The sequence below is a fragment of the Thermobia domestica genome, chromosome 2 (assembly GCF_964235325.1).
Source record: "Thermobia domestica chromosome 2, izTheDome1.hap1.1, whole genome shotgun sequence".
Lineage (NCBI taxonomy): Eukaryota > Metazoa > Arthropoda > Insecta > Zygentoma > Lepismatidae > Thermobia > Thermobia domestica.
The window spans coordinates 266,151,655-266,223,743 of NC_137455.1; the positions used below are offsets into that span (position 1 = coordinate 266,151,655).

A 72,089-nucleotide genomic window follows, 5' to 3' on the forward strand; every position below is an offset into this window, starting at 1 on the left:
AGACTATTCTGTACTTCCATGTGATGTTCTGGTAGCTGTATCTCCTAAACCCCTGGAGCTTCGCACCTACAACTTCACTGTAATACTGAAAATATTTAGTACTACTTTCTCATATGTGTCTCAGTCAGCAACTCGATTCACCCAAACGTAAGGTTTACTTGTGAAAAACATTCCAGTATCATGTGAAATTCACTTGCTACAAAGGAAAATCTATAACGGAACATCATATGACTGAACAATTACACAAATAGCAGATATGTTTGAATCGAATGAAATACAATGTTCAAGTGCACGTTACAAATTTTGTGTGTGTAAGGGTTATCTTCGGCTTCATGCGTTTCCTTCCACTTTCTTCACCCCACCAGTTTCGTTCATTGTCATCATCACCGCCTCTCTTATCCTTGGAGCATAAAAATGAGATTTAAACCAAAAGAAAAAATAAAATATACACAATTTTCAATAGTGAATTCTCAGCAATGTTGAAAGGAAAACGAGAAACCTATTATTTTTTCAGAATGTATTTCCCAAAATTTTATGTAAAATGAGTAACTAAAAAATAAAATTTGCATTAAAAGTAAACAAGTAAAACCCAACTTAGCATTTCAGTCATCTAAAATTCTAAATGAATGCAATGCGACATAGCAACCAAATAAGAAACTAACTAACTCTATGGCTTATGGAACCCGGAGGTTCAATGCCGCGTTTACAAAAGCTTTCCACCGACTTCTATCCTTAGCCAACCAGTTTCTACTTTGTATTCCTATCTCTGTGAGATCCATCTTAATATTGTCCTTCCATCTGCACCTAGGTCTTCCTAATGGTCATTTTCCGATTGGTCTTTCAGTCAAGATTTTGAAAGTGTTTCTACTTTCTTCCATCCTAGCTACATGACCTGCCCACCTAAGCCTCTTAGACTTGATGACCCTAACTATGTTCGGTAAATCATATATATTGTGTAGTTCCTCGTTATGAAGTTTCCGCCATTCCCCATTTCCGTTCCTCTTGCGTCCGAATATTCGCCTCAGGATCTTGTTCTCAAATACTTTCAGTCTATGTTCTTCTCTCAGAGTAAGCGACCATGTTTCGCAACCATATAAAACAGCAGGTATGATTGTCGTTTTATATATTTTAAACTTCAAATTCCTCGACAGAATTCACGACGACAAGAAATTTTGAACTGAATAATAACACGAATCCCCTACTTTTAATCGTCATTTAATTTCTCCGTGAATATGATTTTCCTCTGTTAATATTGATCCTATATATTTGAAATTATCCACTTTATCAAAAGTATTATTTAATATTTTAAGGCATCCATAATTTGCCGTATTACGGTCCCGACGCATTTCCATGTGTTTAGTTTTCTCTGCATTTACTTCTAAATCCATGTTCCGGTAAGCTTTTAATAAGATCTCTGCATTTCTTTCTATTGTTCTCCTGTCACCCCCTATTAAATTTAAATCATCAGCATATGCCATAACCTGGTGAATACCGTTCAACTCTAGGCCCTGGCTGCTATCTTTGATTTTCCCTATAGCGTATTCCAGAACAAAGTTGAATGATAATGGCGAAAAAGCATCTCATTGTTTCAGGTCATTTTCGACGTGAAAGCTCGTGGACAAAAATTTTCCTACCCGGACTTCACCTTGGGATTCATTTAAACATGCATCCAAATAAGAAAATAAATAATAGTGTCATCAGTAATTGATACTATTCATTTTAAAACAATATTATTTTAAATAACAATTTATACAATAACAATATATAACAAATCTTTTTCATAGATCATAAGAACAGTAATTAAGATTTAAACGTAAATATTAGGATTATTTACAGAAAAGTAAAAGGACAGTTACTTGAATACATGATAGACACGCCTGGAAGATGTAAACAAATACTTGCTTCTGATTGGCCAAAACTGGAAACTGTAAACAAATCCTTATCTGTGATTGTGCAAATGCCTGTCCACGATATTTGAAGGGAATATATTTTGTTTATACAATTTTATTTCCTTAACAGATTTTCAATAGCTATTTGCTAATGGTTACTTAGAATTCAAATGTATTTTTGTTTTTTCTTTGTTAGTAACACATTGAAATCTTTAAGATTTACGTCCCACGATTATGCCGGTTAGGCTAAAGGAGACGGTGATGATGAGAGATGAGTGAAATGGTGGAATGAAGAAAGTAGGAGGAAACGTGAGAACCCCGAGAAAACCAACGAGAACGGTGTTTGTCCACCACAAAATCCACGGGATCGAACCAGGGACCCCAAGCACCGGAGGTGAACGCTTTACTACTGAGCCACCGCACCCCCTAGTAATACATTGAGATATTTGGATTGTGGAATTATGCAAAGATCAACTTGCCAGTAGAGCGATTTGTTCAAATCAGTCATTTCAATCACAGTTGTCCATTTTTATGAGCTAATTTAGATATCCCTTGTCAGATCTAGCTCGAAACGTTTTCAAATTTCATATTAATTAAAATAATATAGGATCAGAATAGGATCTCTTATAATGGATTAACAGTTTTAAAAAAGCATTGACATTGGAATGAAATCCTCTGAAACACCAGCAAAACCTACAATAATATAACTTCTGCATCCACATTAGTACGAAACAGAAATATAAAATCCATATTTTCGTAATACTCATGCAAACTATATTTCCTTCAAGACGCTTATTAGCAGTACCATTTGACAATATCAAATATTTGGAAACAAACTGCAAACTAAAACACTCACCTTTAAACGAAATTAATAATAGGGATTAAAGTATGCGTAATTTTTTTTTCTCAACTGAAATATACCCACTATAGATGCTGTGAGGGCGTTACGTTTAAATGAATAGTATATCGAATGTTAATGTTCTCAAAATGGAAAGGAAAAATTACCATAATACAAATGTCGAAGCATTTTCCCTAAAGCAAATGTTCGTACTACAAATTAGTTTTGGGGAAATAAAATATTTCTCAGTTCTTCATATAGTAGGGAATAATCTTTCAAAATTTACCTTCAGTCTTACTTCCGCGAATTTTTTTATAGTCCGCCATTTTAGGCAAAACGAGGATTAGGCCAAACGAGGATACTTATTTTGCCTAAAATGGCGGACACAAATCTTATCATTCATCTGCCATAAAAATGTCAGATAATTGGTTAGGCGAAACGAGGATTAGGCCAAACGATGCAAGATCGGGTGGCACCCCGGGGCGTTCTACCACACCCATTGGAAAAGGACTTGAGAGGGGGAGGGAAATTCTGCCTGTCAGCAGCACATCTGTTCGTGAAGACCAAATTGGAGCAGATACATTCAACCAGTATGTAATATATAGCCCACTACAATGTTACCAAAAAAATGTTCATTACTCGCGATCTACGTCATTAAGCGTGAAATTGAAACAACTACTTAATTTCTATTGGTTTTCTCTATTCATATGGAAAATTTTGAGTTGTTACGTACCATATTTCGTTAGATATTCATGAAGTAAAATTTACATGTTATCTTATGGGAACTGAGAAACCAGTGGTAAAAGGTATAAGATCCCCTTAAGTTGTAAAATTATATTCGTTTAATTTTCACTAATATAATCTTAACAATGTAAAGCATTCGCTACGCACGTTATCTTGTTTAAAAACAGAAAGCCTAGCTCTTATGTTTCCGTCTCGGGGTTGGACTGCGGGATGATAGAAATCCGAAAGATATGCTTTTATTATATTTTGTACAGTAGATCTGCTCCTTCATAATCTCCGTGTTTGATAAGAATGAACCTCCCTGGCTCACGAAAATGTATACGTAATATAACAAACCATGCACATTAAATGCCAGACTAATATAGCAAATATTGAAGATGCCCCCCTAGAAAATTTTCTTCGGCCGCCCATGTCTGGAGGTACACAATTTCGCAACTCAGTGGATACGATGTGGATGTATTCAAAGTCTACTGATTTACCCATAAAATTTAAATTTTATAACAATATTCTCAGTGAATACTAACCTGAGGACAACTATTTTTTAATTCGATCGTTAAAGGATTTTTTTTTTTTTTAATTTTTGTTCACCAGGTTTCGGTAATCGTCCGGCACGTCGATTCAGTGTAGAGCCTGATAATCGACCTGTTTTCATCTGGAGAGAGTGTGGAACACGACACAATCCCATGTTTGTGCGAGAAAGATCCCAGTATCATGGTGGTGGACTGATGGTGTAGGCAGGAATCACCATTGGTGGGCGTACTGAGCTCCACATCATCCGAAATGGCTCTTTGACGGCTCTCAGATATAGGGATGAGATCATAAAAACTCTTGTTTTTCCTTATGCTGGTGCCATTGGTGATTCGTTCCTTTTTATGGATGACAATACTCTTCCTTACAGAGCTCGGTTAGTGGATGAGATGCTGGATGCTGAGGGTATCGCTCGGATGAAGTGGCCAGCATGCTCTCCGGATCTCGTTCCAGTTGAGCATGTCTGGGATATGCTTGGCAGACGAATTGCCGCTTGGCCAGTAAATCCAACAACCATTCCAGAGCTGGAAGTCGCTCTTCTGGATGAGTGGCACAACATCCCCCAAGAACTCATCGATAATCTGATTGAATCTATGCCACGCAGGTGCGAGACTCTGTTGGCTATTCGAAGTGATCATATGACATATTAAGGAACAATCAGCGTTGTTGCCTTGCCTGTTTGTGAGCAGTTCGAGAGGTGCACACATAACCGTCTTGTGTCATGAGCCATGTGAACAAGGTTTTCCGTGCCCCAACACCATTATGTGCCCCATTTTTCTAGTGTATCTTAAAGCATTCCTTCTTGTATGATATATATGAGTCAAACACAAGCTTATTCATACACTATTTTAAGGTCTTGTGTAATATTTCAGCTGAACCCCTAATTTTTTTGAGCATTATATACAGTATATATATATATACAGTGGCGGATCCAGAATATGATCAAGGGAGGGGCTAAACCACAGTTTGCAGTTTTATCCAGTATAAAGCAGGATTGAAGACCATTTTATGCAGTGTATACTTGAGTGTGAAGGGGAAGGGGGCTATAGCCCCCTTGGATTCGCATCTGTATATACATACAGTGGCGGATCCAAGGGGGGCTATAGGGGCTATAGCCCCCCTTGACGCTCAGATATACACTGGATAAAATGGGCTTCAATCCTGTTTACACTTGATAAAACGGCAAAATATGGTTCAGCCCCTCCCTTGACCACCTGGATCCGCCCCTGTATATATATACATGATCGAAAATGGCCTCGAATCCATACTCGCTGAGATGAACAGTAGATGCCATTTAAATCCACAAATTCAGCCCCGTTAGTACTCTAAGGAGGATGGTGCAGAGATGGAGTGGATCAGTGGGTCGGTGGGTCAAGTGGGTCAAGTTTTCTGAGTGGGTCAGTGGGTCGTGTGTCAACAGCATGTGACCCACTGTGACCCTCCACCCACCGTGACCCACTGCGACCCACCACCCACCATGACCCACTGTGACCCACCACACACCGTGACCCACTGCGACCCACCACCCACCATGACCCACTGCGACCCACCACCCATGACCCACTGTGACCCACCACCCACCGTGACCCACTGCGACCCACCGACTCAGTATGATCTACCGACCCTCTCTGCTCACTGCATTGTAGAGAGTATCTTCTGAAGACTGGTAAATTTGTCTCCGTTTTACTTTCAAGACCTTCATTTCCCTTTCTTTTCCACTTGTTTCTGTCTACTTACCTGAGGTTAGTATATCTAACCAAGTGAAAAAAGAATTTCAGGCACTTTTGGATATTGATATTTTTAATAGTAATAATAGCAATAGGACTTACACTACAATTTGGCTTTCGAGACCTGTGAGTTTTTAGAGTTAACTACTGGAAAAAATACATTTTTGAATCACTGTAATATATAAATTATTTATGAAAAATTGAATGTAACTATGTGTGCCTGATCATCACGGTCAAATTGCAAAGTCAAATGAAATTACTTTTGGTATATAGTTAGGCCTTAATCCAAATTGGGATGTTATATTGCTTTCATTATAATGCATAATATCCTAAGGAGGTAGTGAGGATCCGAATTTTTGCGAAAACTAATGAGTATCTCGCAACCCGTTAAACTAACGGAGCTGAAATTCAGTGTATTAACTCTTTATTGAAAATAAACAGAATGTGTCCTAGCATTTTTTTAAATTCTCCTTTATGTGTGTGTGTGGGGGAGCACTTTCTATATATGGAAAATTGGTAGTGAGTTGGTTTGTAAAAATGATCGAAAACGATCGATGTTATTTCAGAAAAAAAATCAGAAACAAAAAATACAGTGCTTGGCTTCATATATCCATTGCTTTCTGTTATAATAATTGCTGAAGCTTATGTTTATTATATGGAGCGCTCACAGCACAGGGCAATCAACCCATAAAGTTGTGAGAAAAATAGGCATAAAATTTGTACTGTAAGGTTAATTACACGGAAATTTGAAGTTCGGATTGTACGCATAATTGTATGGAAAATTTTACACCTTTTTTCCTTTTACGTTGGTCTACTTACTTTGATTTGGAACTTTGAAATTTCATCCTTTTTTCCACTGAAAAGTATTGATAATTCAACAAGGAAATAATTATACTATGATAATTTAATTGAAATTCATCGTAATTTGGCACATGGCAAACAGCAGTGTGGTAATTGAAGTTGAAGAAGGAGGGGAGGGAGGGAACTTGGTAATGGTATCAAACCTTCATGTGTAATTAAAAAAAATAAATTTATAAACAAATAAAAATTCATCAGTTTATCAGGCTTTAATTGATAATTTATTCACAAGATTCCCTATCAAAGGCGTGGTAGATGAAGTTTCTGTTCTACATGGGTCGACATTGCCAACTAACATGGTCGATATGGAAAAGATGTTGTATGGTGATAGAGAGATGATACTTCTTGCTGAGTATTTCAAAACTGACCGAGAAAAATCGTTATCAGACTTAAGTCTAACAAGTAGATTGTCGATGAGAAGTTGCAGAAATCGGGTAGAAGTATTATCAATTTCTACGACAGAGTGCGAACGGGGATTTCCCCTTATGAATTTACAGATGACTCATATTAGAAATAGATTAAGTGCTCAAAAATTGTCTAACTTGTTGCTCATCAATGTTAATGGCCCACCGCTAGACAAGCTGAAAGTAGACGACCTAGTTATTTCTTGACTGAAGGATGGACATCATTCCACTGCGGATGATTTACCGCCAAAAGTTACCAACAGGAAATAAATCCGATTTCAGATTTGTTTTAAGGTGGAAAATTACGAGTTACGGAAAATGTATACTTGTATTACTAATGGCTTATTTGTGTTATTCAACTTTGTACCTACTTTTTACTAACTCTCTTCTTTGCTTTAGGTAAACTACTTTTCAATAAATATTCATAATAATTGCAATTATGCATATTTGTAACTTAATTTAACGTGGTGTTTTAGTGATTACACAAATTACAATTATGAGCATACTTTATGGAGATGCTCTCACATAGGGTACCCGAGCACCTTTATACCCTATGAACAACTGATTTTTCAAGTCTTTTGTGAGAAAAATACTGTGAACTGAGAAACCATAACCTTTTCCATATTGTACAGGGGTATTTTCCTGCAAATAGAAGTTTCTTGTGGAATGCGTTCAGAAATTAACACTTGCAAGAATACTATCTTAGTACAAGTATATTTTAGGCACACACTAATTTCCCCCCACCTCAAACTGTTTCAATTTCCTCACTGACAAACACTTTACCATTTTATATCGTAAAGGTCAGATCCACCGTTATTGTAACAGAGTGGTGCTTGAGCGACTGACTTGAAATTCGAACTCCGATTAGTGACAATTTCACAGTCTTGTTTTATTACAAGTGTAAACTCTTTAGTCAGTTCAGAAGAGGCCGTGGATCGTGTTCAGAGTTGATGACGATGGATTTTGTGAGCCAGAGTAGGTCAAAGTGGGTGAGAGTGGTTCATGGTGTGTGGTGGGTCAGAGTGGATCACCATGGGTGGTGGGTCATGGTGGGTCACGGTGGGTCATAGTGGGTGGTGGGTCACGGTGGGTCGTGGGTCAGAGTGGGTCATGGTGGTGGCGGGTCAGTGGGTCGTGGGCCACGGTGGGTGGTGAGTCAGTGGGTCGTGGGTCAAGTTTTCATTGACCCACGCCAACTCTGGGATGGTGACATGTAAAGATAATTGAAAATTATTGATATTAATGTCAAATTCATAGTTTTGGGGCTCCACAAGTTCATTGGTAACAGTTTTGGTATCCTTTGTGTCCAAAATGAAACGTATTCTCCCCGTGCGAGGAACGTATATTCTGCTAGTCTGTAATAATAACTAACGGAAGTTTCACTTAATATATTTCTCGCTGCTCAAATTTACTCACTTGTGCGGTATATGTGTGTAAAGCAGAATTAAAACCTGTTGCTTTAAGTATTTTTCCGTTAACGAAATACATTGTATATACAGTAGGACGTCGATAATCCTAACGTAAAAAATCCGCGGTCCCTAGAAGCTTTTTACATTTTGTCTTAACGCTAGCGATAAACAAATAATAGCGTGTCCATCGACGTTATGTGAAGTCAGTGTTTTTACAAAAGTTCATTTATATGTAATTGTTTGTAATGTATTTTTATTTATATTTTTTCTTAGGCCTATAAGTTTTAAGCGTGACTTACAAGAACAGTGTTATTTAGAGTACAAGCAAGTTCTTCAGAAACATGAAATGTAAGTAGCCTTACGTACGGTATTGTAATTACTGTATGTACTGAATAACCACTGTATCGATAGAAGAACATACCGTACAGTATATGTAAGCCTAAATGGCATTTTCAAGGTCATTTTCGAAAATCCGAACAATTTGAAAATCCGAATACCTGTGGTCCCAATTAGTTCGAATTTTCGACTTCCCACTGTATATGTTGCAGACATGTTACAGCAAGTAAGATTATTAGCATCAGGCCAACAAATAGTTTTTAAATTACATTTTCCTGTTTTTGCCAATATTTCCGAACAAATGATTTTTTTAATGGTTTCAAAATTTCCGGAATTTTACATAGAACAATGAAGATATCTCTATGAAATATATGTTTGATTTAACATATTAAATAAAATGATTCTGTGATTAACAAAAATGATGATTCTGATAATACCCAAATTTTCCATTTTTTTTCCAGCTCGGGAAAACAGTAAAAAAACTGGTTTTTTTACCCAAAATTTTCGTTTTTTTCACAGGCCTTCACAACACTAGTCTGAACACACAGTGCACCGAACACTCCTAACGATGGCGAATGTTAACACCACGACATCGGCAACTATAACTGAAATGAACACATGACCATCGCCACTAGACCTTGGCTCAATTTCAGAGCGTTGCATTGTCTGATGAATCCCGATATCATCTTCATCATGACGATGTGAGGGTGCGAATCCGTCGTGTTCAAAGGGAACAGCTCCTTGACATCTGTACTGCGGGACGGAGACAAACTGGCTGCGGCTTAATTATTATCTGGGAACATTCAGGTGAGCATCCATGTGTCTAGTGAAGCTCGAGCAAGGCACCATGACGGCCGAGGCGTCGCACGCTGCTTGCAGACTACGTACACCCCTTCATGACGGCCATGTTTCCCGTCGGTAGTGGCATTTTTCGACAAGATAATGCACGAATGTCACAAGGCCAGGAGTGTGATGGAGTGGTTCGAGGAACACAGGAGCGAGTTCCAAGTGGTGTGCTGGCCCCCAAACTCTCCGGATCTGAACCCAATCGATCACATCTGGGATGTGATTGAACGTGACGTGAGGGCGCATCACCCCCTCCCCGGAATTTACGGGAATTAGATGACCTGTGTGTGCATATGTGGTGCCAACTCTCTCCAGCGACCCACCGAGGAACATTGCGACCATGCCAAGACTCGTTGCCGTTGTTATTCGTGTCAAAAGGTGGACATACTAACAATTAGGTAGGTAGTCATAACGGTCTGGCTGATGTGTGTGTATATTTTAACTCGTATGTTTTGTCTCGACTCGAATTTCGAGACGTCTCGACTCGAATTCGAGTCGAATCGAGACAGAGACTGTCGAGTCGAGACAGCAACATATTTTTGAGTCGAGACAACATTTTCTCGAGACGAGTCGAGACAGGCTTAAATCTCGACTCGACTCGACTCGTGCGCATCCCTAGTGAGTTTTCCTTACAGAGCATGGAAGAACTTGATTCGGTAGCAGATTGCCTCGACCAATATAATAATTGGTAAGCAGTCAGGACTTGGGTTTGGCCACACAGTAAATCATTCTTCTCTATCTTCCTGACTCCATAGATACGCTGGAAGAGAGTTATAAGAGCACATCTTGGTTCAGAGGTAACCACGTACAAATAAACCTTTACCATTAAGGAGTTCTTGATTACCCAAAATGACTCCGTGTGTATCCTACATTGTCCTAGGAAGACACTATGATGATTCTCATAGTGTATCCCGCCACGGAGAGATGTGGTAAAAAGTCTCATTTTATGGAATCAGAATGCTCCACTTCTGCGAAACTGGAGTGAAAATACGAGTTGTGAGCTACCAGTTTGACCCCTTGTTCAACTTCTCAGTCATACTCTCTTAGTCAATATCGACTGAGTCTTCGGCATTAATTACTGGCCTACGAAACTGTGTGACTGCAATCTTCGGATTTTTTAAGAATCTGTCGCTTATGCACCTCACAATGTGCAATACATCTCTGTGTAAACACACTCATATTCGTGCATACCACCTACCGATATGTACAGATAGTCAACGCGTTGCATCAATTCGACAAACGTAAATTCTTACTTACGTAACAAGTTTCTGATATTAATTAAATTTACATCTGCAGTAAATAGTAGTATTAAACTTCTAAATTCTATTTTAAGAGGCATCTAGTGAGGCATGAACTACGTGCTAGTTTCGTATTTTCTATTTTCTATTTTCGTAATTTTTTTTTTCGAAACTACGTATGGTTTCGACTTAAATAACTCTCTACTTGCGCAAAGTCATGAAGCCTATTGACGGAAGTTCAGATTATTGGTTTATCAAAACTTTTGTCTGTTATATCCATTTTAAGCAATTCTAATGCTTATAGAGTGTTCATGCTATAAACAAAGGTTGGGAACTGTTGTTATACTATGACCATGCAAGTTTACATGGTCCTAGCCTATCGTTTCAAAAGCATTATAAATAATAAGTCAATTTTAGCAACGGTTTTCTTTAATATTGTTTTAGACCAAAAATTGTGACAAATTTATCGCAGATGTTTCATTTAAGATGGTATGAGATCAGCAGTAACGATCGATTTTCTTTCTTCCCTTTTTCCTTTCTTTTTCTTTCTTTCTTTCTTCATTCTTCAGCTGAAAAATATTCTAAATATTACTAATAGAATAACTCGCCCCAATACTTCTCCAAATATTCTTCAAAGATATAATGAACGTTCCAGAAAACTTTTATCCAGTTATCAACTCTCCATAACAATATCAGATTCTTCTCGCCTTATTTGTCCTCTGCTGTAAATAAGTATTACTTCGAAATATAAGCATTTTTCCAAAAAATGTTCCCTTTCTTCACTACTACTCTATATGGGCAGTCACATGCGTATCACAAAATATCCTTATTACATTAAACCACCAATACATTAAATAATTAGAAACAACGTTTCTTCACAAGCAGAGTACTATAAAACAGACTACAATGAAAACATACAATATATATAACATTTACACATGTGGTAGACCATACATATTCATGAAGAAATTTGAACCATTTCATCGTAACTAGATTCAATTGCTTTTTATAATTTCAAACAGAAGAAACTGATGTCCCACTTCGTAGTTAGAAACTTCTCTTGTTCATCATCCTGTATCGTTTTCTTTTCCTTTTATGATTAAATATCTTCAATATATATAAAAATGTTTTCATTATTTTTTCTTTTTTTCTTAAAGAAAATTTGTGCCAAGGCACGGAAGCTACAAGTAAAAATTTTCTTTTGTTTGGTTTTCCAAAAGAGTAAAGTGCGTTAAAGCATCTAGTAAAAATCAGGGTTTTTTAAAGGAAACATCAAACAGTGACAGCACAAAGGTGTAAATAGCTGAAGTTTCAACCCTGTTGCAAGGGCTTCAGTAGTTGTTTGAAGATCCTCTTAATGTTCATCGATTTCCTGTGAAGCAACACAGTAGGCGCCGCCACCACGATCTTTTCTTTCTTGGATGTTCTGAAGTTTCAGGAAAGGAATTGCGTATGACTGCATCAATTTCTGATTCCGGGATGTCATCTAACCACTGTTTCTCAGGAGAGGAATTGAATATGATTCCATCGAGCTCTGATTCTGGGATGTCACTTAGCGTATCATTGTCTGAGACATCGCTTTTAACATCATCTGAAGCTATTGTTGTAACTGAATTGCTGCAATGTATTAGATGCTCAGGCGTGTTGTTGACGAAATCGAGTTCTTCACCGCCGCATAGTAACATGGCCCGTTCGCTCTCGTCATCTCCAGTAGCATTTGGATCGCAGGAAGCATCTTCTGGAACATACTCAATGGAAGGCTCCTGATGAAGTACAAAGGATCGTAAATCAGTGCGGATACTGACATATGGCAACATGCATTTTACACACATGTCATTAACACAGAACCATGTAATTGAATAAGCACGCAAGGTGTATATAAAAACACGAGTAACCACCTCTTCATCATACTTATAAGTATATATTATATTTCCATTCGCATCCTTGCTTTGGTACTCTGTGCAGCGCCTGTCACAGCGATGGTATTCCTAGGGTTATCGATGAACGGAAATCTAATTTGCTTTGAGTAAAGAGCAATAAACGAAGTCTTGAAGTAGTCAGCCATCATAAAATTCAGAGCGTTTCTCTCATACGTTTATCTAGATTGCTTATTGACACCGCACTAAATTTTCCAGCTCTTAGTAACTACAACAGTGAATACAAGAATCAAAAATCTAGTTTTATCAACAATGACTTATGATTAGATATAATATAAACAAGAACAGAAATAAATAAAAAAAATATATATGTTCAATAATTTTTGGTATACTGAAAACATTTAAACGTAAAATTGTTGAAATTTACGTATATCTTTATGTGTGAATATTCTTTCGGAAAGCAAGTTTTATATCTGTGCACATTTTCATTCACTTCGGATCACTTCTTCTGGCCTTTCGGGCCTCATCTTTCAAAATTTTGGATGGAGGCTTTTGCCCCCTAAAACCGTTTTCCGCAGAAAATATAAAACCTGTATTTGTTTATTTTTTGCGTCTTGTCCCTACACAAAGTTTCGTTGCAATTCTTCATGTTCTTTACATACATCTAACATAAAGCTATTAGCTCTTTTGATATTACGTGATCAAAGGTTTGGAGGGGGCCGTGCTCCACCTAATCGTTTCTTTCCAGGAAAATACGAAACATGTATTCCCTCATTTTGCGTCTACAATATGTGTGCACAATTTCTTTCACTTCGGTCCACTTGTTTTTGCCTTTCGGGCGCCAAATTCCAGAATTTTGGGTGAGAGGTTCCTCCCCCCCTAAAACCGTTTTTCCACAGAAAATAAAAAAGAAACGTATTCATTTATTTTTTGCGTATTGTCCCTACACAAAGTTTCATTGCAACTCTTCATGTTCTTTACATACATCTAACATACTGTTATTAGCTCTTTTGATATTACGTGATCAAAGGTTTGGAGGGGTCCGTGCTCCACCTAACCGTTTCTTTCAGGAAAATACAAAACCCGTATTCCCTCATTTTATGTCTACAATATCTGTACGCAATTTCATTTACTTCGGTTGACTTCTTCTTGCCTTTCGGGCCTCAACTTTCAAAATTTTTGGTGGGGTCTTTTGCCGCCTAAAACCGTTTTACCGCAGCAAATAAAAAAAAATTCTTTTACTTTTTTGTGTATTGTCAATACACAAAGTTTCGGTGCAATTCTTCATGTCCTTTACACACATCTGACATACTGTTACTAGCACTTTTGATATTTCATGATCAAAGCTTTGGAAGGGTCCGTATCCCACCTAACCGTTTTTTCCAAGAAAATACGAAACACGTATTCCCTCGTTTTACGTCTACAATATCTGTGCACCGAACACTCCTAACGATGGCGAATGTTAACACCACGACATCGGCAACTATAACTGAAATGAACACATGATCATCGCCACTAGACCTTGGCTCAATGGCAGAGCGTTGCATTGTCTGATGAATCCCGATATCATCTTCATCATGACGATGTGAGGGTGCGAATCCGTCGTGTTCAAAGGGAACAGCTCCTTGACATCTGTACTGCGGGACGGAGACAAACTGGCTGCGGCTTAATTATTATCTGGGGAACATTCAGGTGAGCATCCATGTGTCTAGTGAAGCTCGAGCAAAGCACCATGACGGCCGAGGCGTCGCACGCTGCTTGCAGACTACGTACACCCCTTCATGACGGCCATGTTTCCCATCGGTAGTGGCATTTTTCGACAAGATAATGCACGAATGTCACAAGGCCAGGAGTGTGATGGAATGGTTCGAGGAACACAGGAGCGAGTTCCAAGTGGTGTGCTGACCCCCAAACTCTCCGGATCTGAACCCAATCGATCACATCTGGGATGTGATTGAACGTGACGTGAGGGCGCATCACCCCCTCCCCGGAATTTACGGGAATTAGATGACCTGTGTGTGCATATGTGGTGCCAACTCTCTCCAGCGACCCACCGAGGAACATTGCGACCATGCCAAGACTCGTTGCCGTTGTTATTCGTGTCAAAAGGTGGACATACTAACAATTAGGTAGATAGTCATAACGGTCTGGCTGATGTGTGTGTATATTTTAACTCGTATGTTTTGTCTCGACTCAAATTTCGAGACGTCTTGACTCGAATTCGAGTCGAGTCGAGACAGAGACTGTCTAGTTGAGACACGAGTCGAGACAGCAATATATTTTCGAGTCGAGACACGAGTCGAGACAATATTTTCTCGAGTCGAGTCGAGACAGGCTTAAATCTCGACTCGACTCGACTCGTGCGCATCCCTAATAGTTCCCCAGATATGACTCCTTTAATTTCCTGAAATTCGAACTTTTTTGGCCAATATATATGTGGAACGGTGGTCAGTTGGACAGTGGCCACCGGTTACTACTTGGTCTCTAATGATCACCATTCTCTTAGATATTGATCAACACCAATATCATCTCTCTATATCTTACAGTTTCAGAGATATGGCTCCTCAAATCTCGCGAAATCGACCATTTTTTGGCCAATATCTTGGGAACGGTAGGAGTGACGCGAAAAATTCCATCACTTTCTCAGATAGTTTTTGATGGTCTATCGAATGGAGAACTCAAAATTGAAAAACATTTCAAATAACAGACAGACTGACAGGCAAACATACAGACACAGAGAATTCACTAATGAAAGTTTTAAGTTCGTTAAAAATGAATGTGTGATTTTTAAAATCAACACGTGTATTAATATTAATCCTTATTCTTAATTTGTGCGAAAATATTTGTTAAAATAACGTTTAAAAAATAAATAAATCTTGATTCAAACAAAGATTGGTTAAATTTTAGGAACCTAATTTCACAGTGATTCGAAATTAATTAAACCGAAAATTAATTACATAATTAACATGTATTTAGTTCTCTTTGATTCCATCCTATTCTTCTCCAACTACATTTTCATTTTATTTTAGCTTCGCAATAATCCGCGTTTTATGCGAAGAATGATGAAACCATGAAAGCATCTACAGCTGGGAATTTTTTTCAAATCCGTGTTTCGTTATCAAAGATAGTCCTTCCTCGCACACTAACTATAGAGGGCAAAAACAGACACCACATGTTCTTATCTCCTGTGGCTTCGATACAGATGTAATATGCATCTTCTTTGCCTTTCAATATATTTATTCCTACGAAAGTACTTAATCCGTTCTACGTAAAGGTGGGGGTAATGTGCTCGTCTTTTCTTTTTTTAAACTTCCGACCAACAGGAGGGAAGGTACGGTAGTCGTGAAACAAATCGTATTCGAGACATCAACAGATTTACAGATTTCATCATGGGTTGTATTAGGGCCAAATTTTAAACTTAAGTCTTATTAATAACATTATCCAGGGATTCTTTCGAATATCCTGCCTACTTCCCAAAATAAAAGTAAGTTACTGAAATGAGAATGAAAATAAAAAATGCGATTTTTTTTTTTTTTTTGAAAACGGCTCTAACAATTTGGCTTATTTTTCATAAATCAATATTTCATTAACGTAGTATAATTATTTTCTCTGGGAAAATTCCAGAAGGGAAGTTTACAATTGGAGATGAATTCCTCATAGTTGATTTTGTTTAAAACAACTCAGGCAAATTAGTTCATATTTTGTAAACAAATATTTCATTAATACTTCGAACTCGGACGTGGGTACTAGTACCAAGGTATTTAAACTGTTCATACGTATGCAACAGCAATAATACCATGAGATGTGGAAATTCAAATATTATTTTTTGAAGGAACTGTCTCGATTATCAATGTGACTTTTCACTATTCAGTAGGTCAAATCTTTGTACGATGGCCAGGTTCAGAATGTTAACAAACCTACTAGTAATTTTCCATGAAAAAAAATCTACAACGTAGTTTGATCTTGGGGTGAATTTCTTACTGATGATTTTCACAGAAATGACACAGACAATTTTATTCATACTTTATAACAGAATGTTTCACTGGAAATCTCACAATACATCATAAATCATTTTACATGATAAAGTTTACAGGCTATGTTTTACTCTTAGGACTGAGATTTTTGCGGACAATTTTCTCAAACGTTACTCAGAAGATTTTGTTCTTATTTCATAAATAAATAACCACATATTGTGACGCAATAAATTCCTGATGGAAAATAGTCTACAAGGACTCTCAGGGAATGAATTTTTCCTAGACAACATTCTCAAACACTATTTAGTTTGTTTTCATCATATGTCATAAACAAATATTTCTCAAACTATCCTACAATATGATATAAATAATCTCATGAACAAAATCACAAGTGGTAATTTGCTCTTAGGGGATGAGTTTTCTTTGGATAAAGTTTTCTGAAAACGCCTATTATAACTGTAATGTTCTGTAAGAACTTTAGAATGATATGATTCAGTTTAAGAAATGGATGGAGCATACAACACGGTGGCGCGTAAATTTTAATAAAAAAGATGGAAGGTCATCTCTTGTATTCAAGAATAAACATGTTACCTATATTAATAAGTTTGTTATACCTAACTTTATGACTTTATGCTAAAGGTTGAAGCTTTATACGTAATAACACTGCTACTACTACTACTACTACTACTACTACTACTACTACTACTACTACTACTACTACTACTACTACTTATTATTATTATTATTATTATTATTATTATTATTATTATTATTATTATTATTATTATTATTATTATTATTATTAAGTATTCTGCGTTTCGGCAGGTCCTAGGACTAATGAGCATTTTTTTTTTTTAATTTTACATTTGGGCCTGGATATGTTTCTTCCACTTTTCTCGATCTTCAGCTTCCTTTTTTTACTCCCAATATTTTCTCCTATTTTTCAAATCATGGATCAGCTGTGTTCTTCTTCCTATCCCTCGCTTCCCTTCCATCTTTTCTTCTATGGCGGTGTGAAGAAGACAATTTCTTCGCAACATGTATCCAATCCAATTGGCCTTTCTATGAAGGATGCTGGCTAGAAGTGTCCTCTTCTTTCCTATCCGTTTTAAACATCTTCGTTTGTTGCTCTCTTTGTTCATTTTATCTTCTCCATCTTTCTCCAACACCACCTTTCGAAGTTCTCTAAATATAAATAAACTACTACTACTACTACTACTACTACTACTACTATTAATAATAATAATAATAATAATAATAATAATAATAATAATAATAATAATAATAATAATAATAATAATAATAATAATAATAATAATACGGTAAAATGTACTGGACTGCGTGGCTCAGTAGTAGAGTACTAACTTTTGTCACATGGGGACCCTGGTTCGATCTCACCTCCACCAAGTGGACCTTCTTGATGGACAAACACCGTGTGTGTTAGTTTTCTCATAGTTCTCTCGTTTTCTCCCTCTTTCGTCATCATTCCATCATTATCATGCATGTCACCATCATAATCTTCCTTAGCCTTAGTACATAAACGTAGCACGTTAAACTCTATAATATAGGCCTAATAATAATAATAAATATGGATGAAAAATTGTTCTCTTACTTTGTTCTATTTTTACACTGTTAGCTCCATAGAGTCAAACGGTGTTAAAATGTAGGCTGCTACAAACCATTTTGAGATGCTTGCGAAGGTTTTATTTCAATCAGTTCAGTAGTTATTAAACATGACCAAACGTTCATACCCCACTCATTTTATTATAGCATTTATTATCTATATATATAAAAGAGAACGTACAAATCCTTTGTCCGCTCATCACGCTAATACGGCTGAACCAATTTCTTTTATTTTTGGGGGGTTATTAGGATTTGGACCCTAGATGGTTTTTATCATATCACTTTAATTTTCAATTACCAGTGTCTTGAGATAATTGACCATTCAGGTGTCCATTACGTACAAATCCTTTGTTAGTTCATCATAGGCATAAAAATAAACGTATGTATATGCAACCCGCATGACCGTGTCACTCGGCGGGTTAACATAAATGACAGGCGTTATAATGGTTTTTATCATATCACTTGAAAGCGAAAAAGTAAAAATTATCTAAGTAACAAAGTTTATTGCGTTCGGGGGTGACCGCAGCGAAGCGGGGCGGGTTAACATAAATGACAGGCGATATAATGTTAACATTTACTGCAATCTTTTATGGTTTTTATCATATCACTTGAAAGCGAAAAAGTAAAAATTATCTAAGTAACAAAGTTTATTGCGTTCCGGGGTGACCGCAGCGAAGCGGGGTGAACGCTGCTAGTATATTATAAGTGATAGTGTATAGTCATTTCATTAAATTGCAATAAAAACAAAAATTGAGTCTAATAAACTGGAAACTCGGATTAAGAAAGAGTGAATAAATGAATTTCCACTGTTGCCACTGATGCTAATTCTGAAAACAAGAGAAGCAATTTTCATAGGCACAAAAGGAAGGAACAAGGTGCTAAAATAAAGCCAAAATGTTATTTTCCTAAACTATTTTGGCCATTGTGATTTTATCGAATAACTGAGAACAGCATATGATATTGAATAGATATGATATTGAATAGAGTACGGTATATTACTACAGTATATTAGGAAGGAAAATCATAACTTGTTAAATATAAGCGTGTTTCTTGGTTCATTTGGAACTTAGCTTTCCGTTGAACATCAAGGCTATATAAGAAGTGGTGGACCTACATCTTAACGTAGGGTCCAATTCATACGAGCTTCCACCGGGAATTGAACCTGGATTTCCCGTTCCTAAGGCGTGTACGCTAACCATACAGTCACGAGGAAGATAAATGTAATCTTGTTGTATACAATAAAAGACAAATTTTGACCAAAGCATATATTAACAAATAAATAATATCGTTATAGTTTCGGCAAATTAACTTTGCCTTCATCATACACATTATGCGATAATGTGTCTGATGAAGGCAAAGTTAATTTGAAGAAACTGTAACGCTCGCTATTTCTTATTAATTAATATATGCTTTGGTCAGAATTTGTCTTTTATTGTATACAAGAAGTTCCAAAACTATGATGAGTGGTATTTGGATAGAAGTACTGCAAAGTATCCAAAATCCTTACATGTATTTTGTAAATTTATTTTGTTTATTGTTAAACAAGGAAGCGATATTCAAACTCCCCAGTCTACTCTCCGTCCTCAACCAGCACAACCCCTTTCCGGGATTCAGGTACTTCCTGGTTGTAGCGTAGAGTTTAGCTCAGGTCTCCTTATGAAATGCCTTACTTTGTTATTTCCGTATAGGAAAACTTCCTATAATTGTGGTGTGATGCCTACGTTATCTGTTTTTATTTTCCTAAACAGTTTGAATATCGCTTCCTTGTTTTACAATAAACAAAATAAATTTACAAAATACATGTAAGGATTTTGGCTACTTTACAGTATCTCTAAATCTTGTTTTACTCCTATTTGGGATAACATCCTTTTGTAGATGAGAAACCTTTTCCACAGAGACCAATGAAAGATGCTGACTAGAAGTGTCCTCTTCTCTCCTATCCGTTTTAAACATCTTCGTTTGTTGCTCTCTTTGTTCATTTTATCTTCTCCATCTTTCTCCAACACCACTGTTTAACAAGTTTAAGATGTTTCAAAGTTGGACATTATTTAGATTCTTCTGATGACTAAGCTCAAGGTTTTCTTTGGCGAAACCATTTAAATTTCAATGTTGCTTCATGGAATCAGATAGCTCATTGTTCTTTTCGGAAATATTGTTGTTTACGTTTCTAATGGTAGCTATCACACCTTTAACCGTAAATACAAAATAGTTCTTCCAGCAAATCATGAATCTCTTCTGGCTGATGAAGTTCATCCACCTTGGAAATCGTACTTGCGTTGTTTTGGTCCAGACTGCTTGATGTCAAAATTCTCGCAGGAGAAACAACACGCTCAATCCACAATGGCCCGGAAATTTGGAATATTATTTTTAAGTAACAGTGAAAAAAAAGGAAGGGGGATGGGGACAGATTAAGGGAATAAAGGACCCAAGAGGAAGATAAGGGCGCAGGATAAGTTGTTTTCACTCGAAGACAAACAAAGTAGTGACAAACATACCTAAAAAATCTTAGCCCTATTAATAACGTTTCATTTTTGCACGGCAAGAATAAAGGTAGTTCAATTGGTTTATGATGTTCAAACATCAGTTTAAAATATTTTGGAACAACTTTTGAATTATAGTGTTGTGTTTAAATCATTTCTTCAAAATATATATTCATAAAGAAAAACATTTCGTATTTAAAATTTTTAACTTTTATATTTTTAGCATTCAAAATTTACATCAAACGTTCACACACATAGTACAAAACTTTCTTTTCATATTTTTTAAACACACATACGCATATGCACATATCGATCAGCGATCACTCAGTCTTAAATTTTAGGTAAAGCAGTTCGATTTTAAATATAGTCTTTGTTTTTGTTTGTTTGTTTAACGAGTAAGAGCTTCTTCAAACTGTTCGTACTTATTCTCAGGATCGTACTTGCTCCTGAGTCTTTCCCAGTCTTCGGAACGGTTCTTCCTCAAGAAAGTGATGGTCTTTCGTCCAATCTCCTTCTGCTTATCAGTGCATTTGGTGCAGTTCGTCTGTAAAGCATCTGGCAACAATCCTGCAATAAAAATAGTGATATAAAGTTTTGTAGTTATATTGTACTATCTATTTCATTACATAATCATTTCTAAAAATAACATTTAAAGATGTTATTTAACCTAGTGAGATACGATACAAAGGTTTACTATGCATATTTTTACAAAGAAGTCCGTTTCCACTACAATCAATTGAGGATTCAGAAAGTTACTATGTTTGAAGTAGCGGCCGAGAGATACTTAATTGTCATAGAATCACACATTTTATTTCTATTAAAAATTGAGTTCTTTATTCGGAAATTTTAATTTAACACAACGTGTATTTACTACTTATAGGCCTACATTAGAAGTATTGTATCATAGGATTGAGAAATAATTAATTCAAACATCTTTTGTGTTCAGTCATTGACGAACTCACGAAAAGCCCACTATAGTGATTTCCAACTGAATGCTTTGGGATGTGAAATTTTGCAACTCCTATTCTCGGTAACCATACAAAGAGAAAAAAAGGAAGAAATGAAGTAGTAGTGATGCCACACAAACAGAAATCTTACTAGTGCAGTCGAGACTTTTGCTGACATACTGCTTGTGGATTCATGACTAACATACACTGCCAACATTTGATTGTTCCTCTCTCCTACCTCCCCTCCTCTCCATTGCTCAATGCGATTCTCTCTTATTTCTCTGATTGTAGGAAAGTGTTCCTACTTCATACGTTGTTCAGATATAAATGAGTGGTCGAGTATTTATCACGGTTATCACATACGCTTTTTGAGGCTATATAACGGATTCAATTCTCGGTGAGAAATAAACAAAGAGAAGACTTTGTGTCGGAAAATGTACGTATTTTGCTTCGAATAGAAAAGACCGAACTCATATCAATCTCCTATTGATATGAAACTTTTTTTTATTTTGTTCTTCATTTTGGACACCTGAACGTGGAACCTATAAGCACATTAGTTTCTACCTGGAATTGAATCCTGCTTTTCCGCATCAAAGCGAAAATGTTAATAACCATTTAAAAATGGAATGAAAAGACAGTTTTGAGTTTTACGTCCCAAAGTTATGGCGTGAGGGTTAAAGGAGACGAGGATGATGAAAAATAAATGAAATGGTGGAATGAAGAAAGTGGGAGGAAACGGGAGAACCCCGAGAAAACCCACACACCTGGTGTTTGTCCACCAAAAAAGCTCACGTGGTGCGGGCTGGGATCGACTCAGCGACTCCATGCACCAGAGGTGAACGCTCTGCCACTAATAACCATTGAACCACGAGAGAGCCAGTTATCTTTTGAAACGTCCATTTCATCCTATTGCCTAAATTCAGTCTCATTTTACCAAAAATAATTATCGTTACTTAGAGTAATTTAACTTCTCAGCATTCCTTTATGTAAACATTTGTGCCGTTGCAAGGATACGAAACTCACAGAGCCTTAAAGGGTTAATATGGAAGTCATACAGTATGGTTCTGCTAAATCAATTTGTTTCCAAAATTGTATTAGTGTACCTAAATATGTCTACAGGAAGATTGGAAAAAGTTGCAAAGTTATTTCAAAATAGCTTTCGGCTGAGGAAAGTAAGAGTAATAATTCTCAAGGTCTGTTAGCAGTTCCCTGGTAATTAATCTTCCTCCTGGCGATAGGTTACCTGCTTTCCTTCAAAGATGATCTAACGGTTGAATGAGTAAGAACCAGGAATACCGTATATTCAAGAGTGAAAATGAAATCAATTTAACGTTAAGCAAGTATGTATGATAATAATGCAGTTATTTAAGGAATATGTAACACTTCACACTTTCATAAGAAAATCACATAAAATTATTTTAAGATTTTTTTTTTTTTTTGGTATAACATTCAGCTTCGGTACCAAAGCCACGTATATTTATAAAAGTGTTATCTTTAACAAGGTCACATACGTATACTTTCACCGACGTGTATTTTTTTTTCTAATAGGTAGATAACGGAGGTGTTCGCACACTGCACTGATGCATGCTACTTAAGACATCGTAAGTGACCACGTGACAGAAAGATTTCCAGAAAAACAAGGATTGCCAAATTTCGGTGTTCATTTGAGAACAAGGACGTAGCTAGTACCAACAATCAGCGGGCCAAATGAAATGTGTCTCTGGGAGAAAACAAATGGGGCACTAGTTCATCTCATTTTCAAATAACACTGCCCTCAATTGTCGTCCATATACGTAAACAAGCTTCTTAAGTTCAGAAAGAACAATACTAGAAATCCAATAAAAGAGATTACTATTAGTCCATTTGAGGCTAATAGGGAATAAAACCTTCGAGAATTCATTTAAATAAATTACTTATCTAAATCTTTAATATTTTTATCATCTGACTGACCCGAAGGTTCAATGCCGCGTTCACAAAAGCTCTCCATTGACTTCTATCCTTAGCCAACTGGATCCAGTTTCTACTTTGTATTCCTACTTCTGCGAGGTCCATCTTAATATTGTCCTCCCATCTTCGCCTAGGTCTTCCTAGGTTTTCCGATTGGTCTTCCAGTTAAGACTTAGAAAGCGTTCCTACTTACTTCCATCCTGGCTACAAGACCTTCCCACCTGAGCCTGCTAGATTTGATAACCCTAACAATGTTTGGTAAACCGTATAAATTATCTAGTTCCTTGTTATGAAGTTTCCGCCATTCCCATTCCCGTTCCTCTTGGGTCCGAATATTTGTCTTAGGATCTTGTTCTCAAATACTTTCAGTTTACTTTCTTTCCCCAGAGTAAGCGACCATGTTTCGCATCCATACAGAACAACAGGCATGATTATCGTTTTATATGTTTTAAGTTTCATATTCCTCGACAGAATTCGCGACGACAAGAGATTTTGAACTGAATAACGACACGAATTTTCTGCTTTTAGTCGACATTTAATTTCTTCGCGAATATGGTTTTCGTCTGTTAATATTGATCCCAGATATTTAAAAGTATCTACTTTATCAAAAGTATTATTTGATATTTTAAAGCATTCATAATTTCCCGTATTTCAATCCTGACGAACTTCCATGTATTTAGTTTTCTCTGGATCTACTTCTAAACCCATGTCCCTGCAAGCGTTTAATAAGACCTCTGCGTTTCTTTCTATTGTTCTCCTATCATCCTCTATTAAATTTACATGATCAGCATACGCCATAACCTGGTGAATACCATTCAATTCTAGGCGCTGGTTGTTATCTTTGATTTTCCTTATAGCAAAGTTGAATAATAATGTTGACAACGTATCTCCTTGTTTCAGGCCATTCTCGATGTGAAAGCTCGTGGACAAGAATTTTCCTACTCGGACTTCATTTTGGGATTCATTTAAACTTATCTTAATTAATTTTTATAATCTTCAAAATGTAACCTAATATGTATTTCCTACATGTAAAACAAGTACCAGTCATAATTAGTTTATTGTTCTATTATTGTCACCTGTGGACACGAATACATTGTCGAAGTTTTCCTGGAGTACTTACTAATCAAAGATTCTTTACAAGTAGTCGTATGTTGAACATAAATAACTTGACTTATTGCATACTAATGTGCTTTATCATATACAATACTAAATTTGTACTAACATTGAAAGGAAATCATTTTATACATCAAAGGTACATTCAAGAATGTTTATGTATATTTTTTCTTTGAATAGTTTCCTTATAGACTGCTACAAAAGGATATACAAGCTTAAAATTTTATGGTAGAAATAGGTCATGTTATGGAGTCGATGTAAAAATTGACATTAACTTAACGCTGAATATTGATTACCTTAGACATCTGCAATAACATCCCTGCAAGCAAAGTGCTCGTTAATTAATCTGGCCACCACCACCAACGTATTGTGATAATAAGTCACTAGATGAAATGAATAATAGGTTTATGATCAGAAATATCCCATTCAATTCACAAATGGAGACCAAATAGAGCCTCCGTCGATGAGGACGAAACATGACTAGGACGTGGAAGAAGAGGATTCCCTATACGATTACGCTAAATGAGTAGTCGAAGTATATTTTTAAATTTATGTTTCAAGCTTAATTGGTCAATCTTCCCTATTTTTTAGTCTATGTATTGCTCATTCTCCCAGAAACATACCTTTTTCTTTTACATTTCTTTTATCACTGCTATTATCGAACAAACAAATAAACAAAAAGAAATGGGAAAATGTGTATTTCAATAAAGAAAATGAAATCTTTGAGTTTTACGTCCCACGGTTATGCCGGTTAGGCTAAAGGAGACGGTGATGATGAGTAATGAATGAAATGGTGGAATGAAGAAAGTGGGAGGAAACGGGAGAACCCCGAGAAAACCCACGCACAGTTTAGAGTGTTTGTCCACCACAAAGTTCACTTGGCGGGGGCTGGGATCGAACGCGGGACCCCTAGCACCAGAGGTGAACGCTCTTCCACTGAGCCACCGCGGCCCCTATTTCAATAAAGAATAGCAAGAAGTATTTTCAGAAACTTCCTTGTATTGTAGTTCTCTAGAATGCTATTTATCCGTTGCACTATAGTGGCAAGCCTGTTAAGCCCGAAAACTCTTTTTAATATGAAAGAAGGTAACAAATTTAAGTTGCAAAATTAGATATTCTGCTTTAAAGATTCAATATACAATAGTACAAAGCCTCAATGATGACAGACGGCAGAACACTCATACATGTTTTCAATAATGAGCGTTAGAATTTTCTGACAAAACCTCTTTTACGTGAGAAAATTTATCATAATGAAATTAAAAGAAACGTTCAACAAAAAATATGCTTACTATTGGAGTAATGTTTTCTGCATTATGTAAAACTTGATATACTGTACATCTTATTCTCCTCTTCACTTATTTTTCATTGCTTGCGTGTTCCTTGAAAGAAGCGTTGATATTCTAAGCACCACGAAGAAGACAATCGCAGCATTGTAAATGAAGACGTGAAAAGATGCTGAACTTCACATATTGACCTCGGTTTTGAGGACTTTTCATTTTCAGTAGTTGTTTACAGCAACGGGAAACTATGTTACATAACAACAATTTCTTTTATTTTAGTCTTATTACCTGCAAAGGATGTTAACACAATTTTGTGCATTTTTCCCACACTTTTTTTTTCTTTTTAATTCTAGACATATCTTTCTAGAAAAACGTCAAAAAAATGTGCTGCCACCTAGACCTTGGCATCATTAGTAACACACGCATACTAATGGATCCTGCTGTTATTTCTTTGTTTGTTTCTTAAAGTTTAGAGTCCTTTTTCTGCACCGAGGTTACACGAGGCGTAGACCTACAGTTTAGAGTGGAATCCGAACCACCATAGTGGGTTCAAATTTGAATGTTTTTTTTCACTTGAAATAGAATCCAGGACCAAAGGCATCCGCTATTCACTAGACCAGTAGGGAGAGCTAAATAATGGATCCCCGTTTTAACGAAATAACTAAGCACTAAAGGAAAAAAATATTTCTGATCTTACTTTATGTCTTTTGATGGAGGAGTTCATAGTAACATTAAAGTTAGGAAAATCAGTCCAGCACGGTATTCTTTTAGCAATTGCATTCCGCGGGGATGAGTGAACTTTTCGCAAATCTGCGCCACATTTTGCAATTTTATTTCGATAAAGTGATAAAAGCAGGATGGTAAAGTAATTTGTGCTGTTTATAGGCAAAATACGTTATCAACAACAGCAACCAAAAGATGCTTCTGTTACTTTCGTTCTGGAAATTTTGATGTCCAAAATGCTCCTCGCAGTGGGGGACGAATCACAGAAAAAGTGGATTATATTCTGGCAAAACTCGAGCAAGTCCAGCATGTAAGCAGTTATAATATCATAATAATAACCTAAGCATGCATCACTAAACAGTGTTAAACAATTTGAAGATACTCAAGTCATTTTTGAGATACGCAAAAATGACTCGAGTTCTAGCTAGTAGTTAGTCAAGAATAAAATATCACGTACAAGTCGAGCCGGTCCTATCCCTGGGCGAGCTTGGATATAGCAATCATTCTAGCATCAAATATAGCGATCATTATTTCATAGATGATGGGTTACTTGTCCTCCAAATTTGGTTTAGACCCAGCCCATAGTTACCGAGAAATAAAGTGCCACATACAAGCTGAGCCGAGTCGAGCGGGTCCTGTGTGCCTGTTCCAGCTCGGCCATTAAATATAGCGATCTTTTATTCCTTAGGCGATGATCCATTTGCCCAGTAAATTTGGTTTAAATCCAATCTGTAGTTACCGAGAAATAAAGAACCACATACACACAGGCTTACAGCTAATGAAATTATAAGCTCCTGTATGCCTAGCGGAAATTAAAAACTAAACACCCTGGCTTTACGGACAAGGAGGAGCTAAGGCTGCTCAAATGGCTTTCAGTTGAGTTATAATGGGTCCCTTCGTTGTTATTTCTGGCTCTCCAGATTAGAGCTTAATGTCTTCTAATTCAATTCCCAAAATGTTTCATAAAGCTAAATGATCACTGAAAAAATCAATGCCGAAAACCAAACGGAGATACCACACTGTAATAATTCGATTATGAATTCATAAAATAGTTCCTTCTTAATTATATGAATAGAAGATAGAATATGTGAGTGTGGCGCGGGAGATCCGGGTTTAATTCCCAGCGAAAGTTCATGCGGTTCGTACCCCATCTTTAGCTGTAAATCTACATCTCATATATTCTGAGTGGACAAATAAGACGTTAAGCTCTAAAATCAATCAAATATTTCACAAATGCATATAATTAACGTTTTTGCTTTTCTCGTTTTTCTAAAAGGAGAACCATGACTTGATTTATTACAAATAGGCCTAGATTAGAGTATTTGTAACAGGAGTAAAAGTATCTTTTAGAAATTAACCAAAATAGTTAAAATGTTCGTAATTAAGATCACTGGCGCAAATCCTGGGGGTTGACGGGACATGTTCCCTCCAATCTTGGAACTGGGTGGGACTGTCCCCTCCAATAATTCGTTGCGAAGAAATGTGATAATTTGTGTCCGATTGCCACAATGGAAAGTGAGATGAAATTAGGGACGTCATTTAGGGGGGAAAGAGGGGGCAATTGCCTCCTCCAAGAGTTTCAGGAATACATATACTTTAATCGATTGTCTACTAATATACTAATGCAAAACGTGAAAGTCTTATGTCTGTGGTGCTCTTGCTCCCCTCAAGCGAAGTCTGAAATGAAGCCCCTGGGTGATATCCCCTCAAAATAAGCCTCAAATTTGCCCACCTCCCGGAGCAGAAGACACTCTACTCCCCTGATCCTCCACAGCATTGATTTTCAACTTCATAATATTTTGAACATCGCTTAAAAAAAAAAAAAAAAAAAAAAAAAAAAAAAACTTAACAGTCCCTCTCAATGTTGAAGACAGATTTGCACCGCTAATTAAGATCAGTATTTAAAGCCTTAAAGAAGAGTATTTTTAATAGTCATAAATTATGTTCCAATGTATTAATGGTTTAAATTAAAATTAACATCATATGAAGCCAAATTATAAGGACAAAGTATCAGTAAAATTTAAGCTACATACAGGGCCATAGCCAGAACATTAAAGTAAAGAGGCCGAGATAAATTTTGGGCGGTAATGCTTTCAATTTACATTTATACTACACATATATACTAACAAACAACTGAAACTTGCAGGGGTGCTGAAGGTAGCTGCAGGGGAGACTAAACCTCCCCTACCGACGTTCCTGGCTACATATCGAAGTATAATATATTTTCTACCATCTTTAAGACAGTCTTTCAGCTTGATGTTTACGTTAATTTCAAATTAATCTCTCTTATCGGATTAATATAAAATAAATTACAATAATATAAGCGAGATACTGATAAGGGTTGGAGTAGTTCAGTTTCATTCAGAAAGATCTTAGTGGAATTTCAAAAGATATTAACAATTATTTGGGATTTGCAACCACTGAAACCTACGCACAGAGTACATATGCATACTCTGTCGATTTCAAGCAAAGGTTGACATACATTACATCTAAAATATGTTCAGTGCAAATGATAAAAGGGTAGGACTTACATACACGTTATACTCGTATTTTATGTGTAAAATTATTTTAAATTCTGTGCCCTAGTATGAATTTATTTTTAAGAAAGTACTTGTTCATTTAGTACAGTGGTTCTCAATCTTTTCGGGCCTAGCGCCCTCTTACGTGAATGCGATTTTCCTGAGCGTCCCCCGTCATCTTATCCCAATTCACCCATACACAAGGCTGAACGCAAAACTTTGACGAAACCATCCAAGAAAGAAAGAGAGAGAAAAAACAAACAAACAAACAAGTTTCAATTATTAAAATCAGCCTTGAAGAATCTAAATATTATTTAATGCCTTTCGTCCAATAATAAGGAAAAAAGTCTGACAGATTATAAAATCTCAAACGCTCCCTAAATAGTCTATTTTCTCTTTATTTCAGCGCCTCCTTTGAAAACGAGAACTCCAACTTTGAGAATCCCAGATTTAATACATAACCTACAGAGGAATTTTTGAGAGATTACTGCTTCAATTTCCATTGCAAACTACCTTGAATATATACAGTTTTATCTTCTATCAGTCACATCAAGAAATGCATGATAATAATTAGATCCAAGGCCACTTCACTTTCCCGTACACTCTCATTTCAAGAAAATGATATAAACAAACATCAAATTACCATAAACATGAAACGAGCAACATGCATAAAGATAGAATCTGGAAAATCTATTAAATTATATACACATATAACTTATTAGAAAAGAAAGAAGTTATGATAGAAGTAGGGACACTACTTTTGAGCGTGATTCCACACCTTTAATTTCGAATTATAAAACTATAGACTTATTTACTCAAAAATTGATGATCAGCATTTGTTCTACTTGCATTTTGGGCATTTGAATTAAAATTGAATTTATGAATACTTACGTTTTAATTCGGATCCTTCTGCATTGCAGGGTCCTTCTTCCAAAAGACATCTCACATGGTATTGTACCAGTCTTTTACTCTTGAGAATTCTGTCAATGTCAACGTTATCAAATCTGGATGTATAAGTTTCTGCTCTTCGAAGCCTGAAGGCCTCTGTGGAGACCAAAACCAACAGAAGGAAGCAGGAGATTACGACCAAAGACTTCATCTTGAACACGCAGAGAGAGTAAATTTGTTATTCAATGTCAAACTGTGTGTGTGTGTATGATCAGAGAAAGTCTCCCAAATATATATATACACATTGTCTCAAGCTGCCATTCAATGCAAGCCACTGACGTCATAGGACGTAACCAATGGCAATCTGGCACCAATAATACCAGCTTCAACTTAAGAAAATGTTTAATCAGGTGTTTTTCTTTTTTTTCACTTAAAACATGACGGTCATTTCTTTCTTTCTTTTTCATTTTGTTGAATATACCCCCCCCCTTCTTAGTCGAGTGGTTCGCGTGTTCAGTACGCGAATCTCACGGCAAACTGCCTGATGCACACTAGAATTACGTCCGGATTTTCCCCATGTATCGTTTACTTTTTTTTTTATTTTTCATTTATGCCACAGTCTCCACATGATACTTGATTTAAAACATATTTCAGAATTGCCCGAGGTAACTGTTTAACTTTTTACCATTTACTATTTCTTTCGATTTTTTCCTATTTAAAAAAGTTATTGCTGCATAATATCCTATAATATCAGAGGGTAATGGAATATTCCAAATCAAGGTCACAAAATCAAGAATTTTTTTTAAAGCATAACTATTTTTTTAATTGTCACTTCTTTTTATTTATTTATTCTTTACGGGCCAACATTGACGTCATTACACTCGGCAAAAAATAGATAAGCATTACAACTAACATAAAATCAAAACCTGTTCTATCAGAAATTGTTGATCCAGGAATATCCCAGGAGGATCAATGATTTATTAAATGCTCACGTGGTATTATTTCCAAACGTCTCACTATCTTCTCTCTCTCTCTCTTTTTTTTAATAGTGCATTTCTTTTTTCTTTTCTTTAACTGTTGTTCTCCTTGTAGTTTTCAAGAAATGAACCACCTCGTGCATTGGCAGCTTCAAATTACCACGTGTTTCCTCCATAGTGAACGAGTTTTCTTTAAAAAATACTCTTATTTAACAAAAAACCTTGAAAACACTTTTGCTTAGTTTTAGCATTAAGTTCTCTCCTTCAGTAATTACTGCAAGATTTCGATTGGATAAATGCTATGGGTATAAATATTCTGGAAGTGCAAAAATTGAAAATATAATAATTATTTTTTAAAAAAGCTGGTTTTCACTATCGTTGGAACCTTCCGTTTTAAGATTTTACAACTATATTTCCTCTCATTAAATTACAAAATTATATATAATCGGGTTCATGAACAAAAGAGTTGACGAAAATTATTTCTGTACAACAACTATCATACTTAAAAATAAAAATCAAAGTTCTGATTAACTGATCTTGTTAATTCACTCCTCCTGAGTAAGTGTAATCAATTTGATTGATTCCTGGCTTCGTTACTAAAAACTAAAAGCACTATGGAGCTTGAAATAGGTATTACGTGAAATGTGCAATTCCTAACGACAAGTGTATTTTAATTGGAGAGTTGTATATATAATTAGATACAGAAGTAATAGTATGTTCCGGGATGATGATGTGATAAATATAATTAGTCCAGCCAATCGGAAAGAAAATTCAATTTGGTACTGTTTTATAATATTTTTCGTATTTCAATGGGCTTTAACTAGATTTTCTGATGAGAAAATATTGAGAGTGACTACTAGAAATTGATTTGGAGAGAAAAATAAAAATAAAAAAAAGATGATAAAATTACCATATCCTCTAGCTAGACGATTATCATTGCTTACTTTATTAATTATAATGCTAAAGTAACTACTTTTTTTTCTTAAATTATTTCTTGCTTTTCTTTAGTAACGTATTTCTATTACAGTACTTACAAGGTACGTTCGCGAAGTGTACCTTCGGGATTCGTTTAAAATTGATTCAGATGCAAAGTTCTCCGCAGCCCAATGTGTATTGTACTAATTTTAGCGGCCCATATGGGTAATTTGCATATTTATGTGTCTTCATATATTCGGAATTCATTCACTACTATAACGCTCGGACACAAAATTGCTTTTAGTTTCTTTAGATGCAATTGGACATGAATGTGGGTATATGTAAAACAAATTGGATCAACTGCTTCTCTGATATGTGTTACCCACCCACCCCGGACGCCATCTTAGATCTGTCATATTGGATTCAACTTTCGGTTTTTCAAATGGGAATAGGTGCATGTGATACATCAAATTCGTATAAACTTTTCTCGGAAATTCATTGGTGTAGTGAATTTTACCGTAGCTTGTACTGTTTCCAAAATATTGCATGTTAAATTTATGCACTTCACGAACCAAATAGAAAGTTGTGGAGGGCCCCATGTGTATATGTAATCTTTTACGTGATTTTTCGTTGATGAAATATTCTCTGAACATAGGTACATGGAGACACACAGACGTAAATATGGAAATGATAGGCCTTCACTCTAATCTGGTCGTATCTGGATTTACATTAGGCATTTTGACCGTAATACAATACTTCTTTGTTATGGTATAACATGGAAGTAATAACAGTCACCCACAGAAATGTAATAAGATTATGACATCAATGTTGTAAAGATTGTGTTTATACCTACAGTATTTTTCCAGTTAGAAATTGTTTTGATTTGTCAATATCAAAAACGTAAGCGTAACTGACATTATTCTGTAAATGTGTACTCTGGAGAAATTTAACATACAATACCTTCCAAACTACAAGCTACGGTAAAATTTACTACAGCAGTGAATTTCCAAGAAAATTGTACATGGATTTGATGTATCACTTGCTCCTATTCCCATTTGAAAAACCGAAAGTTGAATCCAATATGGTGGATCCAAGATGACGACCGGGGTGGGTCACACGTGTCAAAGAAGCAGTACTTGATAAAAATAGTTTTACATATGCCCACATTCATGTCCAGTTACATCTAAAGAAACTAAAAGCAATTTGTGTCCGAGCGTTATAGTAGTGTATGATTGAATTCCGAATATACGAAGACAAATAATTATTCATATTACCCGTATGGGCCGCTAAAATTAGTATAATACACATTGGGCTGCGGAGAACTTTGCATTTGAATCAATTTTACACGAATCCCGAGGGGACACTTTTGCGAATGTACCTTGTTAGACATCTAATAAACATAAAATATAATAATAATAGTAAAAATATGCGTAGATGGGATTCACCTTTTCAGACCATCATTAATGTTATTTCTCAATGTTCAACTTGAGAAAATTGGATCTGAATGTGCTTAAGTCTGAAGCTACACAACATTGAACTTCGCAATAGCACGTGAATAACACCGAATAACACATACCGGTATAGGTAGGTGTTATTTTACCGGTGTTTTAGGTACCGAATAACACATGAATAATAAAGGCGAGACATCTGAGATGGGCGAGACATAGGGTTAACATTACCATAAGGCCAGTTTCGATTTGGATAGTCTTGGTTTGTAGGCTCTTGCCCTGATGTCCGATCTTGTTTTACCATACCAAATTTTTAGTTTTGGCAATTTCCAAAAATTTAGGTGTAATCCTATGCATGTCTTACAACATCTTAGAAGTTGTGGACCAACATACCCTCTGCGTTAATTTAGAGGGGTGGGCTAATTTTTAACAACTGAAAATATCAAACTATAAAAAACAAATTTTAGAACAAAATTTTTAAAGTAAAAATTTTTCAATGAGTACAAAAAGAATCTTTACAATGAGTGAAAACTTTTCTACAAATAAACTCCAAGTGACTACGAATCCTAAGATTTAAAATGTAAACAAAAATCAATCCATCTTATTTCAGCAAAGATTTTTTTTTTTTTTTTTTTTGCACAAATCACGTTAGATTATTTGCCACTTCTACAAATCCTACTGTACAAAATGTTAAGTTGTTGTTGTTGTATGTCAATATATTTTAATTATTACTTATCAGATTTAAAAACCTGAATTTATAATTTACTTTGAAGATATAAAATATGTGAATGTGACACCAGAACATATGAATCAAATTACAAAAATGTATCAACGCTTTGTTCAAAAGCTTAACCATTTAAATTTACAACCGTGTACATGAGTCCTAGAGAATATTTATTAATTTTTATTATTGACAATTTTAAAATTTAAGGGTGAGCCATTGTATCCCTGTCAGATTTTAAGATTAATGCATCAAGGCTTAACTGCCTTATGAAAGAAAATCAAGTTCTGTACTTATTTATACGATTGTATTATATAGTAAAGTCTCATCTTAAATGAGGTCAAGATCTGACAAATTTAATTTTTTCAATTTTTTACGCGTATAAAGTATCAACGTGGGGAATAAAAATTAGTTTGTTAACAATGCCTAAATTTCAGGATGAGCCAAATATACCCCCCTCCCGTAATTTGAGAAGAATTTCTCAAAGTTACCCAAGTATCGAAAACTAGCCACTTGTTCTATTTTCTCCCCTATTACTTCTATATTGGACATTGACCCCTCCGTTCCAATCGTCATTGCTTTTGTCTTTCTAACGTTTATTTGCATCCAATATGCTTCACAACTTTTCCTTGAGTTTCCTAACATTTTATTATCTTTTTCAGATTCCACAACAAGCATCATGTCATCTGCAAACCGTATACGTGTACATTCTACCTCCTACCTAAATATTGTCTTCATTATCTAGGTTCCCCTTCATTGTATCTTCAAGATATATATTAAATAATGTCATCAAAATACAACCTCCCTGTCGAATTCTCCTTCCAATCGCATTCTCTTCTGTCATTTCTTATACACTTGTTGATTCATATATAAGTTTATAATGAGTTTTCTATCTTTCCATTCCAACAAAGCCCAATCCAACCATTTTTAGAACTCCTATAAACAATTCTCAGTTCGTCCGGTCAAAAGTCTTTTCTAAATCAATAAATACAACATCTTTGCCTTTTTCTATAAACCTTTCCTAGGTTACCGTTAATAAGCAAATTGCTCCTCTTGTGCCGTTACGTTTCTTAAATATGAACCTTCTACATATTTAGTATTAAAAGCATAATTTTTGCTGCATGTGATATAAGACTAGTCTCTCTGTTCACGTCTCTCTCGACTCGATATTTTAGCCAGCGGTATCATAATCGTCTTCAAGAAATCTTTTGGTTCCTCTCTAGTTTCATATATTTCATTGCAGATTAAGAATGATTGTTTAATGCCCCTGCCTCCCATATTCTTAATAAATTCGATTGGTGTTATCTATCCCGTTGCCTTTCCATTTCTGATCTCTGATATAGTTTTTTAAAACTAATTCCAGAGAGTATGAAACCCTTCATCATACCCCCGTACATAGATTTCACCTTTTTGTACATTTCTTCATATTTCCAACTCTTTCTAATTCTCCTATTTCTCGCATTTTCTTTGGTAAAGCTCCCCCCTTGCTCTATCTGTTTTCCTTTGTAATTTGTTGTTTAACTTCCGGTAAATTTTTCTGTCATCTGCATTAATCTATTTCCATGTCTTCTTTCTCTCATTTTCGGCAATATCTGTTCTGAAACCCTTCGCGGAACCTATTACTTCTCTTATAGCCTGCTGTATGCTAAGTGTAATGCGCCCCCACTATCTGTTACTACTTGCACCTATCCTTTCCTCATTTGAGTATTTTTCTTCGAAGTTTTGTACGAAAAGATTTCTTACCTCTTCAGTTTTCAGATTCTCAATTCAACTTTTGATATCTGCATTTTTCAGTTGAATATCCACTTCGGTTAGCACAAAGTTATGATCACGCATAATGTTGACCCCAAAAAGGGTTTTCACGTTCTTCAAGTTATTCTGACATCTGTCCTGAAACATAACATAAACTACTTGGCCATCTAATGAGTATTTCCAGGTATATCTTCTATTGTGCTAATTGAACCAACTGTTCCGAATTATTAGTAAATTAAACCTAAAGAAATAGACCAATCACTCTCACCATTTCGCCTAAATCTTCGATGCTGTCTTCCTGTTGTACAACACTACTTTTCTGTCCTTCCTCCACAACTGCATCACAATCCCCCATTAGAATTATTTATGCACCATTCTTCTCCTCGCATATAGTTTATTCTATTTTCTCATAATTTTCCTTTACTTCTTCAGTTCTTCTTCGGTGCATATATCTGTGTCATCACTAAATTCATCTTTTTTTCTGTAAATATTAACAGAACTCTGAAATCAACAAACTCTACTTTCAGTACCTTCTATTTTAGGCACTTAACCCTAATTATTCCCACATCATTACGAAGTCATTTTCATTACCTAAGTAATACATTCTATATCCCTAGTTTCTCAATTCCCCATTATCTTTGCATCCAACTTCACAAAGTCCTACCCAATCTAAATTATTTTGTTTCGTTTCTTATTATAGATTTTCTAATTTCCCTCCCTGCAACATGATGCATACATTTCATGCCTCTATCCTAAACTTCTAGTTTTTGCATGCATTCCTTGGAAATGTTTCCTTTTTCCTTATCTACGCACTATATGATCAATGTTTAATAAAATTGGCACACAGCGGAGGAACTTCTGTTCCAGGACTTTCCCGCAAGGCTTATTCTAGTGAGTAGATTCGTTTTTTGGTGTTTTGTTAACTCACAGGAAAGCATTTTCATTTCAAGCCTTACTTTCACAACGCAACTACAGTTCTATGCAGTAAACTTTGGTCTCATAAAATATGCTTTGATTTGTCGTATCTAAAACTTTTTAAACAATAGTAATAAAGTTCCGGTTCTATTCATATAAAGAAAAAAGATATAACGCTGTTAATTTTACATTCGAACGGATTTATTAATTTCTTACAATAAGTGTCGGAGATCTCATATACCTAGGTATAACGGTCAGAGATGTCAGAGAGAGATATCAGATAACGGGTAAAAACGGTAAACGGTATCGAGAAGGTTTTTTTTTTTTTTTTTTTTAATTTAGTGGCCCAAGATAGGTTTGATCTTTTGATTAACCCTCTATTGAAACTAGAACTGGTAGAACAACAATTTCTAGTTTCAATGTTGATCTCCATAGAACAAGAACGATAATAGATGGTGACAAGCGGTTTCTTTTAATCGGTATCGTGTCTTAAAAGAACTTACCATAACTACTCGTAACACTTGACCAAGTCGAAAATGGTTGATATTTATTAGTATTTCCGAGAGCAAAGACGGTGAAACATGTCGAAGAGAGGTTTATTGGAATCGATTCAGTGTTGCAAGAATAGGCAGCATCTTCTGCGCTAATACTTCATTGAAACCGAAGTTGTAAAATTTCAATAGTTTCCTATTTCAATGTTAATTGCCATGTAGAATACCAAAGGAATACCAAAGGCAATAGGCAATTTGCCGCCCCGTGCAATGGTTTCATTTGCAGCCCTCTTTCTCCAAAAAGAACAAATCTTAAAAGCCACGTTTTTAAGTATGCTACTTCTTCATGAACAACGAAGGGGAGGGAATGCAACTCGCACTCAGAAAGACATAAACACTACAAAATACAAAATCGTTGTGTCTGTGTTCTTGTTGTGTTTTTTAAACAATAATACATTATGTTAATGAAAGATAAAGCAAACACACTTGCTGAGGAAAGGTGGTAATCCTTTTTAAGAATTCAATATCGAACTTCAATCTCAATATACCAGTTTGCAATTCCAGCCCAACTAGCTCTTTTATCCTTATCTCTTGATTTTCCTTCTACATCTGTTTAAAATTTAAAAAAAAAAAAAAAAACTTATTTCCACTTTCAATGATAAGGAATTTGTTTGTGACAAAGTCAAGACTAGTTTTCATATCAAAACTGTGATAACTATAATGGTAAACAAGAAAGTTCTTTCGCTTTTTGTGGAGGTCTGTGTTCAATTATTCCTCACACCGTGAGTTGAATGCGAATAGAGATAAGGCGAAGGTCAGTTGCTGGTGTGGGTATATCAACATACTACCTGGTTGTGACAGTTCAGATACAACGTGCACTTGCGTAAGGACAGAGTGAATATGGGACCTCTACAGAGCGTTATAAGGGCGTGTATGCTGTACGAGTTTAAACAGGGGTCAAACGCCGCTGCAGCGGAGCGGAAGATACACCAGGAGCGCCTTTGGTGAGGATGTCGTGACTACCCAGACAGTGTAGTGGTGGTTAAACAAGTTTAAGGACGGTGACGGAACATTCAAAGACGCACCACGTACTGGAAGATCATCACATGTATAAAATTAAGATCTTCAGGCAGAAATTGAGGCGAACAGTGGCCAGACATAAGAGGAACTGGGATTACAATTAAATGTGAGTGGAGAAACCATTCGGCAGCACCTCCATCAATTTGGGAAACACTACAAGTTCGGTTGATGGGTCCCACATGACTTGACTCCGGGCCAGAAGGCAACGCGAGTAGATACCTGTGTTTCTTTGCTGTCTAGTCTGAGGAAGGAGCCATTTCTGGACACGGTATTGACATGTGATGAGAACTGGGTCCTGTACAAAGCTTCATGGCGCCGTCATCATTGGTTAGCATCCCATGAACCGGTTCCAAAACAACCAAAACCAGCACTGCACCAGAAGAAAATCCTCCTGTGTGTTTGAATGACTGCTCGCGGCATCGTGCACCGGGAACTAGTACTAGCTGCTTAGAGCATCAATGTAACTGTTGTGTATTGTCAGTAGTTGAGCCGTGTTGAAGAAAAACTCAAAACTGGAGCCAGCACTTCTGAATCGCAAAGGTGTCCTCTTGTTACAGGACTATGCTAAGCTCCACGTGGTTAGAATGACCCGGGACACCATTCTATGCCTTGGATGGGAAACACTATTGCATCTGCCATACTCCCGGACATTACACCGTCCGATTATCACCTGTTCCATTCCTTGGATAATCACCTTAGAGGACGCCCGTTCAAATTCCTAGTAGACGTGCAAAATCCACTGGATAACTTCTTCGCTCCATGGCCCACTATGTTCTATCGCGATGGAATCCATGGCCTTCCAGAACGTTGGTAGGAGGTCGTCGATGCTGATGGGAACTATTTTTTATCTTCCAGGTGCGTCTCAGGTGACATATCGATGTTCGAACATAGTGAGTGAAAAAGCGACAGAATTTTTTGGTTACCTTTATAACTAAATGGAACAGATGTTTGTTACTGTTCGAGAATTGAGTTCCTATATTTGACAGCAATCAAGCAATTCAGGCTGGGATTTGTTTGACCATTTGCTTTAGCACTGTCCATGTGATGTTAAACTAATGCGACCTAAACATGATCTATGAATGTAGTATTCAAATAGGTCAGCTTATAAATTTAACTACCACCGTCATGGAGTCTGTTTCTGTTGGGCAGAAAGTGTTTACAAATGTGATACTGGCGGTTACCAAGTAAATGAGAGTTAACCTGTGCAAATAAAGATTAGAGATGATATAGATTTATGACAGTTTGGTTGAAGAGGGATTATGTTTTAAGATTATAAAGATATAAAGAAGTATTTGTTAAGAGAATGATTTGAAATATAAATGTGAGTTCAAGGAAGATTAGGTGTTATTGAATTAGAAGAATGTTACGGTGAAGATTAAGAATAAAAGGATATATAAGATATTGAGTTTTTTTGAAATTGTAGAAGGCTGTCTTGGTAGTAGTAACATCTTTTGTGATATTACGATTATTTTAGAAACTAACATTGGCGCAGTCGGTAGGATACTTATAAGGATCAGAAATATGATCAACAGGTTCAACTAAGGGAGACAAGCGGGGTTGGACTCATTGGTTTGGTAAACGGAAAAACAGAATGCCAAGGAAGAAGAGCAGTCTTGATAAGGATACAACGTCTCAGGATTCAGTGAAGTTGATGGAATCTATTCGGTATAAATCGGGACGACAAACAGATGAAGTTAGAAGAGGTCTGATAGAGAATCAGAAACACCGAAATACCTTTTTACCGGATCAAGGTCAAGTGAACAATGAACTAATTGTGCGGTTGATAGAGCAGCAAAAGAATATGCAGGCGCAAATTGATTTTCTGATGGCAAAATGGAATGAGAAGCAGAGAAGCCGAAAGTCTGGGAGATGTCATGTAATCGATTCTTATTCTGATTCTTAGATTTGGAATTGTAAAGGGTATGTTTGAGGATCTTCTTTTGTAAAGGGGGGAGAATGTTGGGCAGAAAGTGTTTACAAATGTGATACTGGCGGTTACCAAGTAAATGAGAGTTAACCTGTGCAAATAAAGATTAGAGATGATATAGATTTATGACAGTTTGGTTGAAGAGGGATTATGTTTTAAGATTATAAAGATATAAAGAAGTATTTGTTAAGAGAATGATTTGAAATATAAATGTGAGTTCAAGGAAGATTAGGTGTTATTGAATTAGAAGAATGTTACGGTGAAGATTAAGAATAAAAGGATATATAAGATATTGAGTTTTTTTGAAATTGTAGAAGGCTGTCTTGGTAGTAGTAACATCTTTTGTGATATTACGATTATTTTAGAAACTAACAGTTTCCATCAAGATTTTTTTTTAAAAAAATAAAGTTATGAATGATTTTGCCGCTCCTCAAAATTTGCTGCCCGGTGCAAATGCACGTGATGCACATATGGTAGAGCCGGCCCTGGTTCCATCTTTTCCCCTGTATCTTTCTGCTAAGACCAAAGGGGGCAGATTAATAAATATTTTTGAAAAACTAATAATTTTTCTTTTGACCGTTTTTCGTAAGTGGAAAGAGGTAATAAAATGTAACTTACCACAATAATAGATAATGTTATTCTACACCCGAAAATGCGAATCAGAAAAATTTTCAGTGTTGCCATCCATAGAAATTACAGTGTGACCAGAATTTGGATTACTCAAAAATCTAGGTAAAGGCAGCGACTAGAAAAATGAACTCAACGGTAATTGATGACTTATCATGCTGTCTGTGTTTTTTGTTTACTACTTTTTAAATAATGTTTCTATTTATTTTGTAATAATTTATGTAAGATTTATAAAATAAATAGAAATATTCAACATAATCTCTGTTGAACTCACCTTCCAATTACACTGTCCGTCTACTGTGCATGCACCAGCGAATTTCCATGAAAGATCATGAATAATTCTGATAATTTATATAGTATTTATGGACGAATACGTAATAGAACCTATATGAATAACATATATCGTTCCTCAAAGTACCGAATACGGTAAACATAAAAACATCAATAGACATATTACATCAGGGCGAAATAGGCATAAATTTCAGACACTTCAAAACAGATTTCATTCGTTCTTACCGCTGGTCTAGTGGCAAGCACGTGTGCCTTTGGTGTACTGGGTCACCGGTTCGATTCCCGGGGGAGATTTTAATTGACCTAAATGTTTTTGCTTTCGTGTCGTGTAAGCTTAAAAGAAATTATTGTAAAACGTGTATAACCGAGTAGAAAATAAAGACAACTTACTCAGATACGTTCAGTGAATCAGTTAACTTAAAGACAAGAAACAAAGTGTCTAAGGCATTTGTAACTTGAAAGGAACTCTTAAAGGTTAGTTCGAGTCCCACCAATATAACATTTTTCTTTTACCTGTTCTCGAAGTTTCTCTTTGTATTTCTATCGGATTCGAATAAATAGAACTTCGAATAGAGACCACGTTGAATTCATTTATTGAGTAAGCCTGAAATTCTTATAAGATATGGCTATGATTTTATTATTATTATTATTATTATTATTATTATTATTATTATTATTATTATTATTATTATTATTATTATTATTATTATTATTATTAGTTAAAGTACGAAGTTTCAAATCAGGCGATGCATTATTTACGTAAAGTAAATGATAATTTATTTGATAATATTCACTAGCCCACTATACATTTGCGAGGTTTTGCTTTGGGAAATGAAGTGTATACGTAATTGAATAGTAAAAATATTACAATAAAAATATATTATTAAAAATATTGATTAAGTAATTGGAGTTAAACATGCTTTCCAGTAAGAATTATATATAGAGAGGGTTTACTTTAAAGTGGGATGCAAGCGAATATTCTAGTTTTAATCCGATTAGAAACCGATAACTTACACAATACTATTTACTTCATTAGTTCTATAAACCTTTATGCTTATCGTATTATAATTATCTTTAAGATTATGATTTTGTCATTTCAAAATGTAGAACGAGAAATAAATGTTATATTCTACCTAGGTATTTGTTAAGGAAACCTCTGAAACAGTGATGATTTCAGGGCATGACCTGTGGGAGAATTTGAGGCCCTGTCGACATAAATTCGTGGCCATATCTTCGATCATGCTCAAAGTGGACTAATAATGTTCTATCAACTTCCTCTCATTCATATATTGACCATTATCCGGGGAGAATCTTCTAAAATCATCAATGCTTATAATTAGGTTTTCATTACAAATCAAAGGATAATAATGAAATATTGAACATACTTAATATTTTGTTTTCAGTTTTAGATTTTAGATTTGCAATTCATATTTCCTTCTAATCGAATTTGAGAGAAAAGTAGTTGCCAAAGATTTATTCAAAGAAATGTTTTCAGTCCTGTGATGAAAATAGGAACACACTTTTAAGGAAAAAAAAAAAAACGAAACCAATACTTCCTACAGGGTTTAAACACATAAACTTATAATTGATAGACTATTGACCCAAACCGCTCGACCAGTTCGTACGTCTTCACTGAGCTTCTTTAGACTTGTGTGTAAAGTAGTTTCCTGTTCCACACTTTTTTTTTGTTTGTTTGTTTGTTTATGTCGATACCACTATAAGTTTGTGGTGAATATTTGGGCGTTACAGGTCTTGCAGTGCATAAAGGTCTTTTTCGTATAAACTACATTCAATTTTACGTCCTAATAACTTATATGCAACAAGTTGAATCTGTGAAATGATTGGGGTTGGAGTAGAGATGCAAGGGCTCGGAAAAAAAACGGCTTTTTTGGAAAAAAAAACTCGGTTTTTTCTGCTTTGCTTTTTTGCTTGGGAAATTTTGGGCTTTTTTGAAAATTCTGCTTTAAATTGATAAACCAGATTTTGTTTCGCTTCTCTATAACACAAAAAGTCATTTAATTAGTGGTTGATGCTGATAATAATATAAAACCTCGAAAATAAACCATGAATTTCGAAAAGATATTCAAACAGTTTTACTTCTCAACATATTTACATTATGAATTCCAAAGGATTAACCAATGTATATAATAAGATTTTTTTAACCTCTTACATACAAAAGTAAACAGGGTTGGCAAGAACCATGGTTGTTTTTGAAAATGCCAAAAAACCCGTTTTTTTTGGGGGGGGGTTAAACTTGTTTTTTTGGGTTTAAATCAGGTTTTTTGGGTTTAGATATTTTGCCTTATATATTTTTATTAGATATTGACAGAAATAAGTATGTTTCGTCTTGGTGTTATTATGCAGCAATCTGGTTATGCTGGAAGAGGTCCCATAAGCTTAAAGAAGTCCGGTCAGTAAATTTCTTAAATTGAGAAACTCCCGCCCTAGCCATCGGGAAAATCCCGTCATTATTCTAAATGTAAAACAATAACGGAAAAATCCTGTTATTGCTTTGCATGTAAACTTTAAAGGTCAACGTATCATAATCAGTACGTTAAAACTGAGGTATTAAATTACAAATTTAGTACGTACATATCATTGAAAGTACAATCCAAGCTAATGTTGGAAGCTACGTAGGCAATCCATAAATTTTGCCAATTTATATCAATATATTTAAGCAACCTTGGTTTCTTTATAAAACAACAGGCATTCAGGCATGCGGAAATATACAATTTAATTTCGTTTCGTATGTTCAGGCTTAACATCCTTACGTAATACCGAGGTTATCAAGGAGAAGACTTTCGCTTGAAGTTACATCCGAACCGCTACTTTGTTTACGCATGAAAGAAGGGTTGCGGTTTGACCGAGAATTGAACATGGGACACCTTGATTAAAAGGTGAAAAGGAAATAAAACTAATGCAGATGGTATGATGTGTGGAAACGTCACCATAAAATCCACACGATTCGCATTTTTCGTTCTTTTTATTTTATTTTTTGGTTTAAACCAGTTGTTTATTTTTTTTAAAAAAAAAAACAGCTGGTGTAAACCAGCCAACCCTGAAAGTAAATACTTCTTTAAAAAATATTCAAATAAGTAGCAAAATTCTATGTAGTATTTTTACTGCAAAATATTCCATACCCTCTTTTTGGGCTGACACACAATCATGGTCATACGTTTTGCAAATAAAATCAGAAAAATAAACACACTGCTGAATATGACTGCACTTATTTAATACAAAAACACATTTACACGTGACGTTTCGATCTTCTAGCCAAGATCCTCATCAGACGTACACTCTGATGAGAACGTCTGATGTATCCTGATGTATCCTCTGATGAGGATGTCATCAGAGGTGTACATCTGATGAGGATTTTGGCTAGAAGATCGGAACGTCACGTGTAATTGTGTTTTAACATTAAATAAGTGCAGTCTTGTTCAGCAGTGTGTTTATTTCTCTTTTTGGAACAAAATAAAATTAAAATAAAACATAAGAAAAATACTTAGATTTATATGATACACTTAAAGGCTGCACATCTAGAGCTTTTGGTTTTGTATATTCTTGAAATTCTACAGTTTTATATAAGCACCATCACGGTTTACTCATTCCTCAAGTTTTCTGTATTTTTAACAAAAGGGATTCAACATATGAAGGGTGTGAGGTAAGAACATGGTAACCCACAATTTTGTTATTTTAAGAAATTATAAATTTTCTGCTGCACAATCCATTTTGAAAGTCGGAAAACTGATTTTTCACATAAGACTATATATGAAGGATTAAACGAAGCGGTATGCGTTGCTGTTTATCTGGTGCTGCATAACTCAGCAATTGAAAATTTGTTAGTTACCATGTTCTTGGCTCACATCCTTCATATGATTATGGAACTCTCCCCACCCCACCATCACCAAAAAAAAAAAAAAAAAGGACTACGGAATATATTTAAGTTAACATAAATACAAGTGCACAACAAACATGACTGAGTGGAGCTTTTGCGCTTCTATCGGGAAGTCCGGGATTCAACTCAGCATTCGACCATTCTGACAAAACTTTTCTTCATTCCATCTATGAAGTAGAAATAGTGCGTGTACTGTGAGTTGGCCGACTTCATTTCTTATTGTTTTTAAATCGTTATTATTACTAATTACCAGCAGTGACGGTTTTGCGAAGGTTAGGGGGACGGTCTTTCGGACTGAAGCCTGTTCCCCAAAATTACGGAATGTCTAAAACAAACGAAATATCTATTAGTTATGCCTTTACTCATAAACTTTAAGCTCCCGTCAAATAAAATTTACGAATGTTTAGAAAAACTAAACATTAGTAAGAAAAAAAACCCTCCCAAAATACTTTTCTAAATCCGCCACTGATTCTCAGTATAAAATGATCTTCAAGGTTGTATCCGGAAGATTATCTCTAAATATATAAACGAAACGAAATACAGTATTAGTTATGCCTGTACCAGGGGTGCCCACAAAGGGGAGCTATGACGCAAAGTGCGTCATTGAAATATTGAAGGGGGTAAAAATCTATATAAATATGTTTGAGGGGGTGTAAAAATTAATCGAAAAGATTTTTTTCATGGAAGAACACCTACGGATAGACAATTGAGGGGGGGTGCGTCATGAACATGAGGAGGGGTGGGAACCTTCCTGTACTCATAAACTTCAAGCTCCTCCCAAATAAAATTAGGACATTTTAGAAAACGAAACAATCAGAGAAACCCGCCCCAAAGTACGTTTTTAAATCCGCTACTGATTATTTGTATAAATTAGTATTCAAGGTTGTATCCGGAAAATTATTGCTAAATCGTTGCACAGCTACAGTATAACAGAAATGTGGAAGTACGGTTAGACGGATATATTGAAAAACGTACGCTTTGACGGATATATAGAAAAACGTAAGTTTAACTTTTGCACTAGAAGCTAGAGTACTAAGCTCTTAGAAATGAAACACAGACGACAAACTGAAATGATCCCGAGAAGAAAAAAATGTCGATAACTCAAAAGTTAAAATAAAGTTAAATAGCCTCTAAAATTGCCCTCAAATACTACATTCTTCATGTTAACTTTAATTCGTAAAACATGTGCTCCATTCATCTTGATGGTGAATTTTAGAGCGAAATATGTCATTTAGGTCATGGAATTCTTATCTAAGTATAGAATATACTATAAGAAAGCTATTTAGATAGAAAAATCATGAAAATGAAAAAAGCCAAAATTTCCAAAATTCTCGTTTTTTTTCCCAAAAAAGCCGGCTTTTTATGTGCAAAAGACCGTCGATTCAAAAAAGCCGGCTTTTTTGCATCTCTAGGTTGGAGTGATCGTAAATGTTTTCATAGTTAGGAGCCTGGATATGCAAACCCGCTTAACGTGGGGATTTACTATTGTGAAATTTGGTACATATACTCTTTAAGATTGTGACATCATCATTGGTCAAAAATGTAAACAACCTAAAAGTGGTTACGTAACATAAAATTGAACGATTCGGAGTTCGAATTTAAGAACTTTAGTTCCTTTTGAAGCAGTTATTAAGTTTAGATATTTCAGTTTTTGGTTGAGTTTGTACATGTAATTTTTGTAGTCTACCATCAATAATACATTGTATTTAATAGAAAAGGAAATATAATTATGGCATTCACAAAATATACTTAAAATATAAGTCTTGCCAGCTTCACTGGGACTGGTGACGTCCCATAATCTCTACATATACTTTTGCTGGATCTGCATGCGTTATTTAATTGGAAGATGTAGCTGAGGATGAAGCAGTATTAGCTGCGCTCTTGAAAATGTACTTTTGTTGACCTTTAGCAGTTTTGGTAAGTTCAGTAAATTTTCCTGCTTTCAATTCTTCAGAAATCTGCGCATGACAGGTCGATATCAAAGCAAATTACAAACGATTCTTTTCGTCACTGCAAAATAATCTGAATTGAACATCAAATAGGACTAGTAAGGGGAAAAATTATCGGACATTTAATGTTCGGTTTTGAGATTGTGCCAGACATCGGACAAGGAGGTCAAAAACCGAACTGTCCGGTAAAATACTGGACGTTTGGCAACCCTATATTAAACCCTAGCATATATTAAAATCTACTGTAAGTTCACCTAAACTAGATTTATTTGAATAGATTTAAAGCTCAGTTCAAAAGTGGCCAAAGATATAAAGGAAATACTTAGTGAAACTATGATGTTTCCTTACCTGGGAAAGATCTTGGTTGATCTTAATCATGTCACTATTCTACGTTACCCGCGGCTAACTCTACGCTTTAGGGACAGAATAACAAGGTTAAAATTAAAATTTAATTATAGTATTTTTTTTCATTTATGTAGAAAGAAAGTATTAAAATCTAGAATCTACAGTGGTTAGAAGAGACGTTATGTAATTCTAATATATTTTTGTCTTAAATGATTGTGTACTCCTCCCTCTCCTTAGGCTTCGAATACAATTATTGAAGTTTAAAGTGGAATTATGTTTACAATACGCCGTGCCGTCGAAATAGGAAAAACGGAATTAAGTCGTAAATGACAAGTTTTGTATGGAGTTATTTCTGTACAATAACAGTGGATGAAGCAATTAACACAATTTTCTCACTGCTTATTTTTGTAAGAAATTGTTGAAAATTCCCATATGGTGTATTTTAGACTTCGGCTTTACAATTGGGATTACAGGAAAACAACTTTTGATTTCCTCTCAAGCATAACCTTCACCTTTGAGTCATGTTTTTGTTGGGGTTTTTGTTCTTGGAGAACATACAAAAATCCGCACAAAAAAAAAAAAAAAAAAAAAACACCAGAAAACCCAAAACAACCGCAATAGTAAGAATTGGAGACTTAATTGTGTTAAAGAAAAGAAGCAAACTAATTAAATGAAATGAAATGAAATCTTTAAGTTTTACTCCCCACGGTTATGCCGGTTAGGCTAAAGGAGACGGTGATGATGAGAGATGAGTGAAATTTTGGAATGAAGAAAGTGGGAGGAAACGGGATAACCCACAAGCACGGTGTTCGCCCACCACAAAGTCCACACGGCGCGAGCTGGAATCGAACCAGGGACCCCAAGCACCAGAGGTGAGCACTCTACCACTGAGCAAACTAATTAAATATGAGTCTTTACAGACTTGGTTTTGATTAATTTTTGCATCAAACTATTACAGAAAATCTCAAGAACAAGTTAGGAATATAGCGTTGTTGAAGATGCGATGCCTCGTATGACCAATTTCTTACTTTTTCAGGAGACAAAAAAACTTCACTATATCTATTCACAACATTAATATATCAGGCCTTCTAAAGAGTGCGCTATCCTTTTAAAAACCGCTGACACAGCTGCTCTCATAAAAGATTATAATATATTGAACTCATTTCAATACGAGATATCACCTGAAGTTGCCAACAATCGATATGCAGGTCAACACTATAATCGATATGTCTCAGCAATCGATTTCTTGTGGATATGCAGATCAACACTATAATCGATATTTCTCAGCAATCGATTTATTGTGACGTACGTGGGTTTGCTAAAACATAGGTTAGGTTGTTCTCATCAAGTTTATTCTAAAAACTCAAAATCGCAACAATTGGACATACGAGATATCACATCTTCAACGACGAACGAATCGGTACAAATACAAACAGTAGAGCTATGAATGTTATTCAAAGGGATGGAAAGATTTGAGCTACATAAACAGTGAATTAAGAAGTGTGTGCATGTATAATAGATATCTGGTTGAATAAGTTACGTATGTTTTTATTAATAGGGAAAACACTCTCATAGCTTAAGGCAGTGGATTTCAACGTTGGCGTTAACGTCCTCCATAGGACGGTCACCTCCGGTGCTTGGGGTCCCTGGTTCGATCCCAGCTTGCATGCAAGATCAAGACCAAGACCAGGAATCCCGATGCAAGACCAAGACCAAGACCAAGGGGTACAAGACCAAGATAAAGACCAAGACCATACCTGCAAGACCAAGACCAAGATCAAGACTCTTTCGCAATAGTCTTGCACAAATACCGGCACTACTTGAATTTTTTTATAGAATGTAACAACTAAGGAGATGGATTTCTTGGCTTCAGTAAAAATGCTGCTGGAATGAATGTGTTCCCAGTAGTTTATGCAGTCCGTGTGAGTCGATCTGCCCCTGTAGCATATAGCTAGAGCAGCGTTTCCCAACCGGTGTGCCGCGGCACACTGGTGTGCCGCGAATGGGCCGCTGGTGTGCCGCGATAAAATCGAAACAAATTATCAATTCTATAGGAACCAAATTACAAGACATAGGGAAAAATGTATATTTGTATTTCACATTACTATGAACCTCTACTATAAATCTACAATTTAAAGTTTTATACTGTGTTACTTTTCTGTACATTTTTAATGTTGAAAAACGTATTTATCATTGTCATGATCATTATTGCTCTTTTATTGTTGCAGACTATTTCGTAACTTGAAATTTTAACATATCATTCAATAAATTCAACAAAGCAAACATGCATACAAATTACCTACATTTGTGTTTTAAAAGTATAGGAGATTTGCTTATTTATTCGTTATTTAGTGATCTTCCCTTTTAGTTAAAGGTTAGATACAGTTTTCGAAAGAGAAAGTGGAGTTTTAAAACCCGAGTCCTATATTTCATTCCAATTGTTTTCTATTTTAAAATTAGAATAAAAAATATGCATAATGATTTACCACGGGGGAAAATTAGTGATCGAGCTTTCTTCTCTGTAAGAAGGAGATAAGTAATCATATAAAAATACCACAGTATTTTATATTTATAAATAATAATAGTAATAGTAGTATTGTATAATAATATATATATATATATATATATATATATATATATATATATATATATATATATATATATATATATATATAATATGGGTGTGCCGCGAGAATTCAAGTTACATCTGTAGTGTGCCGCAAGTTGAAAAAGGTTGGGAAACGCTGAGCTAGAGTATGTCGTTTTCTGAATTGGTTGTTCGCGTTTTCTGTAGATATTGCTCATTTTCAAGTCACACGGGTGTCATCTTGCGCCATGTGAGCTTTTTTGGTGGAGAAACACTGTGTGCGTGGATTTTCTCGGAGTTTTTCCGTTTCCTCCTACTTTCTTCATTCCATCATTTCAGTCATTTCTCATCATCACTGTCTCCCTTAGCCTTGGTGCATAATCGCGGGACGTTAAACTAGATACTTCATTTCATTTCAAAGCATATTAGTGGTGTTCTTCTTCCAAAACTAAAGAGAAATGTAATATTGAACATCGGTAATTCCGTACACCATAGGTGTCGACTATATGGGTATAGCCTTGGCTCCGAGACAAGTGACCACAAGTTTTATTTCATGGGCGGATGCTTATGCGTTGAATAATTGTTTATCAATATAACTTTTAGCCTCCTTAGGTATACGGCACATCGAGGATTGAGCGATATAACATAAACTCAAATTGGACATACGAGATATCACATCTTCAGCTACGAACGAATCGGTACAAATACAAACAGTAGAGCTATGAATGTTATTCGAAGGGAAGGATTCATAACTACAACAATAAATCTATATTATAAAATTGAAGGTGACAGTGTTTGTGACTCCTAATCTCTTGAGCAACCCGACCGATCTCGTTCAAATTTTCAACATAGATGGCGTTTGTGCCTGGGAGTGTTTTCATCATTTCACTTTGATGGTAAAACTTAGGGGAGGGAGAGGAAAGAAATATTTAAAAATGATCAAAAATGACGAATATTAGTGTGAAATCCATAGTTTTCGAGGTCGCTCAGTTGAATACCGACACTTCCGATATCATTTACGATCAAATTCAGCCCCGTAACTTGGGGGACGGGGAGATACATAATAATGATCAAAAATGACCAAATTTTAGTGTCGAATCCATAGTTTTTGGCGTCGCTAAAGTGAACAGTGATACTACCGACCCCGTTTAAATGCAAATTTAGCACCGCAACTTGGGGGAGAGGAACGAAGGAAATATATAAAGATGATTGAAAATGATCATTATCTATGACCAACTCATGGTTTTAGAGGTCATTCAGATGAGCAATGACACTTCCGATGCCGTGCCTCGCAACATGGGGTTGGAGGATATATATATATATACATATAGACTGTTTCATAATTCGTGTAATTTTCTACAGCACTGGGAGAAGATGAAGTTTTCACACTATTAATGTAAAATTTGGCACTCTTATTGAGAAATATCTGAATTTTTCTAATTTCTAAAGGAAATAGGAGAAAAGTACTGTTTAGCCCCCCTTTTGAGGGTGTAAACACAAAAGTTCATTTTCCTTATGGGAGATTCAATGTTAAATTTTGGAAGCAGTTTTCTCCAATAATTATTCGTACAGATTTTGAGGCAAATGAGCTGTATTTGTTACAAAATGAAAAAGCACCCATTCACAAAGCTAGTAAAGCCATCTCAAACATTATTTTGGGAAGGCCCCCTTTTGGGTACGCAAGGTACGTAAAAATGTGGTGGGTCATGTGTCACCAAAATCCCAAAATTTATTTTCGGAGTGCCAGTAAACGTTAGATTAATTACGGATGTCACAGAATTAATGCTCCAATGCTCCTTACATGTAAGAGTGACTGATAATGGGGCTACAGCCCTCTTTCACAAATAAGAAAATCACCATAAATATCCTTAGAAGAAAGTATTTTTTGTTAATTAATGTGAAATTTGGCGTCACTGTAGCAAAAGAGTATGCGTTTTTGAAATCTGGAATGCTATTTTGATAATGCATCGCCCTAGGGCTGCACAGGGGGTGAAGCATTAGATGATGGATATTTATAAAAATTCAAAATTTTGTTCTGGGAGTGCCAGTGAGCATCAGATTTTTCACAAATGTCACAGAAATAATATTCTAATGCTCCTTGCATGTGCCAGTGACTTATGTGGAGCTATAGCCCCCTTTCAAAAATAAAAAATCACAATTAATGTCCCTAGTAGGGACATACGAGAAAAAGGTGTTTTTTGTCAACTAATGTGAAATTTGGCGTCGTTGTAGCAAATAGTATGCGTTTTTCATATCTTTGAATGTTATTTTGATAACCACCGCCTTAGGGGGGCACAAGGAGCGAAGCATCAGATGATGGATCTTTATAAAAATTCAAAATTTTGTTCCGGAAATGCCAGTGAGCGTCAGATTTTTCACAAATGTCACAGAGTTAATATTTTAAGGTTCCTTGTATGTGCCAGTGACTTACATGGGACCATAGCCCTCTTTCAAAAATTAAGAAAATAATCGTAAATATCCTTAGTAATTAGTATTGACATACGGGAAGAATGATTTTTTCTCAATGTGAAACTCGGCTTCGGGTTAGTAAAAAGTTTTGCGTTTACCAAATCTGGGATATTATTTTGGTAATGTACCGCGTTAGGGGGGCACAGGGGGTGAAGCATAAGTTATTGGAACTTTTTTAAAAAATTTAATTTTATTTTTGAAAATCCAGTGTGTATCAGATTGATCACAAATAATACAAAATTAATATTCCGATGCCTCTTGCATGTGCCAGTGACTGGTATTGAGCTACAGCCCAACCTTTCAACAATTACATTAAAATTTTATAATAAGTATCCTTAGCAGGGACATACGGAAGAAGCTATATTGTGTCAATTAATGTGAAATTAGGCGTTGTGATAGTAAAAATCTGGAATATTATCTTGGCAATAGGAAGCACAGGGCACGGAAGGTAATTTGGTACCTTTGGGGGTCATAGGGGGAGGACTGATGGAAATTCGAAATTTTATTTTGGGAATGCTCATGAGTGACAAATTAGTTGCAAGATGCACAGAATTAATACTCCATACTGGTTTTATGTACCAGTGACTAATATGTTACTACAGCTGTCTTTGAAAAGCATCATAAATTCAATATGATGATTCTTATGCAAATACCTAGTGGCAGAAGCATTTTTCTTATAATGTGAAATTTGGCATTTTAGAAGAAAAAAATGTTTGTGACAATGAGATAATACCTTATGTGGATTTCTTTTAGGGGCGTAGACTCAAAATTTCTTTTGCCTAATGGGAGTGTCACATGGGTAAGTTTGCATTTTTAGTTAGAAAATGCAATAACACTCTTTCACTTGTACCTATGATGGTACTCCCATGCGCAAAAAAATTGCGCGTATACTGTAACTCACGATTTTTCTCAATTATTTCATTTTCCTTATGTTAATGGGTAAAATTCAGTTATTAGTATGTGGAGATAATAGAAAGCAATCCATCTAAGGAGATATTTCCAAAAAATATGATAAAATAATAAAAGTATAAGCAAAAAACAAAATTATGTTCGGTTTTGTGTATACTGGCAATAATGTTTTCGAGGGAATTTTTGGAGCACCCCAGCACGATTGTAGAGGGAATTACAGAATTGGTAACAGAACAGGGGGACAGTTGAATCAAGGAACAGGAAAGTGGAGTAAAATATTGCATTTATTGGCTTAAATCGAGGGTGTAAATTGTCTGCCAAATATGAATTAGCTTCTGTAACCAAGATGTTGTACGGAAATATATAAACAAAGAGAAAAACTGTTGTCTTAAGTTTGGAAGTGACATGCTCTATAGCCATGAGCATTTATTTCTTAAGAAAAAAATAGGCAACCAAAGAAAGTCTGTGTTTTCAAGTGGGTAGAGTGACGGATAAGTAATTCTTATACTGTTTTGACCCCAGATCGAATCCCATCCGATCCTGTTCAATTTTTTTTCTTTACAAAACTTTGTAGAAAGTGTATAATTTTTATGTTAATAAGAACCGAAACAATATAATAATGAAATAACTTTTTGTTTTTCTGATGACGTATTTATTCAGAATTAGCTTACTATTTATTACTAATAGCGATTGTTTTTAGTTTATGGTATGGTATGCTTAATCATTCTCTCTCCGTTTTTTTTAACACAGCAGAAGTAACTTCAAACTTCAACTCACTGCGAGTGTGTCTGTAAAAAACAAAACAAGCGCGACCTGCAGCTTTACACACAGCGTGACAAACACAATCACAGCCATAGCTCGTTGTGTGTTCTAGTGTTTTTTTGTGTGTGTGTTCCTTTTTAGAGTATTGACTCTCTCTCTCTCTCTCTCTCTCTCTCTCCTTTTGTTTCATATCAACAAGTGCAACAAATGCAAGTTTTTTTAAAAAAATCAAGAATGCTTTCTTTAAACAAAACTAAATTTTACAGCTCTCTTTGTGAATAACACGAATGCTTACGACGAATTAAACAGTAGCGTGAAAAACTGATAATAAAATGATCTAACATGCATAAGCTTCTTTTTCTAGCGTGACAACACATTAAACATAACAAATTAAATTTTTGGGATTACAAATTATCACATTACGTGTCGGTGTAGGCCTATTCGTTTTCACATTCGGGCGACGAAAGAAGAAAGTGTGGTTATAGTTATAAAAACCGAATACCAGATTTCAATGAATTCAAGTTACATGGCTCCTACATATCGAAAAAATGATTTTTCGATGTCTGTCCATCTATTCGTCTCTCTTTTCGTCACGCTTTTACACGCACTCAAATAGAGGCCATACTGTTCAACGTATCTGGACCGAATTCTAGACATAACGTTTTAATAACATAGTATCTTTCGAATTTTATGTCCTTCGACATCTAAAAGTAAGGGTAATTTACTGAAGGATTAAAATTTAAAATAATTCAATTTTCTCAAGTAAGAAAGCTGTGACGATTTTATTTACTTTTGATAAATATATATTTTATTAACGAATCTGCACCGCATATGAATAATTTTTCTGAAAAAATATATATGGTGTAATTTACTGTATGGTATGCGTTCTTTTTGCAGAATTTTCTCAACCACATTTCATAAATAAACGTATCATTAATAACCTAACAAACAACTCGTTCGAAGGAGTAGCTTAATCTTAGGGTGAGCTTTACCCCGATAGTTTTCCCATTAACGCCTCAGGCAATTTTGTTCATATTTCGTAAAGAAATGTTTCATTAATAAACTAACATACAGCATAAATCGTTTATTCCGATAACATACAGAAGAAGTGGTTTTCTCAAGGGTTGAATTTTTTTGGACAATTTTCTCAGTAATAACTGAGACAAATTTGTTCTAATTTCAGTAAAATATTTTCTGTAATAATCTTACAATATGGTATAACTCGCTTGTTCCAAAAAGAAAAATCCAAAAGAGATACTTTGACAGTGATTTTTTTCCCGACGATTTGCTTAAAAATTACTCGATATACTGTCAAAATTACAGATAGAAGAGTTTACCTTTGTGGGTAAGCTTTTCCCGATGACCTTCCTAAAAACACTCAGGAGATGTTTGTTGTTCATATTTTATAAATACATGTGACATAAATAACCTAGCTATATGGTATAATTCCCTCATCCGGAAAAACTAGAAATGGTATATTACTTTTGACAGTAAGTTTTACCCTGCGATTTTCTCAAGAACGACTCAGGCGATTCTGTTCGTATTTCATTAATAAATGTTTTACAAAAACACTAACAATATAGCATAGCTCGTTTGTCCTGAAAAGATCCACAAGGGATAATTTATTCTTGGGGGTTACTTTTTTCATGATTTTCTCAGAAATTACTCAGACGCTTTTGCTTATAGTTCACATACAATTATATCCTTAATAATTCTAATATATGGATCAAGTTATTTCTAACGAAAATATGACCAATGGGTAATTTACTTTTGGGCCTGAAGTTTCTTCTAGCAAAGTTTTCCAAAACATTATTTTATTCACAATTTCCCAAATAAATGTTTCAATAATAGTTACAGCCTAACATAAGTCAGTGTAAAAAATTCGAGCGAGAAAGTACAGTGCGGTTGCTCCGTATTCTTTCTTAAATATATTTTTTAATGTTACACCTAATCACAATTTTCCGAACAAAATCGAAACTTCTTTTTAAATGTGCCTTGTTGTGGTCAAATGGTTCAAGTGCATTGGTTCTGGATTTGATTTCCAGTGAGAGCTAGTGTATTTTCATCCAAGAGATGTGACACGTCGGTGCAAAGAAAAAAGTGTTTAAATAAGCCTAACCAAGCTAATCAACAAAATAAATAATACAATGTTACGAAATTATAATAGAAACGTTGTTAATATTAGGTAGGTGCGACTGAAATGTCCAAACGATTATTGTCAATTCCAAAGGCCTTTGTTTTCGTCCGGCGGGAGCTCATGTGGTTCGGATTCTACGTTAATCAGTAGGTCCACGTCTCATATAGCCTCGCTGCTGAAAGGGACGTTAAACTCAAAATCACATCACACATCTTTGTTTTCGCCTTTGTTTTAAATGTCTCTGTTCATGAGCTCCTTAGTGGCTAAGCGGTTAGCGTACGCTCCTTTGGCGTGGAAGACCCGGCTTCGATTCCCGGCGAGAGCTCACGTACTTCGAAGTCCACGTTAATCAGTAGGCCGACGTCTCATATAGCTGCGTTGCTGAGCGAAACGTTAAACTTAAACTCAATGTCTTTGTTCATAAATGTCTTTGTGTATGGTTTTGCATATACGTGGCATGGACATTAAATTTTGATTTCTACGCCATATGTATCTAATTACATACACAGCTATAGAACGAACACAACAAACTTGGAATATCTACATTGTTTGCGTATGGAAAATAATCACGCTCTACTGCACAGGAGAGCCGTGTGTATGGAATTCCATACACATGGCAATCAATGTAATAAGAAATGTATAATAATAAGAATTAATAATAATAATAATAATAATAATAATAATAATAATAATAATAATAATAATAATAATAATAATAATAATAATAATAATAATAATAAACAGAAAACGATACAATCACTTACATAATTTATAAATATAAGTTAACATTTAATAAGCATATAACTGCAATGGAATTAAGTTGTTTCTCTCTCTCCCTGAACGCAACAGCCCTTATTGTGCTAAAGCGTAGAAGGAACTTGTGGCACTCACGATTTGGGGCGGTGTGTGGTCACAACTTCGGATCCCTTTGTTGTTAGTCCTAGCTTTCTAGACGGATGCAGTTATTCGTCCAAGAGATGTGACGTAGAATATACAAGCACATAGATTTTGTATTACTATTAAAGTAAATAATTATACTCATTCCCTCAATGTGATACTTGTGGTTGCCTAACCGTATACAGACAGCTGATCCATGGAAGAATCGTTGATAATAATTATAATAATAATAATAATAATAATAATAATAATAATAATAATAATAATAATAATAATAATAATAATAAATAACAGAAGCTCGACAAATATTCTTGCAAATAATAGGAAAAAGTTTGCGTCACACAGTTCACTTTGCTGGACACACCAGTGTGCCGCGTTATACCGATTGTGGCACACTGGAATATAGGGCATGTTTTTTTTATTTTTTTTTATTTTTTTCCAACTATTCCAACTGCTTCAATTGAAGTGGATCTATAATAATAAGAGAGTGAATTTAGTTTTCTTACTCTTCGATTTAGAAATAAGGTTCGCGAGAATTTCATAAAAGAATAATATACTCAGAATTGTATATAGTAGTTTGTTTTATTCGAAATTACATACTTCCTGCAACTGTTTTTTGATTGAAATGATTTGAAATGAAATCTTTAAGTTTTACGTCCCACGATTATGCCGGATAGGCTAAAGGAGACAGTGATGATAAGAAATGAATGAAATGATCGAGTGAAGAAAGTGGGATAAAACGGGAGAACCTCGAGAAAACCCACGCACAGTGTTTGTCCAGCACAAGGTTCACTTGGCGCGAGCATAGATCGAACCAAGGACTCCATGCACCAGAGGTGAACGCTCTACCACTGAAACACCGTGGGTCTGAAATTACTTAAAGGAGAAAGGGACTACTTTATGAAAACTTGATGACGAACACATTTGTTAAAAAATACCAGCTTTTCGTGAAATATTGCTTATAGACAGGGGCGAATTAAGGCTTTTGGGGACCTAGAACCGACTGTTTTAATGGGGCCCTATGTTAAGAATAGTTCCAGTGCCTAAATATTCTTTTCTGCCTTCCACAGCCTCATAGGCTTATGGAACTACCGAGAACTATGCTGTAATATTTGAATGTGCCCAATTTAGAATAATTAGTTTAGTTAAATTCATTATTAACAATTAAATAATTGCATTCATTATTAACAGGTAAATGCTGCTGATAGAAAGACTTAAATCTAGCGATACCGCAAGCGTAACGAGCGGGAAAAAAATAGCATCGGTCTGAAGCCTATAATATAATAAGTTGATTACTATATTTTAGTATTAAACAGAGGGATTTTAAAGGGCCCCCTGAGCTTGGGGCCCCGAAGCCTGGGCTCCATTGGCTTCGCCCTTAATCCGCTAATGCCTATAGATTATAAATTAAAGGGGACGGGACGGGTCCGTTCTAAAAATTCCGGCCCGTGCAGACCTCTAGCCCCTGTGTATATGCTATCTTTGAAAATACAGTAGAGTTTCGCTTATCCGACATGAAACAGGCAGGCAGAACGCCGGATAATATGGATGTATTAAGGAAAGACCTATTAAAAGTCAAACTATGATATAATTTTACATATTACGCATCTAATTATCATGTTTTGCAAGAAACAAATACAATGCCTTGACTCAGTGACGTATCCAGCGTGAGGTCCTGGAAGCTGTCCCTTACCAAACCTCAAGCACTTTTTAATAAACCTACTTTTTCCCTTTTGAGGTTCTTTTATGTCAGATTACTTTGAGTCAGTGTCCAAACTGTGGACATTGCGTTGTTGTTATAATTCTAACAAGTAACACTCCCCAAGTGTAACACTCCGATTTTGATAAAATTTGGCAGGTAGATACTACACATAAAATAAACAAATAAGTGCTTCTTTATTTTTTGCTGAAAAACGGTTTTAGGGGGCAAAAGCCCTCACCCAAAATTTTGAAAGTTGACGCCCGAAAGGCAAAAACAAGTGGACCAAAGTGAACGAAATTGTGAACAGATATTGCGACATAAAATTAGGAAATACGTGTTTTGTATTTTCCTGGAAATAACGGTTAGGTGGGGCACAGTCCCCTCCAAACCTTTGATCATCAAATATCAAAAGTGCTAATAACAGTATGCCAGAAGTACCTAAATTTACACGAAGAATTGGAACAAAACTTTGTGTTAGTACAATAAGCAAAAAATAAACAAATACGGCTTTTTTATTTCCTGCGAAAAAACGGTTTTAGGGGGCAAAAAGTCCCACCCAGAATTTTGAAATTAGACGCAAGAATGGCAAGAAGAAATGGACCGAACTGAATGAAATTGTTCACAAATGTTGTAGAGGTAAGATGAAGGAATACGTGCTTCGTATTTTCCTGAAAAAAAACAAAAAAAAAAAAAACAAAACAAAAAACTGTTGAGTGGACCGAGGCGTTGAGTGTCGGAAGGATTGGACCGAAGCGAATGAAATTGTCTGTAGATATTGGATATGAAAAATAAAGCCTCTCGTGTTTCACAAGCGTCCTCATCAGATATCTTCAAATTTGGCAGATCAACAACAAGCACAAACAGTTAGCGTATTTTGTAGTATATCACGAGGCAACTTTAACCCTTATAATGTTTTTCCGCATAAACAAAAACACGTGCCGATTAATTTCCTGTTTGTTGTTGATGTGCCAAAATTGATAGGGACATCTTAAAAACACGAAAGTCCGTATTTTACATACAGTCTATACAATATCTACACACATTTTCATTTGCTTCGGTCCATTCCTTCCTGCACTTTTACGGTAATATTTACTTTTTTTTTTTTTTTTTGGAGGGGCTCTAGGCCCCAACACTGTTTTGTCGTACAAATTAAAACGCATTTCATTTATTGTTTTGCAAATTGTCCCTATACGAAGTTTCGTTGCAATTCTCCATACTCTTTAGGAACTTCTGACGTATACTTATTTGCACTTTTAATATTTCGTAATCAACAGCTTAGAAGGTCCGTTCCCCACTCAACCGCCTTTTTCCAGGAAAATACGAAACACAATTACCTCAATTTACGTCTAGAATATCTATGCACGATTTCAAAATTTTGGGTGGGGAATTCTGCCCCCTAAAACCATTTTTTCGCAGAAAATAAACCCGTATTCGTTTGTTTTTTGCGTATTGTCCCTACACAATGTGTCGTTCCAATTCTTCATGTCCTTTAAGCACTTCTGACATACTATTATTAGCACTTTTGATATTTCACGATCGAAGTTTTGGAGGGGTCTGTGTCCCACCCAAACGTTTTTCTTTCTTTCTTTTTTTTTTTTCAGGAAAATACGGAACCCGTATTCCCTCATTTTTCGTCTGCAATATCTTTCCACAATTTCATTCATTTCGGTTCACTTCTTCTTGCCTTTCGGGCGTCAACTTTCAAAATTTTGGATGGGGGCTTTTGTCCCCTAAAACCATTTTTCCGCAAAAAATAAAAAAAACAGGTATTCGTTTAGTTTTTGCGTATTGTCCATACACAAAGTGTCGCTGGAATTCTTCGTCCTTTACACACATCAGACATATTGTTACTAGCACTTTTGATATTTCATGATCAAAGGTTTGGAGGGGTCTGTGCCCCACCTAACCGTTTTTCCAGGAAAATACAAAACACGTGTTCCTTCATTTTACGTCTGCCATATCTGTGCACAATTTCGTTCACTTTGGTCCACTTTTTTTTTGTCTTTCGGGAGTTAACTTTCAAAATTTTGGGTGAGGGTTTTTGCCCCCTAAAACCGTTTTTCCGCAGAAAATAAAAAAAACAACATGTATTCCTTTATTTTATGTGTAGTATCTGCCTGTCAAATTTATCAAAATCGGAGTGTTACACTTGGGAAGTGTTACTTGTAAGAATATACCGTAATGCCATTGATACCAGGTGGAATTAAAGAACACTTTTAAATGGGATAACAATTTCGTTTCCGCTCTGTTTATAACATTACTGTATTAGAACGATACACTCATTGCCATTTGCTATTTTTGTTATGTGATATACGTAGTAGACAGTTTTCCTTACATGTCTCTAGAAAATATTTTTTTGATTTCGTTTGTTAGAATGCAGTTTGACCGGTTCATAAATGAAAAGTAAGAAATGTTTAAGAGAAATACAGAACTGTTGCATTATTATTATTATTATTATTATTATTATTATTATTATTATTATTATTATTATTATTATAATTATTGATATTTTTGAAACATTAGAATTACGTGCTTACGAGCTTTCGTGTCGGGCCCCCTCCGAAAAGTAAAGCTGGATATGTGCCTGCACTGAATGATAGACGTATGAGTCAAGGTATAGACGGGCGTGCTAGGCGATCGAGTCCGGAGCATCAAAAACAGACTAAGACCACAACTTGCAGTTTTTCTTGCCGATTGATGCTGCTTTTTACCTGCTATGATATGTCGGATAATAATGTGAAATAAACGAAGGTCAAGACCATGGCGTATTGGTGTTTCATGTACCTAGACCTGTAAAAAATTTGTGCCGAAAACATCTTTCATCCACTAGCTAAATTTGTGGGTATGATCGCACATCTTGCCTTATAAAGTATAGTCTTATAAAGAATATATATAGCATGCTAAAAACCTAAAGACCAAATTCAGTGATTTTCTATAGTTTTCTTTTTTAATAACGGGAAACTTGTTTATTTCATTACGATAAATCACGTTTGATGCTATGTCTGTTTCTGTCTATATATATTTTTCATACTTTATTGGAGACAAATTTGTTTTTTGTTTTTTTTTTCAAGAAAAGAGGATGATAAAAGAAGCTACATAACAGCATAAACTGAAAGCAATGGCTATTACTAATAGTACACTAATTCTAAATAAATACGTCATCAGAGGAAACAAAAAGTTATTTCTTTATTGTATTGTTTCAGTTTTTATTAACATACTAATTATACACTTCTATAATGTTTCGTAAAAATAAAAATAAAAATTGAACAGGGTCGGATGAGATTCGATCTGGGGTCAAAACAGTATAAGAATTACTAATCCGTCACTCTACCCACTTGAAAACACAGACTTTCTTTGATTGCCTATTTTTTTCTTAAGAAATAAATGCTCATGGCTATAGAGCATGTCACTTCCAAACTTAAGACAACAGTTTTTCTCTTTGTTTATATATTTCCGTACAACATCTTGGTTACAGAAGCTAATTTATAATTGGCAGACAATTTACACCCTAGATTTAAGCCAATAAATGCAATATTTTACTCCACTTTCCTGTTTCTTGATTCAACTGTCCCCCTGTTCTGTTACCAATTCTGTAATTCCCTCTACAATCGTGCTGCGGTGCTCCAAAAATTCCCTCGAAAACATTATTGCCAGTATACACAAAACCGAACATAATTTTGTTTTCTGCTTATATTTTTATTATTTTATTATATTTTTTGGAAATATCTCCTTAGATGGATTGCTTTCTATTATCTCCACATACTAATAACTGAATTTTACCCATAAACATAAGGAAAATGAAATAATTGAGAAAAATCGTGAGTTACAGTATACGCGCAATTTTTTTTTGCGCATGGGAGTACATGCATCTGGAATTTTATTACGGCCATTCCTCCTTATTGGGCAACATAAAACAAAGAATTGTCCAGAGGGTAGTCATCCAGATATGTTGGAGAAGGTGTTCACAGTGGCTCTAGTAAATCGCATTAATTCATTCATGTCTTGCTTGTTCATGAGAGTATGCTGAATAAAAGTAAGTTCATTTTATCTGTCTTACACTTAGATTAATGAAATCTTTAAGTAATTTAGTTAATGACAACTGAACCAAAGGAAAGGTGTGAGTTTTTTTTTAAATAATATGTTTTCTTGGTTTTATGGTATAGCCTGACTCAACCTGATCCTTATTTCTCGTGAGACATTTCTTTTTACTACAACCATGTGTCCATAGTATACGATTTCCTGACGTGCTTACATGTGCAGTATACGAGTAGGCTACTGCATGGAAAGTGGGATCATAAAGATATTGTGGAAGAAGTAGGGGAAAGATATGCTTTTTTTATGAATAAAGAAAACAATATTTTAATTTTTAAAATATTACTTCTCATTAAGATCTTTTCGTTAGTGGTACCTGCGTCATTTTCCGTTGTCATTTTGTGTTCTATTTCGAGCTGGTTTGCTTAACTGTGCAGAAAATATGCTGGTGAATTTGTGTGTGATTTTATGCTATAAGAAGAGTCCAATTTGTTTTTTTAAAAACGCAAAATTCTTTGATTATATTCCAGTGATACCAAAACAACAAAGCTATATCCTCAATCTGTTACACTGACGGACGATATTCATTTACATTAGATTCGAAAGTTTTAAAAAAATCAAAAAAATTCTTCTACAATAATGACAAATTGCATATTAATTGTAAAGCATATTTACCTCCTTTCCGTACGTCTCTGCTAAGGATATTTACCGTAAATTATGTAATTTTTGAAAGGGTGACTGTAGCCCAAGATCAGTCACTGGCATAGGCAAGGAGCATCGGAATATTAATTTTGTATTATTTGTGATCAATCTGATACACATTGGATTTTCCAAAATAAAATTTGAAATTTTTATAAAGATTCAATAACTTATGCTTCACCCCCTGTTCCCCCCTAAGGCGGAACATTACCAAATTAAAATTCCAGATTTGATAAATGCATAACTTTTTACTAACCCGACGCCGAGTTTTACATTAATTGAGAAAAAAATCATTCTTCCCGTATGTCAATACTAAGGATATTTATGATATTTTTTTTATTATTGAAAGGGAGCTATAGCCCCATATAAGTCACTGACCATGCAAGAAGCATTAGAATATTAATTATGTGACATTTGTGAATAATCTGTCGCTCACTGGCATTTCCGGAACAAAATTTTGATTTTTTTAAAAAAAAAATCCATAGTCTGATGCTTTGCCCCTGTGCCCCCCTAAGGCGGTGCGTTACCAAAATAATATTCCAGATTTTAAAAATACATACTCTTTTGCTTCATCGATGCCAAATTTCACATTAATTGACAAAAAATACCTTCTTCGCGTATGTCCCTACTAAGGATATTTATGGTATTTTTTATTTTTGAAAGGGGACTATAGCCCCGTATAAGTCACTGGCACAGGCAAGCAGCATTAGAATATTAATTCAGTGATATTAGTGAAAAATCTGACGCTCACTGGCATTTCCGGAACAAAATTTTGAATTTTTATAAATATCCACATCTAATGCTTTGCCCCCTGTGCCCCCCTAAGGTGGTCGTTACCAAAATAACATTCCACATATGAAAAACGCACACTTTTTGCTACAACGACGCCAAATTTCACATTAGTTGACCAAAAATACCTTTTTCTCGTATGTCCCTACTACGGACATTAATTGTGATTTTTTATTTTTGAAAGGGGGCTATAGCCCCACATAAGTCACTGGCACATGTAGGGAGCATGAAAATATTATTTCTGTGATATTTGTGAAAAATCTGACTCTCACTGGCATTTCCAGAACAAAATTTTGAATTTTTATAAATATCCACCATCTAATGCTTCGCCCCCTGTGCCCCCCTAAGGCGATGCGTTACCAAAATAGCATTCCAGATTTAAAAAGCGCATACTCTTTTGCTACAATGACGCCAAATTTCACATTAATTAACAAAAAATACCTTCTTCTCGTAAGTCCCTACTAAGGATATTTATGGTGGCTTTTTTTATTTTTGAAAGAGGGCTGTAGCTCCATTATAAGTCACTCTTATATGTAAAGAGCATTGGAGCATTAATACTGTGACATTCGTGATTAATCTGACGCTTACTGACATTCCGAAAATAAATTTTGGGATTTTGGTGACACATGACCCACCACATTTTTACGCACCTTGCTCCCCAATAATGTTTGAGATGGCTTTACTAGCTTTGTGAATAGGTGCTTTTTCATTTTGTAACAAATACAGCTCATTTGCCTCAAAATCTGTACGAATAATTATTGGAGAAAACTGCTTCCAAAATTTAACATTGAATCTCCCATAAGGAAAATGAACTTTTTTGTTTACACCCTCAAAAGGGGGCTAAACAGCAATTTTCTCCTATTTCCTTTAGAAATTCAAAAAATTCACATATTTCTCAATAAGAGTGCCAAATTTTATATTAACAGTGTGAAAACTACATCCTCTACCAGTGCTGTAGAAAATTACACGAATTATGGAACAGTCTGTATATATATATATATATATATATATATATATATATATATATATATATATATATATGTGTGTGTGTGTGTGTGTGTGTGTGTGTGTGTGTGTTGAAAATGGCCGATATTAGTGCCGAATTCATAGTAGTTGGGGTCTCTGACAAGGGAACCTTCCGAAAATGATAGTTGCAGTGAAAGATGTGGCCTATGCCAATTGAAAGAGCTGTAACAGAGATGAGCATTCCCAAAAAAATTAGCTGCCCATAGCAATAGGTTCAAGAAATATAAGGGGTGGAAGTTCGGGAAACAGCAAGGTTGGACAAGGGGGGAAATGTGCAAATTCCGCAAAAAAGGGGGGGCACGGCAAAATGCAATGCTGACAAGTGATGTATAGAAAGAGACTTGCCACAATAGGGAACAAATGAAGGCCACCAGTGGAATTAACAGTGTTGCCAACTGCAATGAAAAGTACATGTTTTGCAAAGAGCACTATATGAAGTGAGTGCAATATTCAGTATCAAACTGTCATGTAGAACATAAGATATGAGTGTATAATCAGTGGTACAATCTAACAAAAGAGAATAAAAAACAAAGTACGAAAAATACGGAAAAGACGAAGTTGGCCATAATGCGCCACCTATGATCACGAGCTGTGCATATTAGAATGAACAAAACAAGAAAGTACCAACTATGCAGGAAACCGACGTACCTAGAGTCGAAAAGAAAAACGAGTTCCAAAGTTGGCAACAGTGGCCATGAACATCCAGACAATTCTAATATAGTTAGGCCACTCGCTTCACAAAAGGAAAATTCCTGCAACAGGCATTAGCCTTCGCATCATTTGTACATGCTCGTCCACATTGTGCGTGCAATTATTCGATGAGACAATGGTCCAAACAGAAGATACACATGCAGTGATCACAGCGGAATACTGCCAATCCGTCACACATGGTACAATGATCGCCTGTTAATGTCTCGAAACAGTACTCTAGAGGTGTCGGAACCTTTGCTGGTCTTTCTATCACATATCCACACCTGTAGAAAGGAAACATAATCAAAGGCTTGATCTGCTGTGTGTTGCTGTCTGCAGTACTATCACCGCCTATATGATATATCCAGGGTATCCCACCTAACTCTGCGACTGAAATAGTTTCAAAGCGAAAAAGATGTGACACATCCAGTTGTGCAGGCATGTACCCATGTCAGCGGGCGACAAACTTCTGTGAGACGCAAGTGCCCCCAAGTCCCCCATCATAGGGTCCCAGGGGCCAACTTCAAAATTTCAAATAGCACCATCTGTCGAGTTATATTTCTTTCGATAAATCTTGGAATATGCAACAACGCATATCAGAAATATTTACTATATGGGATTTCAAAATGGCCGCCAAAAATATCTGGTGACAAGAACAACGTGTATTTTTGGCGGCTGTTTTGAAACCCGTGCTTCATATAGCAAATGTTTCTTATAGGCGGTGTTATATCTATCCAGAGAAGTATCATCCGCTCTCTGTTCCCATTTGAAATGTTGCAGTTGACCCCTCGACCCTTATGATGGGGGCCCTGGGGGACTTGCTTCTTACAAAGTTTTCTTGGCCCTCGACATGAGTACATTCCTGTGCAATTGGATTTGCAACATCTCTTTTCGCTTCGCAACAATTTGAGATCACAATGTTCGATGCCATGTTAAGACACAACATATATTTGTGGCGGCCATTTTGAAAAACATGCTTCATATAGCAAATTTTTCCTAAAGGTGTTGTTGCACATTATATTATCTATCGAGAGAAGTACCACTCGGTCCCTGTTGCCATTTGAAAGTTTGAATTTGATTCCTGGGGCCCTATGATGGGGATCCTGGGGACACTTGCTTCTCACAGACTTTTATCACCCCCTGATATTAGTACATTCCTGCACAACTGGATCCGTCACATTTTTGTTCGTTTCGCAAATCTTTCAGGTCACAAAGTTTGGTGGGACACCCTGTATATTCCCACATACGACCCAACCATGATATAATGTTCACTACTTCTATTATCGGTTGTTGGCTCAACCCAACCATTTCATGTTCCCCGACTTGACATTGCCTCAATCACTCTAGCATCGATGCATTCCGAGTGATGCCTGTTGCCGGAATTTTCTTTTTGTGAAGCGAGTGGCCTAACTATATTAGACTTGTCTGGATTTTCATGGCCAGTGATGCCAACTTTGGAACTCGTTTTTCTTTTCGACTCTAGGTACGTCGGTTTCCTACATTGTCGGTGCTTCTTGTTTTGTTCATTCTAATATGCACAGCTCGTGATCATATGTGGCGCATTATGGCCAACTCCGTCTTTTCCATATTTTTCGTACTTCTGTTTCTTTTATTTTATTTTGTTAGATTGTACCACTGATTATACAAGCCATATCTTATGTTCCACATGACAGGTTGACACTGAATATTGCACTCACTTCATATAGTGCTCTTGGCAAAACATGTACTTTTCATTGCAGTTGGCAACACTGTTAACCTCATTGGTGGCCTTCATTTGTTCCCTATTGTGGCAAGTCTCTTTCTATACATCACTTGTCAGCATTGTATTTTGCCGTGCCCCCCCTTTTTTTTTGCGGAATTTGCACTTTTCCCCCCTTCCCGAACTTCCACCCCTTATATTTCTTGAACCTATTGCTATGGACAGCTAATTTTTGGGGAATGCTCATCTCTGTTACAGCTCTTTCAATTGGCATAGGCCACATCTTTCACTGCAACTATCATTTTCGGAAGGTTCCCTTGTGAGTCGAACAGTGACACTTCTGATGTTGTTTAAATCCAAATTCAGCCGAGCAACTTGAGGAGGAGGAGGGAAAAGAAATATTAAAATAATCGAAAATGACCGATATCAGAGAGAGCTTTAGTAATAGTAAAACGTGACTAACGATATATATATATATATATATATATATATATATATATATATATATATATATATATATATATATATATATATATATAGAGAGAGAGAGAGAGAGAGAGAGAGAGAGAGAGAGAGAGAGTATTTTCGAAGTACTATTCTTCAAACCATCTGACTGTATTGAAAGTTCTCTCCCGGAGGAGATCTTCTGAAGTCATCACGCGTATAGATAGTCTGCCAGACATAAGTGACATGTTAAAACATACCAAATATAGAAGATATCACGTCTACGGCATAATCAATATTGTGTTTAAAAGCGTTAAAAGTGGGCGTACCTATGTGGTCAATTGATGTTTTATAGCTGTCATTACATGAAGCTCCTATTGGAGAAAGAAGGATAGTTATAAATCAATTTATCTACCTTCCAGACAAGAAAGACCTTCAACCTACCACAACGCATTCACTCTGCCATTTATGAAACCATGTACAATGAAAATGGACCATTTCTGGGGTTTTGATTTATCTACATTTTCTAGACAAGCACAGAGATTGATTTCCATTACAAGTGCAATTTTTACAAAATGTACTGTACACTTTACGCCTTCTGAAAATGTGTTTTCAGAGATCATATTGCATCTAGGATATAGTAAACATACGTATGGCAGCAGTAGAATCTGTTATTACTTTCGATCGACGAAATGAGAGAAGCAATTTTAGTAGTCATAAAAAAATCGAATTCAAGATTTCAATGGATTTACAAGTTTCATAGCCTATAGATAGCGAAAAACTGATTTTTCGACTTTCATCTGTCTCGTCATTGTTAGTCCAGACGTACACTTACCTAGAGGTCATAACACTGAAAGTATCTCAACCAAATTTTAAACTTTAGGTTTTTAAGTGATACTTCATGTTTTTTAAAATTTTTTTTCACCCCTAAAAATAAGGCTATTTTACTTAAAGGTAAAAATTAAAAAAAAAAAGATTTTCTCAAAAACCGCTCTAATGATTTTGTTTATATTTCATAAATCAATTTTCCAAAAGCAACTCCATTATATGGTATAAGTCGTTTCTCTGGAAAAAATCGAAAAGAGGTAGTTTATTCTTGATACGGGTTTCCTTATAGTCAATTTTCTCAAAAATGGTTCAATGTTGTTCATACTTAATTAATAATCTGATAATATTACATAACTCATTTCTCGCGAACAACTCTACGAGAAGTAGTTTATTCTTAGGGATGAGTTTATTCGGACGATTTTCTTAAAAACGACTCCGTCAATTTTGTTCATATTTCATAAATAAATATTTAATTAATAACCTGACAATATGACGTACAGTAACTCATTTGATCTGAAAATCTCTATAAGGAATAGTTTATTCTTGAAGGTGGATTTTTGGACATTTTTTTTTGTTTGAAAACAGTTGAGGTAATTTTCTTCGTACTTCATAAATAAATATTTCATTAATATTCCGATAACTCTAGTTATTATGGTCCTATGTTTCGTTATTATGCTGAACAAATCATTTCCATTAGAATATCTTGAAGGTGTAGTTTACTCTTAAGGTGAGATGTTTTTATAGTTATGTAAAATATCACTCATATGATTTTGTTATTATTTTATAAACAAATATATCAATAATAACCCTAACATATGCCATAAGTTGATTTCTTGTGAGAAAATCTGCAAGGGTACTTTACTTCTGGGATCTGTTTTCTTTTAGTGAAGTTTTCCGAAAATGCCTTATAATTTTGTTCGTGTAGCACTACACGATTCCGTGTAAAGAATTGTAGCAACAAGGTTTAGTTTGGTGGCCCGTACCTTTTATTTAATGTTGTTATAGTGTACACATTACACCCCATATTCCTACCCGCTTCGCTGTCACTGTTGAGGCGAAATGGGTAATTCGCACATCTCCTTTAAATAATGCACTACATGTTAATTCCTGTACATATTGAAAAAAAAATTCACTTGAGATAATAACAGAATAAACATTATGTCTGTAACCAAAAAAAAAAAAAGTCTCAATAGACACAGCCTACCACGATAATCATTTAAAGTTGAACTACACTCACTTCCCCTTCTTCAATTGAAAAGAACTGTTTCACAAAAATTTACATTAGAAAAGATGTATTTGATTTTTAAGAAGAAATGCACGTACTGTCCTTGCGGCTATCAAAGAACTGGAGTTAAAATCAGTTTACTCATTCCAACTAAAACAAAAGGCATGTTCTGCGATAATTGATATAAGCCTATATTCGATTTCAGTGGAATATGGAATCTATATTTCAGTCATTCCCAATGCTTGCGTTTAGACTCAGTTGAATTTGAGGGAGTGGATTTCCACTGCAGCGATTTAAAACAAGCATACTCTGCGAGAATTTTGTAGAACGAGAAACTCTCAAAATTTTATGGAAAATAATGAAATTGGGAAAGGATAAGGCGAGTAAAATTTCCAATTAAAATATCATTCTCTTCTACAATGCACTACAGCACTAGTTATGAACTTAATAATACTTTTCTTTAACTTTTTTCCAAAACTTTCCTTCCTTACTTCCTATGCTATTCGAAGTTCATGGCTTTAAGTGCATTTTGTGGAAAATAAGAACTCGTTCAAGGCATTCTACCTGTTAAAAGTGGCCATACTTACATACAATAATGTAACTGGAAAATAAAATGAAGTTTGTACATGCGTGTTTCTATAGAGGTAGACAAGGTTATCCACAAAACTACATTTCCTCATTTGTTGTTTCTAAGGAACAACATACACTTTGCACACACATCTTAGATGAGGTGAGTGGCGTGAGCAAATTTAAGGAGAGCAACTTTTAACACGTGGTGATATAGAAGTGATGAAACAATTATAAAATATATTTTATTTTTTTTTAATTGCATGCGCAAAGTAGGCTAAGAAATAAGATAAAGTTTATAAGTCACTTATACAGTACATGGGAACAGAAGATCCATATTTCTTAAAAGATGAATAGGGTTGCCAACATACGTATGTAACTTCACCGTTGTCTACATGCTGAGTTGATTATTCTTGACATTTGTGTCATTTGATTACTTATATTTTTATGACAAGGAAAGAAGTACACAGGGATTAGGCATTTTCTTATTGCAATAAACACTGCTCTCATACAGTGATAAAAGTTGTACTTATATACGAGGGCTATCCAGAAAGTAGATTACGTTTTCGTCTGTGTCCGCTAGGGGCGGGGCTAGCGCGGCCATCTTGGGGTCAGAGCGTTGCGCAGCTCAGTCGGCATCTAGCCGTGCTAGTGAGAGGTTCGTGCTGTGCTCCGTTAAGATACTGTGACGGTTTGAAATGTCTGCGTTAATTGAAAATCCCGCGAGCTGCGAGGTGCGTGCAGTAATAAGGTTTCTGACAGCAAAAAACTGTAAACCGATAGAAATCTATCGGCAGCTGTGTGAAGTGTATGGGGACAACATTATCACTGAAGGTGGAGTGCGACAGTGGGTAATAAGATTTAAAAATGGCCGAACCAATGTTCACGACGAAGATCGAAGTGGGAGACCCAGCAAAGTGACTGCCGAACTTGTCGAAAAAGTCGATGTTAAAGTCCGTGAAAATCGAAAGTTCACAATAACGGAACTTTCTTTGAGTTTTCCACAAATTTCGTGAAGTTTGTTGCACGAAATCATCAGCGAAAAGCTTGGTTACCACAAGTTTTGTGCAAGATGGATTCCAAAAATCTTGACAGAGGACCACAAA

General features: G+C 35.5%; 1 protein-coding gene across 1 annotated transcript; it reads right to left on the reverse strand.

The window, feature by feature from the left end:
• Positions 1–20,958: 20,958 nt before the first annotated feature.
• LOC145678480 (ejaculatory bulb-specific protein 3-like) lies at positions 20,959–30,459 on the reverse strand. Its single transcript, XM_081748662.1, has 2 exons — positions 30,192–30,459; positions 20,959–21,338 (listed from the first exon to the last, which is right to left on the reverse strand). The coding sequence occupies exons 1-2, from the start codon at positions 30,397–30,399 to the stop codon at positions 21,160–21,162; spliced, it is 387 nt and encodes a 128-aa protein (XP_081604788.1). The 5' UTR covers positions 30,400–30,459; the 3' UTR covers positions 20,959–21,159.
• Between the last annotated feature and the right edge of the window lie 41,630 nt (positions 30,460–72,089).

What these genes read in the sequence shown, in the direction of transcription:
- LOC145678480 (XM_081748662.1), bottom strand. Translation starts at nt 30,399, where the DNA reads ATGAAGTCTTTGGTCGTAATCTCCTGCTTCCTTCTGTTGGTTTTGGTC. An exon ending in AGAAGGATCCGAATTAAAAC is followed by an intron (nt 21,339 to 30,191) that starts GTAAGTATTCAT and finishes TTTTTATTGCAG; the next exon opens with GATTGTTGCCAGATGCTTTA.